This window comes from Enoplosus armatus, chromosome 20 (assembly GCF_043641665.1).
Source record: "Enoplosus armatus isolate fEnoArm2 chromosome 20, fEnoArm2.hap1, whole genome shotgun sequence".
NCBI lineage: Eukaryota > Metazoa > Chordata > Actinopteri > Centrarchiformes > Enoplosidae > Enoplosus > Enoplosus armatus.
The window spans coordinates 2,305,842-2,375,071 of record NC_092199.1 but is presented as its reverse complement, the minus strand read 5'-3'; the positions used below and the strand labels follow the sequence as shown (position 1 = coordinate 2,375,071).

Here is a 69,230-nt window from a genome sequence, read left to right as displayed (position 1 = left end):
AGCAGAAACACGCTGTAAACACAACGCCGACATATCATCACCTTTTAAGTTGATTTAAGTTGATTTAAGTTGATTTGGTGAACTTCACACATCCAGCAGCTACAGAGCAACATTAGCATTCATTTGGAGTCGAGTTTGTGTCAACTGATGAATGTAAGACCAGCACTCTCTCTCTTTGAGCTCTGCTTTTGGTCTCCACCAGCTCCTGAGGGAAATATCTGTCTTTTAGCTGCCCCAATCAGAGCGAAGCAGCCTGTGACGTAGCGGTAGGCGGCTAGGCTAGGCAGCTAGTGCCGACATGATTTAGAAGCCAACACTTACCATCTGTACGTAACGCGAACGACCGAACAGATTCAAAACCACATCGGCGGCAGCCATCTTGGTTGTTCACGAAGATGCCTCAGCAGCGCTTAAACCCGCCCCTTACTAGATAAACGGATGTGATTGGCCCGACCTGAATCAGGCCGGATGTAAATCTGTCTGAACTGGAGGGGGGGGGCAGACGAATCCTCCAGAGCAAATACAACATGAGCTCGCAGGTTCGTCTAAATGGTGTAAATGCTCCGCTATGTTCACCAGCTCGTCTCTAACTGGTCTGTCTGTAGTGTACGGTGGCTTTATCAGACAGCTGCCCACAACTTTACCGCTCAAAACATTAAAGTTATGGGTCATAAACCCAAAACAAAGACCTGAAAGAAGCTGAAAGGCTCCGCAGGGCTGAGGGAACCAGCAGAGTTCGCCTTTAACTCTCTGTGGGTTCATCGAGCGCGACCTTTCACATGGACGTAGTCTTTTGATCTGTTCAGTTAATATGAAACATATTGATTGTAGCAGCTTTAATCTCTCCAAGGCTCTAAAAAAACATTCAAATTGAACAATCTGAGAGAGGAAAATTACTGTTGAAGGGGTCACGAGCCACAAAAGGTTGGGAAACACAGGTTTGAGCCATTTATCTTGTAAAAAAGCCAAATATTCTCAGTTTCCAGCTTCTCAAATATGATGATTTTCAGATTTCCAGTTTTATATCTATAATATCTTTGAGTTTTGTCAATTGAGGACGTCTCCTTGGGAAATTGTGTATTTTTGACGTTACTGTCAACAATTAATCCACATTATTAATAACCATTAGTTGCTATCGTAGTACATAATTTGCTACTTCCCTCCCGCCGGTACTCCCGTCCCTGCTCGTTTTAAATCCAAATGAATATTTTACACAGCGCATCGTATCATCAGACATCGTTTGCTCTCATGCAGGAGGAGGGGACGGCTGGCCTCTAATATCCATACCACCGAGGCTCTGAGTGCACAAAATGCTTTATGCACATTGCGCTAAAGCTTTCTTTAGACCCAGTGACGTGCAAAGAGGCATTATTCAAAAGATGCTTTAATCCAAGGTGACAGTGCCCTCCCCTGAGTATGCCATCTCGTGAAGTGTCAGCAGTGGCAACAAGGAGACCATGACGAACTGGGTTACTGTTTTGCCTTATTAGTCTGAGCCTGCTCCTCGTAGGACACAGTGAGACAACCTGCTGTGTCTATGAGACATCGTCCAGGTGCTGAAATATATCGTCCTAATCAGCCTGACAGGTGTCATGCATGCTGTAGTGCAACCATTTGTTTTGGGGCTTGATGTGGATTTCCTTGTTCAAGAAGGTTGTGTAAGATGGTCTTTCTAATCCTTTTTCTTGCAGCTGGAGGAGTTCACCATCAAGCACACCATAGTCCACCCCTCCTCCTCCTCCTACTCCTCCTCCTCATCCTCATCTAATCTGAAACCTAATTTATCTTCCCATCCCCAGAAGCTGGAAACTCTATACATACTGGTGCACTTCGTCCTAAGGGTCATTCCAGATGCATGGGTGATGACAGAGCAGGCGATCGTTGCATGTTGGGGCGTCGCATATAACTCTGTGACGAACATGCGCTCTGCCATGTAAAGATAATCGTGCTGCTCTCTTCACGGGAGTGGGTTAGGGTTAAACTACAGACCCGCAGAGGGCTGACTTCAGATACGACTGCGCCGAGGAAGCAAAGGAGAGGAAAACGTTTGAAGAACGATAAACCAATGAATCGATCAACCGACTGACAGAAAATGAATCTGCCACTATTTCAATAAACATTTAATCATTCGAGTCATTGTAAAACATTCATCAAGAAAATGTTTTGCAGATTAATCCTCAATAAAAAGAATCCCAGTCGCAGCCTTGAATATTTAAAAACAGGACCTTGGTTAACAAAGCAATCCACTTACCTGCGTGTTCAGTCAAATGCACTTCGTCAAGAGTCGACCGTTTAAAGCAAACAGTTATACAATCAGGTTTGGTGCAAAAGACTCTTACGTGCGACACCAAAAATATATCACATTAAAGGGGGAGGTTGGAGCTGCAGCAGCACCATGAGTGCAGGTTATAATCATTACCATTGTGCGTTATTGGTCAGCTGGTAGCCACAGATGTGAATGAGCAAGTGATTGTGAAGCATGAATGAAACAGCCAATCAGCTAATGCAAGCGTGCCAATCACCGAATCACAGAGTCTCCATCAGCAGCAGCTCGAACTTTCAACTGACGTCGAAAGAAAAATGCATTTCCACACATTTCACGTTTATTATTGCACCTTTAATTGTGCAAACAAGACTAAAGTTTCTTCATCGGGGTGAAAATGGACAAAGACACGAAGCAAACGCACGCATAGTCAACCTTGAACAGGTGCACAGTCGTCATCGGATAATTGGTTGAACAGGATTTCCAATCAATTGAATAATGGATCCAAGAGTTGGAGTTACCGTAGTGTCACCTCCTGCACTATCATCACATCAGAAACACTGATTTATCTTAAAGATCAAGTGTACTCGTGTATAAATTCTTCATTTAGGCCGAAGGGCTCCACTGTATTAGGACTCCAGTCTGTCTCGCTGCAGTGAGCTGATGATGTCTCCACCTCTATGAAAGTTTGAAATGTTTTCTGTTTCCCAGAACTTTAACGATGCTGCAGAGTTGTGGTTAGCCTGTGCATAATGCCGAGAAATCATAATCCATTCTTTGTGCGCGCGCTGCGTTCAGATATGCAAATCTTTAGTTTGTCCAACACAAACTAGACCGCAGGGACGTTTCAGCATGTTGACAACATGTGTGTTGCTGCAGTTTATGAAGGATTTTATGGTGTTTTTGTTATGTGGACGTGGAAGTATTTGGTGTTACGAGTTAGAAGACAGCGGCCACAGAGGGAAAAAGCTGTGGGTTGATGAGACAGTCGGGAGAGGAGGAGTCGGATGAGTTTGCTAAAGTACGAACGAACCAGTTTGTTTAAACGAGATGAAGGGAGTGAAAAGAGGCACGGCGTCCATATTGGACAATTCTGTTAATCTCTGAAATTACGTTGAAAACTAAAGGTTTTGCTTGTTTTTACGCCCAAATGCTTTTGAATTCTCTCTTACATTATGTGCAAATGACTAAACAGATTCAGTCTGCTCACAAAGATGGAGGGATACGGTCGAAAGCTCCAGAACAAGCAGGTAAGCGGACCTTTAATTGAGGTTGGCTGAAGTCAAGAACTTTTAAGTCGACATGGACAAGAAGTCTAGAGGTGCTCAGGACCAAGTTTAGGTTATTCAGCTGCTGTCAAGCTCAACTTTTGAGGTGTTCACACTGACTGGAAGTTTGAACGTCTACAACTGTGAAAACTCATTCTACTGATGAAGACAAATGGATACAGTCGAAAGCCCCAAAAGAAGCGAGTAAGTGGACCTGGAGTTTTGTCAACTACTGTTTCCAAAGTCAAGAACATCTAGAGGTGCTCAGGACCAATGAAAGTTTAAACGTCTACATTTCTGTAATAACTGAGCAGACTCAATTAGCTGAAGAAGACTGTTTGATGCAGTCAAAAGCTCCAGAACTAGCGAGTAAGTGGACTGCTGGTTCTGCAGGTCAGCCGCTGTCAAGCTCAACTTTTGAGCCAAAAGTCCCAGAGGTACTCAGATCGGTGGAGAGCGAGAAAACCCGAAGACGGTGTGATGTGGTCGAAAGCTCGAAAAGATAAATGAGTAAGTGGATTTGGAGTTGAGATTGTTTTGTCAGATTTTTAAAGCGGTTTTAAATACATCAATTGTCAGCAGGAAAAGTTGCATAATCATAAATTCGTTCATCATCGCTGTAGCGAACTTCAAACGCTTTCCGAGATAGGAAAAACTTGTCAAGTCACTCAGCGAGATGGTGACCTAGAAAAAGGCTTCGGCTTCATATTTAAGAAGTCTTTGTGTGTGTGTGTGTGTGTGTGTGTGTGTGTGTCAGGCGTGTTCGCTCGTGCTGACTCTTGTTTTGAGTTATTGCCACATCTGTGCACTGTGTCTTACTGGCACATTCAGAGCAACACTTCAAGAGCTCGCCCAACAATAACAAACACAAAGCGGACTAAAACACACTCGAACAATCTGCAGGCGCAGTCAGGACGGGTGTGTGAGGAAGAAACAAAGACAGCCGGCCGCGGAGAACAAGGAGCACCGGTTCTACTCATGTACTGAGGGAGGACGACGAACTGTGTTTTCATGATGTGCGTGTTTCCAACCACTACCTCTCCTCTCGCACTCCCAGCGAACACAGATATTTCACGGGGTAAACAATTTCAAGAGTCAGTCCTTGAACCAGGTTTGTGACAAAGCCAATATGAGTTATTGGCGAAGCCTTCGGGAAGATGGCGTATTGATTTTATGACAGGGCAGGATGTAGTAGCACCTCCAGAACATGACACAACTCTGTGCATGCTAATAAGGTCGCCCGACAAAGACGGGCTTTGTGCTCACATGCACCGCTAACCTTTGTGAGATACAATTGGGTTCATTTAGAAAGCCATACTGCCTTTTTTTAACCTCGGTAAGTAGCTTCATTAGCATTTCTCATCCACATGCAAAGCAGGCCTGACATTTACACTCTGTACTGTACGGCCGGCGTGGAGCGGTACTGTAAGAGGCCGCGGGATTATCGTCATCCCATCACAAAAAAAAAAGTGAAGTGGTCTTCAGCAGAGGATGAAACAAAACGCAGCATTTCATTCCCGATACTCTTCAGGGGATTACTTCCTGACAATCACATTTGTGGCAGAAAAAAAAATACATTTGGTGCAATTTTTAGTGACATCATCATTTTACACTCCTGACATTTATGGGGATAAAGGTGGCGGTTGTGTAAGATGATAACAACTCGGATGAAATTGAAATCTGCGCGCTGGAATAGCTGTCATTGTGTTTTAACGGTCGTCCATGTAACGGTACAATTACGTGGATTTGGAGGCAGCGGGGAGGGTTCACCCGGACCAGACGAATAAATACAAGCTCAGATGAAGAAATACAAAATACAAACACAAAAATAATAATCAAATTACATCAAAAAGACAAATAGAGATACGAGTAAAAAATTTAAATAAACTGTATTATATTAAATGGAATGAAAAAAATCTGAATACAAATACCAATAAAATAAAATATGTACTTTAAATAAAACAAGACACAGAGATTAAAAATGAATTTGAGTTATTAACAACAAATTAAAAAGTAATGTCAATAATTAAATAAATAATTAAATAAAACATAAATATAAATACAAACAAAATACAAAGAATAATAATAAAGAAACAAGTAAAATACAATATTTACAATGAGTACTTATGCAAACAAGTATTTTGTATTTTATAATAATTTTTCATGATAATAATCTTTTTGGAGACATCTGTTTTCATGTTGACATTGAAATAACAACGAAACATGAAAACGGGGCTGTAAATACTTTTTAAAGAGACTGCACATCTACCAATACAAACGAATAAACACAGAAGGACAAATGTCCCGTCGGGGAATTGACTTTAATTCATCTGCTGTGTTTCTGTCCCACATTCATCCGTTATGATAATGAAGCCACCAACACATGGAGAACAAGGCACAGCGGGTCAGTCTCCTTGAACCTTTTCTAACAGATCTGCTTCTTTCTTTCATCCATCTATCATCTGTCAATTACTCTTTTCATCTGTGTGGATCAATATTTCTGTCCATTCATCCATCTGCTGTCTGTCTACCCACATTGTATGTCTCTTCCTGTCTTACTGCCTGTTTTCAAGTTGGAAAACAAGATTCAAGCTGTTCATTACTGTCTATACAAAAGATAATCGGTGGTTTACTCGATAAATTAAAGCAGTGAATTGGGAAAATTTACATTTCGGCCTGATGATGGCGCGAGAGGAAATGTGAGATCAAAGTTATTAGGATACATCATCTGGGAACCATGAATGTCTCCACAAAATTTCCTGCCAAACCATCCAGTGGGTGTTGAGATATTTCACGGAATAAGTGAAAACTTTGACCTGCTGATGGCGCTAGAGGAACAGTCAGTCTGATTCAGCCTCTGGGGAACATGCATATCTGTACCAAATGTTATGGCAATCCATCAAATAGTTGTCAAGATATGTCACTAAAAGCCAAAAATGTCAACATCATGGTGGCACTAGAGGAAAAGTGTTGTTCAGAGCAAACCATCCAGTAGTTGTTGAGACATTTCAGTCTGGACCAAAGCGATGGACCGACCGACAGACTAACATCGCCATCCATCGAGCCATGCTGCTAGCATTGCTAAGAAGGGGGGAAGTGCCTCGCACAAACACATGTGTAACATGGGAATAATTTGCAGAAAATGGTGGGTGCCTTCCTCCGGCAACATCACAGAGACCGTGCAGGTCCAGGCCCAGTCTGTGGAGAATTGATTATGTCTTGTCAGCGGTTCCGGTGGCAGGCCTTTATTTATCAAGTGGTCGTGTTCCCATGGACCTGGCAGAGCTGCGGCAGGTGTGAAGGTCAACAAGGGAGTCATATTTTAATCAAAGACCAAGGAGCTAAAAATAAAACTCCCCCTGTGGGCACCGCACTGAGAGACTCAAGGAGATGTGAAAAGGCTCTGTAGTGTACACGTATTAATTATCACGCATACACACTGGGGTTGTTGTTATGCATAAATGTCAGTTGGACAGGTTTTCTGCTAAGGAAGCCATTAGTGGAGAAGAGTGTGCCGCAATGCACCTGGAGTCTGAGCTCGGGCCAAGACTGGCAGCAGGACTCACATGCCACAACTGAAGTGACGGTCCTGAAGAGAACACATAGACAGAGATGAGTGTGTGTGTGTGCCAAGGCTAGAGAGTCATTTAACGTCATTGTTTGTGTGCAATTACAATCTATGTACCATCATGACTGCAGTTAGAATAATTGCCTAATTATCTATTTGCATATAAATAGATATATATATTACCAGGCTTTCATTTAAGCTGGAGCTACATCAAATAGAAGCCAGGGTGTTAACTCATAGCCCAACTGTTAATTAAACGCACTGGGAAAATAAACACTGAGGTACATGTATACTGTAGAGAGAGAAAAGAGACAACACAGAGAAACATGAGAGGAGGACCTGCTTTTGTTCAAGAACTCCTTATTGTGTTTAGCTGCCTTTCCGGAAAGTAAAAAGTACAAGCCCAAATGGTTTCATCTTACATTTCCTTTGAAAGTGTGTGTGTGTGTGTGTGTGTGTGTAGCTGCTTCAAATATTTTCAAGAACTGAGTCTGTAACTTGAGAATACTGTAAGTTCTGAAATATTGGCATTTATTTACCTCAACTCCAAACCTGGATTGGGTTAAACCAGATATTCATACATCTGTTGTGCGTAAAGTCTTTCCTACGTTCTCAGTAGCTACTAGCTAGCTAACTAGCCACTACTGGCTAATTCGTAATTTACTAAATGGGGTTGCTCCATTAAAACTAAACAATCCTACATTTAATTTTTAAGTTTACAATGAGGGGGGAATATTGGCACCAACTTGGGTCAAACATCGGCCACACAGAAATGGAGGAGACAAAATTAGCGTTTGTAGCGAGTTTGGGCTGTTTTTGGCAGTTATTGCAATAATAGCCTGGAGGGTTCTTTTCAACATGTAAATATCAACACTTTTGTTTTGATACCAAGCCTATGAAGGAAGCAGCATGATTATTATTACACAATCAGGTCGGTGAGAAAGGCCCCTGCAGACGTTGGCAAAGCTAATTCTTGCCAAAAATGAAAACTCAGTATCGACGTGGTAGCAAACAGAACAGCCTACAAACCTAACAACTGGGCACTGCCATCACATGGAGATGATAAAAATAAGTTACTAACAGTAATGTTGTCAAATTCATTATAAAGAAACTTGGGTTTATCAAGTTTGAGTTAGCAACAAATACCAAACTTGGTGGACACACGCTGCAGCAAGCACGATGTTTGTCTTCTACTTCTGTCGCTAATGTTAGCTAAGCTCTGACGTAGCTGCTGCCAAACGCTGGATTCAGGAGTGGGGGTGCATAAAACTCTACGCCGCCCCTTAGATGGCGCCAGTGGGAATATCTGATTAATCTAACATGGCCGACGCTCTTCGGTCATTTAGGCTAACGTAATTAGCATCATGTTATATAATTTGAGGTATACCAAATTTTGTGTCGTTGAAGGCTACATGTTAATTCTATGTGTTATACTGGAAATTCAGGATGTCACACTAATAATTCTTTTAAAGAATGAACAGGCAGTGCACACGTGTTCACTTCATGTGGTGATCATTCATGTGATCACTCGAGACCTGCTCTCAAAGGTTACACTTCACTGTAAGTAGGACTGCAAGTCGCTTGATGAATGTGTCTTACTCTTCATTTTTACCCCTAAGCTATCCCTTTGAAAATTCTCATAAGTTTAATAAATTATTTAAAATTAATCCAATTTTAATTAGGGATTGATTAATAGGGAAAAGGGAAATTTTGTCTTAAATGAAAACCAAATTCTGCTGCTGCAAGACGACAGACAAAGTTGGAGAAATCATACAAGGTGGAGGATTTAGTACCACATTTACAAGATGCATGAAAAGTGAAAACAAAATATTCTTAGATGTCTTCAGTGGAGGAAGAAGTACTCAGTAATACCACAGTATGTAGAAATAACTTGTTACAAGTGAAAGTCCTGCTGTAAAAGTACAAAAGTAAAAGTACTCATTATTTATCAATTTTTGAAAAATGTTTATTATATTATTGGATTGTAATTATTGATGCATTAATGTGTTCATCACTTTAATGTTGCCGCCGGTAAAGGTGCAGCTAATTGTAACTACTTTATCTGTGCGGTAGCTTAACCTATACTAATACCTCATCATTTATTAGTTGATTTATATTTTGTATTAATAATCTTAATCTGAAAAGTAACTACTAAATACAGCTGTCAAATAAATGCAAAAATGTGAAAAGTACAATGTCTGCCTCCCGAGTGTAGTGGAGTATGAAGTATGAAGTAGCATGAAATGGAAATACTCAAGTATAAGTAGTAGTATTAGTATTGTTCATTAATTGATCATCTTCCAGGCTAACGGGACTATAATTTAGCCCACAGCAGAGCCACTCTCAGTGGATAACATTTCAACATGTGCATCCCAAACACACACAGCGGGGGTCTGAAATTCAAAGCCCGGTGTCGATCATGTCTCTCTGCATAGCTTTCAACAAACCCTGAAGTCGCCGCGGCGACCACAGCTCGAGATTAAAGGTGCCGATGGTGCAGAGGTGTACCTCGTTTCAGAGGGTGACACGTTTAATCTCACGAGGCATTCAACGATGACATGAATTCAGCGAGCGCACTATCACTGTGACAACTATGACAAAGGTCACTGTCGGCAGGAAGTGGCTTCTCAAGCTCTCCTCTGCCCCCTGCTGGTGGATTCCTCCCCATGCAGGCGGGTTGATGAGTGCAGTCTCAACATGGCAGCTGGACCTGGAGGCTTCAAACCTCCTCAGAACTTCACTCACGATGTGAGATGAAAAACAAATGTGTGTACAAGAGAGGTTCAGCTCTGTCCTGCCCCCGCCCACCATCTGGTACATGTTTGTTATCAGTGTTCAGTCTCAGAAATTAATCTCCCTTAATTAATGTGTTGACACCCCAGGAGTTTTTCTCCCAAAAAGTGGATCAAACAGAGACATTAAATCCATTTTCAGTCAGAAAACAGGACTTTTTAGGTCTTGGGCTGTGGATCAGATGGTTTAAACATTAGCTAGTAAACGTCTGTAATGTGTAAATCTTTCGCTAGGAAACATCTGTAACACGGTTAGCAAAAGTGATCGCAAACAGAAACTCACCAAAAATCTCCAGCTCGAATGTGACAGTTTTAGGGGCCCAAAAATGTTTTATCCTTAACTACAGGTCCTTAGTAAACGCAGGTATCACTTAGTTATTTGTATATGTGTAGTATACATGAAGAAATGTGTGTGTTTCAGAGTATGCTAAGGTAACCGATGCTTTTTGGTAATTTAGGCTAACGTTAGCTAATGTTCTGTAATTTGAAGTAGCTGCATTATTTTGTGAAATGCAACTTACAACTAGTTTACATCATTTTAAACAGCATTTTGATCCAGTGTCAGGTCAGATATCTCGACCATTTTCAATATTAACTATTTTACTCTCTTACTAAACAGGTCATTAGCAAGCTAACGTTAGCTTTGTCAGTTAGTTCAGTTGACTACACCTGGCAGTTACAGGGTGTAAACATTTATTACACTTAAAACCGGACTTTATTTCAAATATTTCATGTTTCATAAGTGTATTTTATCATATTTTAGTAAAATAATTAGCTGTTTAAGCAAACTCAACCCCTCCTCGATGTTTAGTACAGATGCAATACTGGATTAACTTTACGCAATACCCGAGGATTGACAATGGGTTTGTGTTATTTTTCATATTACTGTTGCATTATTTACCCAAACTAAAGTATGGTATGTTTGTGAACATCTAGAATCTACTTTAGCTCTTTTAACAATAAATTAGTGACAGTTTTAAGTTGTGTTTAATTGTGTCCCCCAGGTCAAAACAACCCAGTGGTACCCAAATTATGACCCCGTGGTTTTTAGTGTGTAGGTGGCAAAAGCCAAGTGTATCTATTCAGCCTCCCAACTTCATTTGATTATAAGTTGATTGAAGCCACCCAGGTAGGAAGGGGTCAGGTTAGGCAGCAGGCTTTAAAGTTATTAACCTGAAGGAGCTCAAAGCTCGGCTAGACAGATGTTCTCCAACACATCCTGATGTCTGCAAACAGACGTCTGCATGGAAAACCTTCTGCTGATATTTCCAACCTCCCACATAATAAAAACCTTTCACAGGCTATTCCTTATGCTGAGCAGACTCGTGATGAGACTCCCCCTCCGGACCTCCGTGTCTGATTGTGTGATGTTGACACAAATGGCTGCACAGCTCGTAATGTAGTAGATGATATGCACATCTGTAATTTGAAAATATTTGACAAGTTGTTGTAGTGGTGGTTTGGCCATGAAATGTACATTAAATGTGAAATGTGAAAATGTGTTTCTTAATTAGTACTTGTGTTTGTATCAATATTAATTAGTAACTAACTGCAGTAAAATATCTCTTTTATTTTATACTGAACATCCTTTTTGGTAACATACAGACAGTATGTTGTACATCCATCTTTTGCTGTACGGTTGCTTATATTCCACTTTTTTCCTGCAGAGTCTGGTGTATCTCCTTACATGGATGATTCCAGTTTGTTTTCTCATGATCTTCCCGCAGTTGATCCCGTGCACTCGGCCTCGTGACCAAAATAGGATTCATGTGCTGAAGACAGAGGAACATTTGGCTTCAGATTGGACTTCATTCTCCTCTTTGATTCAACCTAAAAGGAGACAGTTGTGTTCTTGATGTGATGCAACCTGATGATGTCTGACTGATGAATTCTCACATTTAGCCGTAATGATAAATAATAAAATCATAAGCGCTCTCTGCAGAGGATATTTGGACAGTATGGAAGCAAAGAAATACCAAAATAATTAACATTTTATGAACAACTGAGAACCTAAATGTGACATTTTACCATAATTTAAACCGTAACTTCACATTAAATCCACTTTTTTGAGTTAGTAAATTGTATATACAGTCACTTTATTACATTATCTGTTGACCCTCGTCCCATTTTATAGTGTTTATTGCAACAGAAGGTATTTTTAATAGTAATTCTGTCCACTTGACCCCCAAAAAACCTGTGAAATCTATGACGTACTCTGGGACATGGGGGTTTCTTCACTCATAAAAACTTTTATTTCTTGGATCACGTGAAAGAGAGACATCTCATAGGACAGATTTGATCGACTCGATTTGAAAATTATCATTTAAATTGAATGCTTTATTTGAATATTGGACATTTGGTTTTTGTATATGAATTTCTATATATTTGCTTCCATGGAAGTGTCTCTTTATATAAACGTTTAATTTATGAACCAGGCCTTTAGTCATCCACTTTGGAGTTGTACATATTCTGTATATGAAAGTACTTAAAATGCCAAACTGGAAGAAAAACTTTCCTCTCAAGACATTTGACCTCCGTTCATTTTTTTCCACGAGATGTTTGCAATCTCCTTTCATTCTTTAATACATACCATGTTTGTTGCTCAACATGGTGAGTTTTCTGGAACATCAGATGAGTATATGTGCAAAATGAAGCAATAACAATCATGTGAAGCGGCCTGGAGGGGAACAACGGCCGATTGTCCGCGGAGGGAGTTTCCAAAAACCTCCATCCTTCCCTGCTGATTCAAGGTTGCTTCCTGATCTGAGTGCTGAGGAATGTCACTTTAATTATGAGTTTACATTTCAAAGAGTCCACACATGTATGTTTACCTATATGTATGTAAATCTGCCAGTGGTTTGTGTTTTAATCTAATTTAATATGTTCCAAGCGGCAGATGCCTATTTTCCAAAACCCATTATCTTTATGAAGCCATTAAAAAGACATTAAAAAGACGAGAACGCTACAGAGAGCCGATTGGTTTCAGTCAGAAGGACCTAATGAGAGTTTATACTTTGACTTTGATCTTTTACTTTCTAAATATGTTATCACGTGTTAGTTTCAGAAAGCTGTCAGACTTCATTTGATGGTTCAATTTTCAGATGTTGTGTCTCTAATAAACTGTGAGGGAACTCTACCATGGTTGCCTTTTCCTACTTACCTGTCCACCAGGTGTGCATTAGATAACTCTAACTCAATGTGGGTCTGTTGGCCAGTTGGTCCACCACTTTGTTCCAGACTGAAATATCTCAACAACTATCAGATGGATTGACATGACATTTTGGACAGACATTCATGTTCCCCAGAGGATGAACCCTACTGACTTTGGTGATCCTCTGACTTTTCCTCTAGCGCCACCAGCAGGTTAACATTTGTGTCTTTAAGTAAAACATCTCAATAACTATTGATTGTCGTAATATTTGGTTCAGACATTCATGTTCGCCAATACTTTAGTTCATGACTTAATACCTGCAAAACTGATGACATTCCCATCATCCTCAGCTGTGCTTTGTATTAAGTGCTAATTAGCAAATGCTAACACGCTAACACGCTAAACTAAGATGGTTAACATGTTAAACTTTATACCTGCTAAACATCGCATTGCATGACAATCAAATCAACAGTTGTTGAGACATTTCACTCAAAACCACAAATGTCAACCTGCTGGCGCCAGAGGGAAAGTCAGAGGATCATCAAAGTCATCAGGGTTCATCCTCTGAGGATCATGAAGGTCTGTTTGAAATCTCATGATAATTCATCCAATAGTTGCCGAGATATTTCAGTCTGAACCAAATGCACTTATAGAAACATTATAGTTTATCATATAATATATATATATATATGTATATATAAACAGGTGAGTTTAAAGTGTAAAGTTTAATTTTTACCTTTCATTTGCTTTGTATCTGAGATGTTCTTCCTCTTTCTCTCATCTTTTAAAAAGCGAACTCTCAGCAGACCATCAGTAGACTGAAAAGCTCTTCCAGCCACACAGGCAGCCGGCTGGACTCCTGTAATAAATATGAACTTTTTCTTGAACAATAAATCCACAAACACCTCACCGCGCTGCCAGGAGTAAAATACTTGTGCAATATGAATTTTTAATTAAATAGTAAAAATGATAAATATGACTACCAGCTGCTGCCGTCGAGCCGTTAAAGCAGGCAGAGAGAAACCTGGATCAGTCCGGGGTCCAGGACGCCTCCCCTCGGCTCTAATGTGAGAAACAGAGCAGAGTGGGAGGTTTGATCCACGACAAACTGAGACTGAGCGGCTTCACTTCTTCAGAAACACCCACAGGGAACGTTTCTCTGCACAAACAAACAAACAAACAAACAAACACCATAATTAAATGCTCCACAAGCCGAAACCCTGCATACATTTTGTAGAATTAACAGTAAAAGTACTCATTACGCGGGCAGTACAGTCAGGGGTAACTAAGTACATTTACTCAACTACTGTACTTCAATACAATTTGGAGTATTTGTACTTTTACTCGACCACATTTCAGTGGGAAATATTGTACTTTTTACTGCACTACGTTGATCAGACAGATATTGTTTCTTTGCAGATTAAGATTTTACACACAAAACATATAATCAGCGTCTAAAATAATATACTTTATCATAGATTAAAGTGCACGACAGTATTTAAAGTAATTCAAATTATACTCAAAATATTACACAGATGCAAAACTCAGTAAGGCACCATGATACAAACTGAAATATTCAGAGTATAAAAATACGGTGACAAGCCTATAAAATACACAGCGCACCGTGTGTTCCTGTCATGTTGATTGATCTTAAACTCAAACTCAGAGAACATCTAGTGAGAACATTACCTCACTTTTCCCAATAACAAAATAAGAATATATGATATTATTGGGCTTTTGATGCTTTATCCCGAAAATACGTCACTTTTACTCAAAATACTTGAATATTCATCACTGATCATATAAAATCTTAGTCAGTAAAGTAACTACAGCTGTCAAAGAAATGCAGTGGAGTAAAAAGTGCTTTATTTCCCTCTGAAATGTGGTGGAGTAGAAGTAGAAAGTAACCCGTAATGTACTACAGTAAAAAGTACAATGAGATGTAGTGGAGCTGAAGTATAAAGACACATAAAATGGAAACACTCAAGTAAAGTTCAAGTACCTCAAAGTTGTACTTAAGTACAGTATATGAGTAAATGGTTACTTTCCACCACTGGAGGTAGACAGTGATACAAATACATGTAGTGGAGTAAAAAGTACATTTCCCTCTTTATGAAGTATAACGTACTTTACTTGAGTTAATGTATTCCACCACTGGAACATAATACGATGATATAAATCACAATTTCATAGACTTGCTTTCTATTTTCAATATTTTCTCTTTGTATTTATCTATTTTACTTCTTGTATTATTTACTTAGTACATTTTGTTTAGCTCTTGTTGTTATTTTGCCTTTTGAGTAACGTTGTAAACTCTGTTGTTAAAGGTTTTGCACAATGATAAAGTCACTATTATTATTATTAATAAATGAAACGTATAGGCCAGCATGTTAATGTGCAGAGGGAGAAGCAGCTGAGTCGCTGTTCCTCTTGACACCAGCAGGGGGAAACGTTGGACCCTTTTTCTCTCCAGCTCAGACAATAAAAACAAGGCGAAGCCCGCACAGACGGCAGCATCTCGGCACCATTCAGAGCCCCGACACCCGAGCTATGTCCGCGGAGTGAACGGCTCTCTGACGGCTGGGAGGAATATGGACACACGGCCGCCGAGCTGGGACTAGAGATGTAGTTGCAAGGATGCCAGACAACTACATCTCTCGGTTGCTCCTCTTCGCGTCGGTCTGCGCGGTTTGGGAGGCGCTGGCCAAATCTCTTCCAGATCAGGGAGCCTTCGGTAAGCTCGCCATACGGGGGATGCAGCACAATGAGGAGATGGGAGTGGTTGCCTTTTTTTTTTTTATGGCTTTTGTCGACAAACCGTCGACTCTCGCAGCGCTGCGCTGTGGTTTCATGTTGGCTGGAGGGAGAAGCGTGTTAGGGGATGCTTGTCTAGTCGTATCCGCTGGATAACGTTAGTTTGACGGTGTAGATTCATTGATGTCCGTGAGGTGATATCAGAAGGCCACGCTGCTGTTATTGTGCTCCAACACTGTACAGATGTGCGGTGTGAGAATCTGATCTGTGTGCAGATTATACGAGGCCTTAAATGTAGTCTGCTGTAATGTCAGGCCTGACTCTGTAACCCGGGCCTTCGTGTGTGTGTGTGTGTGTGTTTATTCTGCTGTGCACAACAATGACAGTGAGACCAGGACGGCCTGAGGTCCACAATGTGTGTCAGTCACTAAACCAGCAGACACATCTGAGTGTCAAGAGGCCCCGAAATGAACGAGCATGAAGGAAAACAATGATGTTAAATAATGATGCTTGTTTATGTTATGGTGTGCATGCTGAAGGACATTATGTAATTGCATTGCATTATGCATGCTTCAAGCTATTTACAGCTGCATGGGTGGTTGCAGACAGCGCTGGATTGTAACTAAGTACATTTACTCAAGTACAGTTTTGAGGTACTTCCACGTTTCACACAAAAAAAAACATACGAACAAATAAAACACGATGTATTATTGATTAAACTACCCAACACAACACAAAGTCGTTAAAATGTATGATAATAAATATCATAATATACATTTATGCAATTAATAATCATAAAACAGATGGGATGATGGGTGTCGTACTTTAAGTGTACTGTGTTCTTGGCAGATTAAGATTTTACAAACAAAAGATGTGACCAGCTTTTAGGAAATGAAGCTTTGTTATTGATTTAAACTACAAACTGGATATAAAGTTCCTGAAATGAGCTGCCACAACATGATGATACAGAATATAATAATATAACACTGACAGGGTCCAGTACTTTTACTTTTGCATATATAATAAGTGCCAGACTTCTACTGGTAATGGAGTATTTCTACATTGTGGTATTGTTACTTCCTCGACTGCTGGCTAAACTGTGATTTTTTTTTGTCTGTTAAAACCTCATTTAGATTAAATTGTAATAGATTTTGCCTCCCAGCTGCTGCTTGACTGATTAAAAAGTCAATTAATTGATACCTCAGGTGTGTTTTGGAACAGCTCAGCACTTCTCTTCAGCTGCAAGATGTTGTGAAGCAATTACCGTCTAAAGGCCGAGGAGGATGTTGTGTTTTAGAGCTGATTCATCTCATCAAGCTGCAGCTGTACTGACACTCGGTTAATCCTTTAAGGCATATTTAAAGAAAAGGGCAAAACCTGAAAGTGAAATGGCTGAACTCTCATAACATACCAGTTTCCTGCGTCTGACTTTAAGAACCGCAGTTTGACTTTTAAGTGAAGCGGATTTATCTGAGCCCAAAGACGAAGAAGAAGAGGAGGGTTTACACTCCACTTACTCTCAGCTGAACTTGTATTCAAGCTCTTCCAGTGAGTGAATGTTCCCAGACCCTCGATGTGACACTGTGACTCTCAGTGTTTTCAATGTGGAGCCCAGACGGAGGAAATCCTCTCTCCACACACACAAGGGAGCCTTTATTCAACCAATTATGTTAATGGCTGACAGCATTTACACACGATTATGGAAAAAACACACACTCACATACATCCTTATTATCTTAATGCAGCCATTAGCGAGGCTGCTGCGGTGAGAAGTTCTGCATGGCAGAGGGGGGGGGGTTGTCACTCGAGGCCTGGAGGGTTTAGAGGACGACAGCTCGTAGTGCTACAAGAGAGCTGAGCCGAGCGAGGAAGCAACAACAAGCCAGCTTTTGGAGAGTCAGCATGTATCCATGGAAACATCCCCAGCGTGACCCACATCCACGCTGTCCAAGAGGAAAGATGAGAAACAAAATGTTCTGGGGCTGAAAAACATGGGAGGATGAAGGGCAGAAAGACCCACGCGATGGATTTGACCACAAACATCATCATCATCATCATAATCCACCACAGCTGGGACTAATGATGCAGGGGCTCTGACATGAGGCAGAGGTTAAGCGTTAAGTGAAAGGGGCAGGTGCATACAGGTGATGTCAGCTCATGGAGGCAATTAACGTGCTTTAAAACCCAGATTGCCGCAGTTTGCACCAAAATTTGCACTCCTTCTTGGAGTCATAACATATTTCATCTTGTATTAACGTCCATAAATCTGCTTAGAACTCATAGAAAAAAAGACGCTCCTAATAACATCAGAACTTACCTGAGAATCATCACGTTTTTATGTTTTCTTCAGTATGAAAGTAGTCCAGTGATAGTAATCTGTACATCCACGGATACGCTGCAAACAGGAACTGCTGATAGCTAATTCGGCATACTGATGACGATGGGCTAAAAATACAAATGTTAAGTTGTAGCCCACAGCTAACAACATTACGCTTCCTGTTTCCCCTAAAACCTCCAAATTTAAAATGAGAGAATTTCAGAGGAGATCATTGCACTGTTGCATAATGATGTTGACCTTGTAAGACAGCCGAGGGGGACTTGATAAATTGAGCCATACTCGAGTGTAATTACTGCTTTAATACTACAGTATAATCTGACTACACAAGACTAGTAAACCACAAAGCTCTACTTTTGATTGAGTGGAAATCTATGACAGAACGGCAAATATTGTTTGTTTCCTCGAGGAAAATGTTTGTGTCTGTTGTTTTAGTGCTGAAACGAGTTGCTGCTTAATTTATTACTTAAAGGTATTTAACAGTCAATTGATTGGAGGTAGTTGTAATTTTAGTGTTGATTTCCTTAAAGGAACTGCTCCATTTAAACCAAAACAAATATTAATTCATTATTTGTTGATTATTGGAAACTTTACTCTCAATATATATATATACGTGTTCAGCTGACCTGCAGACTGAAAAATAATGCTTAATACTGTCTCCATTTTCCCTGTAATTAGTATAAAGGTTTTTTTCCAGGAACCTTCCCTTGAATTTCCTTTTTTTATGTTAAGAGATTATCTGTTTATTTTCACGATTTATTACACGATCATTTGCTCTACAAAATATCAGAAAATACTGAAAACATTTGCTGTTTTTTGAGTTCTGTCAATCCACTAATCGATTAATCGACTAAGTGTTTCATCTCTTTGCAAAATCACTGGACCTCTCTGTCTTTCTGCTCTTCCAGAGGTGCAAATAAAAGTCCAGGTGTTCGACAACAGCGACCTGTCCCCGTTGGCGGACGCTCAGGTGGAAGTCCACGGCAACCAGACCATCTTGGCGTCCAACAGGGCCGGCAGCGATGGCGTCCTGAGAGTCAGCTTCCTGTACCGCACAGGAACATGGGTCATCATCACAGCCTCCAAACAAGACTACGTCACCAACTCTGTGCCCTGGCACTCAAGCCGCATCCCCTGTAAGTCACCCAGGAAGAAAATGCAGTTTATTAAGCGTGAAGAGCATTTTAACGGTGTCTGATGTCTCCGTCACGCTGTAAGATGTCTCGTCCACTTACTGTGTGTAGGTGATGATGTCACACTGTCTCATAATGAGTTGATGAACTGTAATTAATGAATCTTTTTTAATTGGTTTCTTCTGCTTATCCGGGTTCGAAAAAAACAATGAATTGAGTAATTTGTTTGAGTGAAATCGATTTGAGTGCTAATAGATTAGATGTGACAATGTAAGTTCAATACAATAAAAGCCAAATGATTTGTACTTTAAGTCTGTAGTAAAATCCACTTTTGTGTTCGTTATCGTTCATTTATGTCGAATATTTAAGTTGAGAAAACTCAAAATATGTCTTGTTCACTCTCATGTTGAAACAGGTGTCATATCGGTTTCTATGTGTTATTTAAAACGTCTTAAATTTAACTTGCAGAAACCCTGACTCATCGTTGTCGTCACACCTGGAAATCTTCCGTGTTAATTTTAGTGTCTCTTCCCTTTTTATAGTGTACGCTTCAGTCAGCCTGTACCTCCTGGTCCAGAGGCCAGGGACACTTATTCTGTACGATGACGTCCTGCAGGTGCTGTCTGGGTCTCCAGGTAAAGAAAATAACAAGTTTCTCTCTGCAGAAGCCTGAATATTTGATGATACGTCGTGCACGCTCACTTACCCCGTCAGAACTTGAGTTTATGAAGGATTATTATCTCCAAGGAACTTGCGTCTCAGTTCCATCTGACAATTTTACAAAACGTGGACCTCTTTGGAAACGATAGTCCTGTTTTGGTGAAAGTCAGTTTGACCCCTTTCTTAAATGAGTGAGTCTCCAGCAGAGAGTGAAGATAGATTCACACCCCCCTCAGGCCTCCATTCACTGCTTAACATTTACACGACCCTGTGTTATTTGCTGCTGCTATCACCATAGCAACAGCAGCAGCAGAGTACTTTGTTGTAGTTTTTACAAATGCAGCTCAGTCACAGCCGCCTCCTCATGTCTGTAATTCACTAAACATCAGTATTTTTACACCTTTTGAGGGATATTAGGGCTAAATGTATAAAGTGGTTGTAGGATTTACAGACTGGGAGTGCGATTGTGTCTCTGCAGGAGCTCGTAATCAGCCGCTGGTGCAGCTCCAGAGGAAGTCCCTTCATCTGCCGTCCAACTCCAACTACACGGCGCTGTCTGCGGCGCTGACCACCGCCAGGACTCAGTATGAGATCGGCGGCTTCCCGTTTCTCCTGGGCCAAGAGACCAACAGCTCAGGTGGGCGCCTGCCTCAGAAATCAGTGTCTAGAATGATCTAAGTGGCCAAAAGTGTGTGTGGACACTTTTGTGTGTTTTACTGGGGCTGTCTGAGGTTTTAACGTACAGCGATGCTCAATGAAATGCGGTTGTAGCCGCCTCCAGGCGACACACACAGAGCACATATTCAAATATTTAAATAGATATAAATCAGAACAGAATATAAACAATAACATAGAACAAACTATACAAAAGTAGCACTAAAAGAGTGTGTTCCTGTTATTCAACCCACCCTCATTGATATACACGGGGTGTACAGAATAACAGAAACACCTACAGTCTCTAAAACAGTTTCAACAACTGAACATTATAACCTTCGTGACGCTGTTAGATTAGTTTGAGCTAGTTGTACCTAAAGAAACTGGCAATTAAGTGTATCTCGGCAATTACTAAAAAATATTAAGTTAAAATCAACATATTGCTGAAGGATTTATTTCTCAAATGTCACTGTGTCTGAAATCATTCCCCATTCGCTCCCTCGTGCACATATTTACATTATATATTAAATTACTGTGAGTGTTTGATATAAAGTGAAAGAGTGACAGCCTCAAAGCACTGTGATGTTAACATGTTGGGGTTGTTGCATCATGTAACTGGATATTGAAGAGTTGAAGCTGACGTCAGTGACTTTCTCTGTTCAGGCGCAGAAACAGGGTGGACAGACTTGACAGCTTTGGCAGTGGTCAGCATTCAGCTCTTTGACAAGGATGGCAGCGCAATCCAGGTCTCAGATCCGATCCACATCTCTGTGCCACTTCCATCTGACACCCGCAACAGGATGGCCACAAGTGTGCCTGCTTGGCTGTATCAGCCCAAGACGGGTGAGGTGTTTTTCTCGGGAATGTATTCTGTGCCTCTGTTTAAACCCTACGCAGCATAAGTACTGACAGTGATAAACGTTTCTCAGGACTGTGGGTGAGGAACGGGACGGGCTACATCAAAAAGGACGGCCCACAGTTTGTCTGGAACGTGGTGGTTCCTCAGATGGGATACTGGTTAGCTGCCTTCCCTTCGTCTTCAGGTACCGTGACTCATCTCAGCCTCCCTGCGCTTCTTATAAATCTGTTGCGATAGAAGCATCACAAATATGCCACTTTTTAAAAATGAAACTTTTATATTTGCGACTTGATTTTAAAGAATTACACCTTAAGTAGGAGCCAGTGGTCTTGGGGCTGAGAGCCTTTCACAGGATTTGTCGACAAAAACATGGAATATTATTAGCCCAAAGATCTGCTAAGACTAGTAGGTGAAAGCTGAACTCAGAACACCGTCAGCTTTGTAACACCTGGATCTGTCAGATCTGCTGGTGACTGAGGTGACGAGTGATTCTTAGATGTCTTTCTGCCATGAATTGTCTTGCAGGATTGGGTCTGTCTCATCCAGGCTTGAGGGACATCACCACCTACCACACCCTGTTCCTGCTCTCCATCCTGGGCTCGCTGGCCCTGCTGGTGCTCATCCTGCTCTGTGTGCTGCTCTACTACTGCAGGTGTGGGGAGCGTAGGCGCAGGTCTCAGTTTTAGGTTTCTATTAATAGCAAAAATGACAGAATTGCAACAGTGATTTTGGTGATGATAATTGTAAATAACTGTATGTGAATGTGGGTTTAATTTCAGGCTCTCATTAGACTCGTCTTGTGATCCTCTGGATAACAGTCGTTTCTTTCATGTCTGACCTTCAGTGTCTGTTTACCTTTTAGGCGGAAATGTTTAAAACCTCGTCGCCAGCAAGGGAAACCCCACACGTCCAATCTCAATGGTGCAAAGAGAGACCAGGGTACATCCACTTCACGCTTAAATCTGATCTGTGGAGGCCATGTTGAGTCTGGCCCCTCTAATGACAAATCTGACTTGTCCCCATCTCGAGACTACCAGAGTTCAAGGGAAGACTTAACCAAGCATGTTCCAGCTCACATGCTGCGTCACGCAAAGGGAAAAAATGCATCAGGTCCCCAACGGGGTGAAAGCTTCCCCATGAAGGTTACACGTGCCACAGAGACCAACAACCTGGACAACCCTTTGCTGCATGAAGACTACAACCGGAGCTACAGTCCCATGGAGGGCAAGGAGTCTGAATATCACCGGCACCACAACGCCAACGACAATCGAGGATACTCCTCTGATCCCCCGTCCCCGCCTCGCTTCCAAGGCTACGTGCCAAACCAGTCTGACAAACCCCCCGAATATTCAGCAGCAGCTGCAGACAGCCTTGCCAGACCCACCTCCCTCAACACCCAACCAGGCCAGATCATCTTCTGCAGCTCCATTGACCAGATGAAGGAGAACATGTACCGGAGCATGGTGCCAACCCTGGTCATCCCAGCCCACTATATGCGCCTGCCCTCCGAGTTTTCTGGTAAAGATGGCAAGGACCAGAAGGATCAAGACAAAGATGGTGCACAGATGGGAGGAGGCCAGCAGCATCATCACCACCACTCCCAGAAACAAGGCCAACAGCAGCAAGGTGGATCCCAAGGTGACGACTCTGAGGAGCCCAGCTGGGCGTCCGACTCATCTGGTGGACCTGTGACCATCCCCGTGCTCTTCAATGACTCCACCATGGCTCAGATGAATGGGGAACTGCAGGCTCTGACTGAGAAGAAGCTACTGGAGCTGGGTGTTAAACAGCACCCAAGGGCTTGGTTCATCTCCCTGGATGGACGCAATAACGCTCATGTGCGCCACTCCTACATAGATGCTGGGAATGACCTCAGTGGCGGCGGTGTGGGTGCGTTCTTAGGCGGTCCCAGCAGCACTTCCCGAGACGTCAACCTTGAACCACCTCTAGAGTCCCAAGAACGCAAGTCAGCAATCAACCGGAAGGGAAAAGACGATCGCTGGGGGACCGGAGGACGGAAGGGCCACAGTGTTAGCAGCAGCGGTGGGAAGAGTTACTCCAAGCTGGCCTACCCTGACCACAGCGAGCCCAGCAGCAGCGAGGGACGCCCCGTCTCACCCGAGGAGAACTCCCTCACCCCTCTTCTTGACGAAGGTCCATCCTCCCGAGGATCCACAATCCCCAGAAGAGGACGCAGTCGTGTGAACAGCACCCGCAGCAGCAACAGCGAGAACCGCCGCGACTCCATGACCAGCCCCGAGGATGACCCCGACGACAAAGATGAGAACAAGAAGAGCCCCTGGCAGAAGATTGAAGACAGGCCTCTCATGGTCTTCCACCCCAGGAAGTGAGCTTTTTGAACTTACTGAGCACTGGACCTTTTAACAATCATTTCAGAGGGGACTCTTTCCACATCAAACATGGAAGAAGAGTGATGTTTTCACCGAGAGAGATCACAATAAGCACAACCATGCTTCACTGGTCCATTTTCAGGTTGTTGTTTGACCTTTGTGTTTCTGGTGAGGTGCTTTTGCACTTTCTGATTACTCTCGTAGTCTCACTGTCAGTTAGTCTCACTGGTTTCCACCGAGATGATCTATCGTATACTGAAACCTATCCAGTTTATTGTGAATTCTGTCACCTATCACATCACTGAACCATCGTCTGAGCCATTACATATACTGACTGTGGAAATAGCCATTTTATAGAGCAAAATATAAGAGTAAAGCACTTACTAATAATTTGATAATTGATTGATTGATACTTACCAAGTATTTGGAAGTGGATGACGTTTTTTATGGTATTGATGGGTATTTAGGTGAATTAGATTTCCTTCCCTGGACTTATTCTACACAAAGGCTCATTTTGATGTTAGAAGATGTGCGCCTGTATTTCCTTGACTACTCCCCGCCCTAAACTGTAACTCGGAGTTAAGTTTCCTTTAAAGGAAACAGCTTCCCAAAGCTTGAATATGTAGGGAACCTATCTATCAGTTGTACTGATTTTTTCTTGAGCCCCTGTGGACGGATAATGCGATCTATAAAGTCCAACGTGCGACTTGCATTTTGCTCCTTCAGGGATGTACTTGATTTCCTCTTCCTCCTCCTGTACTGTGTTCATGTGTTGAAATTACTTATTAGTAATGATTTGAAATGTTGAGCGTCATCTTCAAGTGTTTCCGTCGTCCTTTCCGTCATCGATTTATCGCAGCGATCTACAATTCTGCCAAAATTTTACATTTCTGCCTTTCTCCTGTTGTTGAGGGTTTTTCGGCCAACAGAGACTCCTTGCCGATTTTTGTTGTGTAAATAGATTCCCACACATTTGAAAGACCATTTGCTATAGAAAGGTTGCATGCATATGAATGTATGAAGTAAACAGAAGGCACCAAAAGCCCCCCACAGTTCTTTGGGCTCCTGCTTGACAACCCCTAATCGCCAAGAAACGAGGGTAAGTCTAAACAGAAACAAAAACATCACTTTACTTGAAGACTTACCTGTTTAACATTCTACTGAGATCCACGGGGGTTGTTTGTAGACAGGGCCTGTACCACTTCTCTCCTGTAAGTGCCTTCTTTCACATAGGATCGAGTGATAGGCATGCAGGTCCCTTTTTAAAATGCAGTTAGTCGTCACCTAAACTAAGCTGTTGAGATCAGCAGGCACTAATAAGCACACTGCATTGTGGTAACAACAACACGCGTCACTCTGGGGAGCATGCCTGCCAAATCTGACAACTTTTCTTGCGGCTAGTATGTCCTTGAATATCTTAATTTCTTGTATCTATCCTCTTTTTCACCAAACTTGTAAATGGTATGATGAACTATATGAGATTTTATGTGTATACGATGTGCATGTAACATGTAGAATAGGGTGTTTTTAACGAAACCTTTTTTGAAAATGATCCAGGAGGTTTGGCACAAAATGTGATGCACTGACGCATTGAATCATGTTGCCAAATGAACTTGGTTATATGAAAATACACTGACTTTTTTCCCTTAATCCAGTTCTAACGAAATTCACTTCCGGTCGTAAATGTTTACAACAATAACATACTGACCAACACGCTCCCGCTGTTACTAGCATCACCACTGCCTACGACGCATCAACAACTGTGAACTACGTCATCTAGCAGATTCGTAAAAGCTCACCACTTTAGAAAACGTGAAGAAGTTCATGTTTTTTGTTATGAAGTGAAAATCCTGAAGGCTGTATAAAAGTCATGCTGACTTGTTGGTCCTTTTCACCATTTGCTTGCTGTTCATAAGCCTGTGTCAGTAGCCTACAGTACAAACTGAAAATGTGATGTAGTTCCGAGTCTGAAGAGTAGCACGGCCGTGAAACGATTCCTACTGAACTGTCGTGTCCACTGCTGTAAATGTACGTTTTTTTGGATCAGATATGGAATTATTATGAGTTGTGCAAATTGTGGCTTTCCTTGCTTGTTTTTGTTTTTACATGAGAAAATCTTGTTTTCTCAGTAGATTTCGTGAACTTGTGTTTGGACAGAGTATTCAGTCACAACAAGGACACATTAAACCTGGTAAAGCGCCCTGTTGGGTTTCTGATTTGTACCATTCATATGAGGTTCAGGAGGATTGAACTGTAGGCCTCCATCTTGTGCAGTAAACCATTTTGCTTCATAAACCTGGTCAGTTGTTTGTAAACTGTAAATTGACTCTTTCTGTACATGAGACAAAAATAGAAATAAATTTGTTCCCACAGTCAGTCAGCGTCTGTGATTTTATTTTGAAGAGAAGGACAAAATCAGAATCAGAAATACTTTATTGATCCCCGGGGGGGGGGGGGGGGGGGGGGGGGGGGGGGGATTGTACTGTACCGGTGCTCCCATTCAAGAGTAGAAAGTAGCATAAATTTAGAGCTAAAAGTATGTACAAAATATAGAAATAAGAAATAGAAAATGAAAATATACACATTTACAGTATTTAAGTGAAAAATAAAAGTAATGGTCAAATTCTAGTGGTGCCGAATAGATTATTGCATCAAGGTCATCATCAGGCATGCATCACTGTGAAAGAAAAGCAAAGTATGTATTCAAAATGATGACAAAAATGTCAAACAATTATCCCTAAACAATCGACTATGTATATAAAACATAGACTGTATGAGGTGATCACCTTCTTATAGGTGGAGATTTCATTTTTTGTCATTGTAATGCTTTTCATCAGAATCTAATTACAGTTGTTGGGCTGCTTTCTTGTTACCATGGAGACACCAATGTCAAATCCCATTAAAAAAAACACACCCACAGAGTGTTTTTCCCCTCACTTTAAAGGGCCACTCCACACATTTTACACAAAGGTCTGTTTACTTGTGACAAGGAGAAGCCGACAAACAGTCGAACAGTGTCTTTTCTGCGGTGGCTCTGGAGGGGAAAAAAATAAACCTGATTATTGACACAGTTAATCTTAATCTTAATCACTGTGACGTCATTATGGTTTGAGTACGGTTTGACTTTTGACTTCATATATTTGACACAAGACCTGTAAACTGGAGGCGTTGAGTTTGACCGACGAGGACATTCAAGGGAAAGATTCGACAACTCTTGTTCACTTTCTCACAGAGAGTTAAGACGAGGGAGCCAGTTGCCAGGCAACCAGCAGAGACTCCAGGAAGTAACTGGTCCTAGCAGATGAATGGCCCAGTAGCCAACATAAACCCTCTTCAAACTATACTTACGGTTTATACTTTTATACGTATACTTTATACTTTTTGTACAAACAAACAAGTCATAAACTGTTTCATTATTATTATTATTATTTGGACAGAGCCAGGCTAACTGTTTCCCCCTGTTTCCAGCCATTATGCTAAGCTAAGTTAATTGGCTGTAGCTTGATGCATTAATGTGTACAATTTAATGTTGCAGCTGGTAAATGTGGGGTTATTTTTAATAAGTATCGTACTTGATTGTAATTTTAATAATTTAAGATACTAGATAACGTATGTATATCTTTATGTACAGCGTATGCTCCTGTTAGCTGCAGTGTAATATCCCTTTAACACCAAACTGCAGAGTCATATGAGAGTGTCATGTGATGGCTGAATTGTGAGTAACAGCTTCAGTCAGTCCTTCTTTGTCACTCTGAATGTTTGTGAAGCAGCTGAAAAGACGACGTATATTTGCGCAAGTTGGGCTCACTGCACCAAAGCTACCAGGTAAGAAAAACACTCCCGTTTTCTACCCAGAAATAAAAATGTCATCCGCTAAAAGTCATTCAAACAAGCTAGCTTTGTTGCTAGCCACCTAGCCTGCTAGGCTAACTTGTTTTTCCTCTGGATTATCTCGTTTGAGAGCGTTAGCTTGTTAGTTAGCTCGCTAATTCCAGTTGCCGTTAGCGAAAAGTTAGTTTCGTCTCATGTCAAGTTGTCTTGTGTTTTTATACGTTAAGTTACTGTATTTATTAAAGTACTGCTCGGTGTTTTACCACAGTATCGAGGTGACTAATACTGTTTTTGTGGCTCCTCAGGTTGTAACAGGAGTATGCAGTACAGAGCTCCTCGCTCTTAACAACTGAACTCTTTCTACTTGCTTCAGATCCATCTGCTAATAATGGTAAAGTAGACTCACCACGAGCCAAATACCTTCAAAGTTTTGCTCATTTTTAATACATCCGCTGCTCAGAGTCAGCAACAGAACAACACCCGAGAGATTCAATATTTACAGCTGATTTTTGCCAACAGTTTGTCTAAAAGTGGACTTTTTAAGCACTAATACACCCTATAAAAACTATACGAACTGTAACTTTGTAGTTCTGTACATGACTAGTTGAATAAAAGTGATTAAAAACACACTCTAGCTTACTGCTGGTGTCACATCCTGGCATACATGCTGTGTAAATTATCCACAGATGTGAGAGAGAAAGCACTCACATTGCCATCCAGATACTAATGTTTTATCCTGGTGTGATGCTTGTTCATAGAGCTGAAACTATCAGGCAATTAATCTGCAACTATTTTCATCATGTATTTATCATTTGAGTTGGATTTCTTTTTGTTGTGGAAAACATGTCAAACATTTGCTGGTTCCACCTTCTCCAGTTTGTGGATTTGCTGCTTTTTTAAGTTTAATAACATTATAAATTGAGTACTTGGGCGAATATTTGCTATTTTCTGACATATTACAGATCAAACAACAAATACATTTATTGAGAGAAGAGCAGATTAATCAATCCACAAAATAGTGACAGCCCTACTTGTTCATATTTGTTGTATAGTTTCTCCCCGGGGATCAATAAAGTATTTCTGATTCATACACCGGATGACTGGAAATACTTCCCTCAGCACATTGTCAGTTTCCACATGTCTGCAGCTGTATTTAGCATACGTGCTGAAATTGACTGATAACTCAGCATTTCTGCAGTTTTTGCTGAAGATGGAAAATTGAGCTAAAATAGTGCTCTGTGTCATGAATCAGCTGTTCTTCCTTTTTAATGCTAAATAACAATTTTTTTGTCTTCCTGAATTGTGCAATTTTTCCTTTCCTGTTTTTTTCCTGTTCATCAGGCATGGTTACTCAACAGCGCTCTTTTTAAACACTGAAGTAGTTATTGGACACCATGTACTGACTCTCAGCTGCAATGAATAGTCGATTAATCAGTTACCGGCAACTATTTTAAAAACTGATTTATCAAGCAAAAAAGCGAAATATTCTCTACTTCCAGCATTTAAGTTGTTAGGATTTGCTCTTTTTTGTTATATATGACAGAATTGTAATATCTTTAGGTTTTAGACTGTTAGTCAGACTAAGCAAGCAAATTGTAGACGTCACCGTGCTCTCTAGTGAAAAAAAGGCATTCGCAATTTCTCAAAGGATTAATCCACAATGAAAATAATCTCAAATCTACAGCTGACTAAATGAGGGCTGGAGGAACAGAAGCCCGATTCGTCAGCGGTATATTAATGAAATCCTGTACATAGTGACTTTTGGCATTGTATAATCTGGGATATGAAGACACTCAAAGGGACGTGAACTTACAACAAGGATGTGGGTTTGTTTAGTGTTGAAATCCAGTTTATCAGTTGGTATGCTTGCTGAGCTGCTGCACATACTTCCCTTCGTTATCTTTCCCCACAGTGATTTTAGGGGTTTCTCACCTCACAACCCGAAAGAAACACAGAAACCAAGAAGATTAGATTAGAAGTTGTTGTTGATAGTTCAGGATCTTTGTATGTTGCCGGACCACATTGCACCATACTGCATTGCTGACAGCCCCCTCCTCTCGTCTCCTGCTTGTGTCCAGACTCTGCGGATGGGGATCCTGTATCTGGCTCTGCTGGGCCTGAGCGCAGCGCTGGTCTGCCCCGATGGAGGCATGTGTGAGGAAAAAAACACCTGCTGCAAGAACACTGTGGGTGGATACGGATGTTGTCCGCTGCCGCATGTGAGTTACAGTTCAGTCATGTGTCTGTCTGACGCAGCAGTGAATCATTTAAATTACACCGTGCTTGTTGATACAAGTTCAAGTGACTTATCGAAGCACTGTGTAATTCCTGCACGTTGTAGTCATTTTAACAGTGTCAGAGGAAGTATTGAGATAGCAATACCACCATGCCAAAATACTCCAAAAAATACTCAATCAAAGTTCTGCATTCAAAATCTTACTAAGTACAAAAGTATTAGCAGCAAAATGTACTTAGTAGGCAGCAGAGTGGGGTAGTTTGAGCAAAAACAATGTGTCATATTTTATAACCTGGTCAAATGTTTTGTATTAAAATTTGCATCTGCAAAGTACCTATAGCTGTCAAATAAATGTAGAGGAGTAGAAGTATAAATGTAAATACTCAAGTAAAGTTAAAGTATCTCAAACTTGAAACTTACCTGAGTGAATGTACTTAGTTACTTTCCACCGCTGCGTTACCATGAGGGTCTACTTTACTCAGACAGATATAGTGGTGCACTGATGTATAACATCCAGTACATGTTATGTACAATAAAAAACAATATTAGGTTCAGTACTTCAGAAGTGAAGAATATGAAATTTACTTTATTTGTAGTTGGGTCACTTGCAAACACACTTTTATTTAAATTAGGAGTCATTTCACGTCGTTTAGTGTTGATTATGTTTGAAAACGCGCCCCTGAATGACTTATCGAAGCTCGTCTGGTTGAAGTTTTTAAATGGTTCTTCTCGTCGACCGATGCCCCTCAGAAACAGGAAGAGTCGACTTTAACATGTCTATTTAAAGCAGTTGACATCAGATGACAGCAGGTTTTTTAAAATTGTTTGAGCAGCTAGAACAATGTCTTGTAGATATAACTGGATATATATATATAAGAGAATTTAAGGTGTGCACACAGTGAACTCTGTTCTGATGAGTTAATACACAACATTTTCTGCTGCTCAGTGTTTGTAGTGTTTCAGTAAATCTGTGTCGTCTCTCGCTCATCCACCTGTAGGCTGAGTGTTGTTCAGACCACCTCCACTGCTGCTATGAGGGGACGGTTTGTGATCTCGACCACGCCAAATGCGTTAATAAGACCGTTTCTCTGCCCTGGATGAGACGAGTTCCCACCAAACAGGCCCCGCCCCTCCCTCAGGTATTTGTTCTTTGTCAAAACAAAGACATGATGTTACTTTTTATGTTGTTATTTTGTTTCTGAGCTCATTAGACTTTAGAACCAAAGCGCCGTAAAGTTCTGGCAGCCACTGATTGTTTTCTCGACTTCATCCACTTCAGATGTGAAACTGTAATTGTTGCTGAATGTAGGTCAAACAACACATTTGACACCATTGGATCTGCTGCGTTGGCACTTTATTAATTCATATCTGTCTTTGCAGAGGAAGCACTCATTTACTGAAGTGTACTTTGTGACTTGCATACATACGTAGACATGGCAGTAAAAAACAGCATAAAGATCCTTCAGAAAACATATCGTTGATGTTTCAGGAAAATACTTTTTTTACATACATTGTTTCTTGAAACATGTTAAAACACCATTGTATTGTTTTAGAAATACAACAGACACAGTAGAGCTTGATGTTTTTGACTTTATTATTCCATATAAATAACTGTTTCCACTAGTGAATACATTTGCAGTCCTGCCATTGACATGTTTTTTGTGCTCCTGTTGTTGGTATGCATGGGCTGTGATGTGTGATGGTTCCAGCTCGGGGAGGAAGTAAAGGCAGTCATTTGTCCGGACAAGGAGTCCGAGTGTCCGGACGACACCACTTGCTGCAAGCTTCTTGATAGCTCCTGGGGCTGCTGTCCATTAGCCAAGGTGATGTACATGAGCTCACCCTCACACACATACTAAAACCACAAGCACTTCACACCAAGAAACATATTACACAGTCTGCTGGTCAGCGTTTGATTTACTCTGCTAGCTGGTCTGGTTGATAAGAAACTTTTATTTTGAAGGTCTTATTATCTAAGACTAATACTCTGGTTATATTAACCTTTTTGCAGTTGCAAACCAAAATATTTGTGTTTCCTTTACAACGCTATATCAGCTGAATCCTATGGTGTGTCTGTCGGCCTAAAAGTAACAAAAAATTGCAGTACAGAAATGTTCAGAAAAGATGTGTTTTAGATTATTTGGAAACAGTGTCGTGACTGCATAGTTTGTCAAGCAGAGAGTACTGACAAGTTTATTTTTCATCTCTAAAATGTCCCACTCAGTACACATTTTGGTCACAAAGAACAATTTAATAGATCCTTTTAAAGAAGAATGTGTTTTTGTTGTGTGTTTGTGGAAAAAAACATTTAAAAATCCAGTCCGTCAGGCTATAGTCACAATAAAATAACCCCCGAAAGATTTTATTTTTCCCTTCTCAGGATTGTTTAATTTGAGTAATGAAGATGTGAAAGGACCCCCAGGTTGGGAACCACTGTTTCAGTCATTCTCATCCAGTTAAATACCAACTGATCATTTTGTCTTCTTCACTACTTGAAGCTCAAATGAGGAAAAAGATTTTCGGCTCTATCTGTTGGTATCTTTCTTGGGAGTAAATGGTGTTTGCTTGTTACACACTGAAAAGCATCGTTGGTCACAGTGCTCATGTTGAAGAGAGACATTTAATTTGATAGTAAAACAGGTTTATGTCCTAATTCTACAGCTTTTTATAGGCAAAGAAAATCCATATTTCTTTAAGTTTAATATCTGGTATTTCAGTTTCTGAGTAAGAAAGTCGTACATTTGTAATCCTCTCCCACTTTCAGCCTTCAGGTAGAGCATCTGTACTCTTGGATTATCTGCAGGAAGCTGTGTCCTTGACTGAAGAGTCGTCTTGACTGTCTGAAATGATTTTCTTCTCTCTGCAGGCGGTGTGTTGTGACGATAAGCAGCACTGTTGCCCCGAGGGAACGAAGTGTGATGTTGCTCACTCGAGGTGTCTGTCCGCTTCACTGCAGTCCTTCCCCATGCTGCAGAAACTGCCTGCCAGGCGGAGGGAGAATCATCCAGGTGGGGATGTAAATAAACACATTCAAACAAGCCATCAATTTCATGGTCCTGTACCTGTGTCAGGCCAAAGCTCTACTTTTAAAAATCTCATGTGAAAAGAAATGTTACACCTGTATGCTGATGATACTGCACTAATAATTTATGACCGTGTCTCTCTCCTCATACTCCGACAGTCACTACAGTGACGTGTCCTGGTGGAAAAAGCAGCTGCCCAGATAGTTTCACATGTTGCCTGCTAACCAGTGGAGACTACGGCTGTTGCCCTTACCCAGAGGTACGACTGACTCTGCTGCAAATATATTAGAGCTGCAACGATTTCTCGATTAATTGACTCGATGACAGAAAATTAATCTATCAAAATTTTGACAATCGGTTATTTGTTTAAGTTAAATGCCAAATATTCAATGGTTCAGCTTCTCGAATGTGAGGATTTGCTGCTTTTCTCTGTTTTATATTATTATAGATTTATTATATTTAGGTTTTGCTCTAATGGCTGGAAAAACAAGCAAATTGAAGAGATCACCTTGAGCTCTGGGAAATTACTGTTAATTGAGATAATTTGTTTGTTGCAGCCGTAAATAATATTTTATTTCACTTTGTTTCTTGTGCTTTAGATTACAGCTCCTTGTTAATCACTGTATAGTTAAAAAAAAAAATAGTAGATGGACTGGATTGAAATTGTCATATTACATCCACAGTCCAGTATGAATGACTGTATTCTACTTTATTTTACAAAGTCAAGTTTAGCGAAGGCTTTGAAGAAAAGCTTCTGCAGCCTAATAATGTTATTTGCTGAGACAAAGTGGGTTTGAAATATGCACAAAGTTGTTTATTCTTTGTATTTTATGTACCTTTTTATACTTTTATAAGTATTTGAGTCCCTCTTTAATTTCAAACATCTCCAACACTGAACGACGAACCATCTCTGTGTTCCTTTAATAGCTAGCGTTAAAAAACAGCAATTGTCTCTAATGAAAGATATTAGTTTCAAATCACCACTTAAACTTAGCCAAACTTTGTCTGTTCACTAAAATACATCTGTTCACGTGTTCTGTTGGCCTCTTGCATCATAATTAGTCATTTGAGCAGAGTCTTGGCGTGTTTATAGAGAGAAATCTAATATCACATATTAGATTACCTTCACAGTGTTGGCAGAAACAGGCACTTATCTTTTCTGTGCTGCAGCAAAAATAAATGTTACGTTCTGTGGTTTTAAACATGCCTCATCTTTATGACAACACTTTTACTTTAGAGAGGTTGTGTAACTGTATCACACCGGAGAATACTGAAAAAACACTTGTTGGCAAACACTTTGGAGTGGAGCTCATGTTCAGACGTGTACAACAGCACCGTTTTACATCTCATCAAAGCTGCACTACTCAATGCAATATGGACATAGCAGTGAGATGTTATGCTACATTGACTGCACAGTGGATTGTTGCACACGGTTATTTTCATTTCACAGCTGCACAACTTATGTTCCTAGGAGTATATCAGCGTTGGTATGAAGGATGCAGCAATACTAACGTTATTAACTTTAACCTTATTGGGATGAAAAACTGAAGCTGTCAGTATTTATAGCCCACGAGCAACTAAAGGCTCTAAGACACTGTGTTTGGTGTCCTTAGCTGTAAAACGATTAATCTAATTTCCTGCTAAAACATTACACTTTCATTCATGTCCTTCCTCTGTGTTTGATATTGTAATCATGTGCAGGCCATGTGCTGCAACGATCATATCCACTGTTGCCCTAGCAACACAATATGCGACCTGGAGCATGGGGTCTGCAAGTCTGGTGAGACGCACATGCCACTACTGAAGAAGATCTCGGCTGTAGCCAACGACGGTAAGAAGTTCTGACCGAGTCGTGCTGTAATATATTTTAAAGATCACTGACAAGAAACAAGTATTGATTATTGTGTCTGTTCTGACTTCTCCTGTCAGTTGAGTGTCCAGATAAGACAGCCTGCCCTGATCAGACCACATGCTGCCAGATGACCAGTGGCACATATGGCTGCTGTCCAATGCCTGATGTGAGTAACCTGAACAAACCTGTTCTGAAGCACAGAGCTCAGAGTCCTAATGCCTCATTCATTTTGTTGGGTTATTTGTGAGAATGAAAGTGTAGGTGTAGTTTTGATGTTGTAAATGTACGGCTGTGTTGACAAGAGCCACTTGGAGAGCAGGACAGAGTTTCATGTGGAAAACAAGACCATATTATTCTGAAACAAAAGCTCATCAACATGTTATGGCATACTTTTAATTTAATGAAAGATTTTAAAAACGGACATTTTTATGACAAGAAAAAGGACAAAAGCAAAGGACAAAAACAGCATGAATCACCTCATCTGTTGAGCATTTGGGTAAATCTATTTGTGATCAATAGGCTGACAAATCTGATGATACAGGAAGAAGAAAAATAAAATATAAAGAAAGCAGGAGGAGAAACCCACAGGTTCTACATTGGTGACGATGCCCAATAACAGTAAGCTAAAGCCCAAAAGCAACAGGTTTAACATGACGTACAAAAGATTTAAAGCTATTTTTTTAACACACAGTTCTGTGTTTGTCAAATCCTAGCAGCTCTAGATATCTGATTAATTTTATTTACAAGTTAAATTACTAGTAGACGGCTCACAGGGGTCGACGTGGATCTGAGAAGCATGAATTCAGCGTTTCTACTGTATTTATTGACTCTGATGGAGAAACTTTGCTCTGTTCTTCTTTCAGGCCGTCTGTTGTTCAGATTACATCCACTGTTGTCCCGCAGGCACCGAGTGTGACCTGTCCCGCAGCACCTGTGTGTCCCCCCACGGACAGACCACCATGACCCTCAAGATCCCCGCTGCTGTGAAGGAGCTGGTCTCAGTACAGAGCAAAGGTCAGAGGGGGGCAGTCATCACCACCAGGGGAATACATGTTAAAGCAGAACTTGTGTTTTGACTGTCAAAGTAAAAATGACTCAGTAAAAATATTCTATTGGCATTGAAAAGCCTCCAGAACCTTCTTCTAATGTGGTTCAGCTACTGTACGTGATATATTTCTTCTTGATGGGGCAGTTTAAGGCCTTTTGATTACCTTTTAAGGGGACGTTACACTGAGATCATGAATTATAGACTTCAAAGAGTGCACGTTTGTTTGTTTTTTTTAAATCACAGTTGCTCCAGGTTTTACATTTTGATGACTTTTCATGTGAAGATTATACTTGTCTGGTTTCTGGCCATGATGCTGTTTATGTTCCCTAATAAAAGGAATGACTAATAATTAGAACTTTATTAAGCATTTTTCAAAAGCAAGTTACAGTGCTTCATAAAAAACCAACAGATGTAAAGTGAAATAAAATGCAAATGATTAAGATTGAAATAAGAAGGGATTTAAATGGAAAAACAAATGCAGTAGAAGCACAGAATACAAACATTTAATAAAATGCAGCTCTGAAATTATGTGTTTCAAGGAGATTTAAATGAAGATAAAGAGGCAGCTTTCCCAATCAAACAAGGGCCGTAATGATTCAGTCCTTATCGTTATTATTCTGTAGATTATTTGATTTATGCTTTCGTCTCTAAGATGTCCAAAAAAAAAGTGACTGATGAGCGTCACATGATCCCAAAGCACATATCAACACGTAGCTGTTTAATCAGACCGACTATTTAAAACAAAAAGATGACAGGACTGATTTTACTTGTTGTGAAGTACTACTGCGTAATAGTACACGCTGATGAGGTGCCTGTTCATCTTTCAGTTGTTTCTGTTCCCTGTAATGACTCGGTGGCCTGCGCCGACGGAAGCACCTGCTGTAAACTGTCAGATGGAGAATGGGCCTGTTGTCCGCTGCCTAAGGTACCAACATGCTGATGTGTACAATATAATAATTATACAAAATAATACTAATAATCACACAGACAGACTGAGGAGGACGGTTTTCCTGCTCAGACATTTTTTTTTAGTTGCTAAATAATAAATGTATAATGCAGATTGTGTATCATCACCACAGCTTGTTTGTGCCTCCTCCCTGTAGGCCGTGTGCTGCGAGGACCACCAGCACTGCTGCCCCCACGGCACCTCTTGTAACCTGGCGGCATCCACGTGTGACGATCCCTCAGGTGTGACCGTGATGCCCTGGCTCAGCAAAGTGCCTGTCTTCCCTTTACTGACCGAAAACAGCAAGTGTGACAAAACTATGTCGTGTCCTGGAAAATCCACCTGCTGTAAGACGCTAACCGGAGACTGGGCCTGCTGTCCCCTGCCTCAGGTAGTGATGACACCGCAGCATTATTTTGAGGAGTTTCTGGGCGTTTTTTGATATCAGATAACAGATGCGTAACCAGGCTAATCCAGCTCAAGTCCAACACAGAGAGACTCAAAAAAGTTTCGTCACTCAGACCAACAAGATGATGAATACTGAAATTATAAAATCGCACGTTCATGGAGGTTATAATGTTTATTGTTGCTGAAACTGTTTTAAAAAAGCTGGTAAATACGTTCTACATACATACATTCTCAAATATTTTGATGGGTAAATAATAATAACTCTCTTAACCCTTCATAACGTGTACATAACCAGTGCTTCCTGAACTTTTAGTGCCTCAGATTACAGGGTTTTTAGGTCACCAATAATATCAGAGTAAACAAAACATTACAATATTTTTAGAGAAGCTAGATATTTGGGTATTTAACAGGGCTTTGTTGTTGTGTTCCTGCCAGGCTGTGTGTTGTGAGGACCACATCCACTGCTGCCCTCACGGTACAGTCTGCAACCTGGAGGCTGAGACTTGTGAGGACCCGTCGGGTGTCTCGCCCTCCCTCTCCTGGGTGGAGAAGGTGCCGGCTCTAACCTCAGAGGTGCAGGGGGAGAAATGTGACAAGCAGACGATGTGTCCAGGAGGCACCACCTGCTGTAAGGGAAACTCTGGAGAGTGGGCCTGCTGCCTTTTACCTCAGGTCAGTGTCCTCTCCACGTGCCTCTGCTGGTCAGATGGGAGGAGGTATTACAAGCTTCCAGGATGTAAAAGTTCTGTTTATTTCCACATAGACGATGATAGATCACTCACAGCTGCAGCACTATCAGAGCGTGGATGGAACAAAGATGAACAACTGTTAGAAAATATCTGGTTCTTTTGATTAAAAAGTCAAAGCGTCAGGAAGCCTGTGGACATAACAACTGAAGGAGACTCCAAAGCATCCAATCACAGAGCTTAAAGTTCTGTTGCGTCCTCCGCTAAAAGACTACACTTTGTAGAAACCTGATAAAAGTTTAAATCAGTTTGATGAAGCTTTCTGAATTTGCTACAGCTTTGATCACATATTGTACCGACCACAATAATGAGCAGTGGGAAAAACTACAGAAGTCTTTTAGTTATAATTCCTTGTCAGAGATATCAGAGTTTCTGACAGCTTTGATGTCTCTCAGCCGGTGAGAAGAACTACAGAAGTGTCCACAAATCTTTGGCAAAATGGCCGCCCCATTGTTACATGAAAATAAACTGCTTCAGTTGCTCAAATGCTTCATGTTACAGTATAAAAATAAGTAATTTAGGCCTAATTATTCTTGGAATAATGTGTTAATTTGATGCCAGCGAGAGGCGTGACTCATGCTGTTCTCATCATTCTTATTTAGCCATCTACCACACCAAACTGTGGAAAGATTTAGTATCATCAAATCACTCAGGAGACTCGTGTGTTTCTGTAAAATTATTAAAAGAAAACTTTGAAATGAGAATTTAAAGATTCTTCTGGAACCAGCGGTTCTTCCCACTTTGTAACTTTATCACATATCAGAGACTGAGTGACGTTATTATACCGTTACTCAATAACTGAATCACAAAAACAGATTTTGGACAAAATAAGAGGAGGAATATTTCAGAACTTCATGGCGATTTTTTGACCTTCTCTTACATCTGTTGAACTGAAAATCTGACATTAACAGGCAGCATTAAAGAGCTATTCCAAGTGGCTGCGAGTCCTTAGAAGTCTTGAAAAATCGTACATTTAACTTGTTTATAAATGTAGACACCCTGTATTCAACCTTCCAGGCTGTGTGCTGTAACGATCACGAGCACTGCTGCCCCAAAGGCTACAAGTGTAACGTGGCTGAACAGACTTGCGACAAGTCCGGCGGCCTCAGCCTGCCCTGGCTGCAGAAGATACCGGCCCTGCAGAAGGAGCCCAGTCGGGCTGTTTCCAGTCCGACTCGGCCGTCCAGGAACATGTGTGACGCCCAAACCAGCTGCCCCAAGGACACGACCTGCTGCTTCATGGACAAGACCCAGAAATGGGGCTGCTGCCCTCTGCCGAAGGTAAGTGATTCCTTAAACCGCCTCACGCACACACAAAGCTAATTACAGGTGAGTTTCTGAGAATCCAGTTACCTTTGCTGTTCCTCAGGCGGTCTGTTGTAACGACGGAACCCACTGCTGCCCCAGCGGCCACACCTGTGATCCTCACCGGTCCTCCTGCTCAAAGGGCCCCCGTGTTATACCCTGGTTCACCAAACTGAGAGCCCTGACCGAGTCGGGCGCCCTGACAGACGTTAAATGTGACAACAAGAGCAGCTGCCCTTCAGGAACGACCTGCTGTATGCTGAAGACAGGAGAGTGGGACTGCTGCCCTCTGGTCCAGGTGTGAACGCCTCACTTGTTTTATTTAAAATGAATAATAATGACCTCACTGTCTCACAACACGGATCAGTACAAGTGCCGTTGTTTACTGTAGGATTGGTACCAAATCTCACTTCTTAATTCTTTGCGACAGTGCAACGGAAACAGACTTGGTGAATAAATGATGCACGTGACTTAAAGTGACGAGCTGAAAGCATCAGATCAGTGTGGAGCGACGAGGAGACTGTGACCTTCCTCGCATCAGTACATGAAACTAACAGAAACGTCGTGTTTCCGTCATGTTTTCATTCATCTGGAGCTCTTTTAACTGCGTCATCTTGTTCTTCTGCCATGATTTAATGGCTCTCCACTGGAGATTTGGCGCCACCAGCTGTTTATCTTGACATTCGCATATGTAACAGCAGTGGACGCTAACAAGCATTAATTCTGTTCAAATTTGCGCTACATCTGGATGGAAACCTGTCTAATGTAGGTTGTACAAAACATCAGCTCACCATCTTCTATGAGAGAAAATTTGAGTGCTGAGTGTCATGAATATTACACTGTTTAAAAAATTAAATATATATGAATAAATCTTCCCCAACTAGTCCCGGGATGTTTGTGTAAAATGTCCCATTTAAAGACACTTTAAATGGGACAGACTCGAGTCTGTTCCAAAGCCGGATCATCTCGCATGTACATGATTATTGTTTAGTCCAAATTTACAACCTTTTATAGAAACCAGAACGACTTCCAGCTCCGTGAACAGTTGAAAAGCTCCTCCTGTGAAGGCAGTGACAGTATGAAATGCTCACAACAGATTATAGACTCTTTAAATCTGCTGATTCGGTCTCTCCTCTTCAGGCGGTTTGCTGTGAAGACCGTTTGCACTGCTGTCCTCGGGGCTACACCTGCAACACGGAGATGGGAACGTGCGTGAACAAGACCCACGACGTGCACATCCACACCCTCGCTCAGAGCAGAGTGGTGCAGTCCGAGCCCACGGACTCGGAGGACGACGCAGACGTACCATGTGACGGCACGGGGGAGGTTCGCTGCTCGAAGCAGGACACCTGCTGCGAGATCTCAGCCTCAAAGTGGGCCTGCTGCCCCTCACCCAGGGTACGTTCACAACCTCTCACATTAACGTTCGATCTCTCTCTTGTAAGATTCATTCGGTGACCACGCTAATGATGATGATGATAATGATGATGATGGTACCTCCTCTGGCTCCAGTGAACATTGTGTCACATGATCCAAAGCTTCCCTGTTTTCTGCCCCGTTGAACACGCTGCGTCCCATTCAGTGTTTTATTTAGTCCCATTATTCTTTCATGTGTCTAAATATTACTCTGACAGAGCGGTGTGTTCTCCACGTGTCTGGAGGGAAACTCGCAGCAAGAAAGATCAAATATACATAGAAATGAATTATGTTAACTCAGCCTGCAGACGCTCTTCATCTCTCAGGAGTCTGTCTTTAGATAATGTGTTGCAGTCATTTCTGACTTTATTCACAAAAACAATTCAGGACATGAAGTTGTAAAATGTAAAATCACATTTTTCTACAAGAGTATTTCTACAAATACTCGTGTTTTAAACGCAGCATGTACTTTAATAACCAGATTACAGTCGGCTTTCTGCAGTAATCACATTTCTTTAGCGTAAAACCCGGTTTCCCTAACTGTGGTACAGGATTGACATTACATACACGTAACCTAGTTTCTAATCAGCTGCTTACTTTTTCTTTATGTGAGCATGTGCGTGACAAAAGACTTGAGACAGGAGAGCATCGCTGTGACCGCAGAGTTAAAGCAAAGAACATCACACAACTACAAACAAGGACAACAAAGCTGAACACACACATAGATAAACAAGTCAAGTGTCTTTGTAGATGTAAACAATACAAATGGTACAAAGAAATAGATATTGAATGACATTTATTTAATGAATTGGGGCCGCTGGTCTGGCAGAAACCTGCCTTCTGACTGGAGGAAAAAATACCACCTGCAGTTTTCTCAAACTTTGTTTGTTTTTCTGTTGACAGGCCGTCTGCTGCTCTGACTCTCAGCACTGCTGTCCTGCAGGATACACCTGCAACCTGAGGGATGGAGGCTGCACCCTGCAGAACCAGAACCAGCTGACCTGGGACACTTTGTTTGGGGACAGAAAGAAAGACTTAGTCCACCGTGGGCTTTAAACCCTTCAACCTGGATCCATAACATCCATCTACAGCTCATGTTGTCTACACGGGCAGCAAGGGCTTCTTTTTTTTTTACCACTTCCTGTTTGTTTTGTCATTCATGGGAGCGTATTCACCAGGTTTCTGCACTCCTGAGTATTATTTAGTGGGGGGGGTTGTGGAGGAGACGTGGTGCAAGGGAGGAAGGAGACCACTCGCATTTATTTTGTTAATTCAACATATGTTACCTTGAAGTGAAAAACAGTGTGCAGGAGTCTTATAATGTTTTGCACCAGGCTGAAAATATGTACCATCATCATCATCATCACGCTCGCTTCTATGCAGATGTCCATGACGCAACAACGAGACAAATCCCATGAAAAGATCAAAACCAACAACGTGTCTCTCAGCACTTTGTCTGTGGCCCACTGGTTCCTCCTGAAGAAGAACGTCTTTAAAAATGGGTCACAAATAGTTTGTTTCTTTTGTTTCGTTTATTGCCGAGTTTAATTGTCAAGTCTTCATGCTGTTTATCCTCCAAACCCGCAAATAAAACACGATGTCGAGTCTGAAAATGACGACGAGAAGAGAAGAGAGTGAGTAGGCGAACACAAAACAAGCAGCAAATTTGGTTCTTGTTTCATTTGACTAATTTAAAAAAATACAGGTAGACCTCATGTGCTGCTGACACCAGGAGGTGGTGATGGACCGGTTACCTAGTAGATACATTCATTGTTGGTTTTGGTCTTTTTAAAAAAAAAAGAAACAGAATATCACCATCAGGCTTCATTGTTTTTGTGCTTTCTGATCATTATTATTGGAAGTGAGTGATTCTCCAGAGCTCGCTGTTACAAAGAGAAACATAAATGGTCAGCATTTCATAATATTAACTCGTCATACTTGACTGAAGTCGTGGTTATTTGCCTGTTTATGCCCCCAGCGCTGCCTTGTTCGTTATTTCACAGGTTCGTTGTTGACCGTTAATCGTTTGGTCTTTAGAGGACAATTTAATGTAAGCGTTGATTTTATTTCGGCTTCATTTTGCCCGTGATGTAATCAGAGACGCAGGAGTTATGAAACGGATGAACAGTGACGATTAAGTTCATGTAAAGCTGTGATAGAAATAGTTTCTTGCACTTGAGCGATGACTGACTGTACAAACAGCTTGTGCCTTGTTTGGTTTCAGTGTGAAGAGTTGCTGGTCAGTCAGGAAACTTCAGTCCATCGTTGGAAAACAACAAACTAAAATAAGAGTCTTGCTCCATCAGCAGAGAACAAAACCCACTCAGACGATGATGTTTGTGGAGCTTTTTAACTACACAGAGGAACTTGTGTGTTTGAACAGCAGCTTTAGATTCATGTCGTCATCCACTCGTATTTTGGTTTCGAGCTTTTGGAGCTGAACTGTCGAAGTTTCCAAACACTGAATGAGCTCTTCAACGTTGTAGAAATACAGCTTTTGAAGTCTGTAATAGCTCATGAGGAAATTATAGTTTTATTAAATCCTCTTTTTATGAATAAAGATTGGCCCCACGTTGAGATAAGTCATGTGCTCAGCATCCGACATGTTGTCCCTGCTACTTATACATCTTCATTCATGTGTTTTTTGTTTTGTTTTTTTTGCTGCCTCCTCCAGCCTTTTCTAAGGAGGGGGTGTGTGAAATAAACTTCTTCAAACTCTCAGTCCGGTCGATGTGATAATTAAACTCGGTGAGGTCATCCTTGGAGTTTATCAGTCGGCAGGATGTTCAGACGCTCGCTCAACAAGCCCACACACTTCCTCTGGCCTTTTCCCTCCATATCCTCTTACTCCCACCCCTCCTCCCCCACCCCTCCTCCTACTCATCAGAAAGTTGTTATGACGACCTGAGTAAATACAAGATAGATGAGTGGAGACACGACTGTGGGGGGTTGTGTCCCACTTAGCTGACAGGATAGAGGAGCTTTATTATATCATCTGCCCTCTGGTGGTCAGAAACAGACGTGGTGGCTCTTCTGCTTGAGTTGAAAACAATGAGCAGCACATGTCGCTTCGGCTCTAATGAGGTCAGATACTCGTCTCCTGTGAGGCCCCTTTGTTGAGGACCAACAGGACAGTTACTTACGTCAAAGCCTTTCAACACAGACGGCTGTCTTTGTGAGAAGAGAGGTGGCTGATTCCACTTTAAATTCATAAATAAAGTTTGAAAATACTTTATTAGTCCCCCAGGGGGCAATTTGAGGCAAGCAAACACAAACAACACAAACGTCCTGCAGGACAGGTCATTGTCCAGCGCCCCTCCTTAAAATATGTCCTAAATATTTAAATGTTAATGATGAATGTCAAAGTTCCACATTTTGGGAAATACTGTTCCAAATAGTTCTGCTTTAATCTAATTAACTAATGTAATTAATGCTGTTTAGTTTAAAATAGTTCATAACTGAAATGTTAATACACTATTTACATTCTTTATGTACATGTATATTATATATATTCGTATTTGGACTGGAAACAGAAACGGCTAGCTTGGCACTCTCACAGGGATATTTTCTGGTGGAGAGTTAGACAAGAAAATTGATGCCACTCTCATGTTTGTCCGTTAAATATAAGGCTATAGCTAGCAGCCAGTTAGCCTAGCTTAGCACAAAGACTGGAAACAGCTAACCAGGTAACGAAATCCACCTACCAGCACCTCTAAAGCTCATCAATTAACATGTTTGAACCAAGCCTATTTTATCCCCTTGCTTCCAGTCTTTATGCTAAGCTAAGCTAACTGGCTGCTGGCTTTATAGCTTCATATTTAACATCATCTATTTCCTCTCATGTGTTTGAGGTGTAAACATGTAAACTCTCGCACTAAACGGCGAGGGAATAAGAGAAGAGACATCAGCATTTATTAATCAATGATTGATCAGTTTCTGTGTGAGACCTGAAGGAGCTCCGTAACCTCGGCGAGGCTTTTCAGTTCTATGTATAGCAGACTTGACCTACCAACAGCAGAGAGGACTAAAGTGACAAAAAGCCATTGACGTGTGAGCAAACGTTCTCCTCAGCCTCACTATTGGTCAGTCGCTGATCCCATTCAGATGTTGCCAGGGAGAGACACACACACACACACACACACACACACACACACACACACACACACACACACACACACACACACAGGTTCACACTCCCTCCTCTGGTATTTTGCTAATTCCCACAGGAATGTACAGATTCTAGTCTTCTCCATGTGGGACAGCAGATGCGTTGGTGGAGAGGAAGTTTAGTTAGACTGGAGATACAACAGCAGATGTTTCATTGTTTGTTTTTTTCTGTCGTAAAAGTTCACCACACTTTAAATATATTCATTAATCAAATTCAATCTCGATCAGTTCAACTTTTTTAACATCTGTTTATTGGTTTTGAAAAGTGACACAGCAGAACAAACATGTCAAACAACAAAAGAAAAACAGACAAAACACAAAAGAGGAAAAGTTGCACGCACTTGAAAAGTTAAGACATTCAGCTATTCACTCTAATGTCCTGATCAGATTGTTTGAATCTAATTATAAATACATTTCCTAATTCTTTCAGCGGCAGAAAGAAATCAAATAAATGACCCCAGAAAGTCTGACGACGGAGGATTGTTGGGACGGAGGAGGGAAGTATCGTTGAATATTTTGTGTAACTTACTGAAGCGGGAAAGAAATGCAAACCAGGTCTAAACTCAAGTCCAGGTTTAATTTAGGGGCTTTCAAAACTGACGAAACCTGAGACCAAACTGTTTTGGATAAAGGGGAAATTCCTGTACACCTCTTTTTTAGCGTTTGTGGGAAGGTGCTCAGTCTGCAGCCATGCAGGCAAATATTTTACGTTTTACTCGACAACTTTAGTTACTAGTTACTTTGTAGACTCAGATTATTAATACAAAATATAAATCGACTAATAAATGATGTATTATTATAGATTAAGATGCGCAGCAGTGAATAAAGTAGTCAAGCTCCATCTTTACCAGCTGCAACATTAAAGTGATGAACACATCAATGCTTCAATAGAGTATTTTTACACTGTGGTACTGCTACTTTTACTTAAGTTAAATATCTGAGTACTTCATGGTTTAACAGTGAAATTCCTGTTTTATGTCTTGAAAGTTGCGATAAATGAAACATTCAAGAGACTAAAAGAGCTCGACAGACGAGATCCAAGTGTCACTGAGGGCATCTGCAGTCTCCATCCAGAGGCGACTGTGTGGGGGTGGGGGTGTGTGTGTGGGAGGGGGGGGGGCCGGGGTGACCGAGGTGTAGGAGCTCATAACTCACACACATGGGCGACCAATCAGCAGAGCCAGTGGGGGCAGAAAGCCGGTAGGTTACACTTGGAGACCGAAGCACACACGACACAGGACGAACGGAGACGAGGAGGAACACAAACGTCTGTCCTTCTGTCCTTCTGTCCTTCTACAGGATCACCGGAGCCACTTCACCTGAACCTGAGACAGGAAGCCGGCCTCTGATCCTGGTCCCTCTGAGGTAACGTGCTCTGTCGGTCTGACTTTGCTGTGTTGGAGGTGTTCTCGCTGCCAGGTCACAGAGGGACGCGAGCAGTGTAGCTGACAGGAAGTGTGGTCAGCAGTGCACCCCGGGAACTGTGTGGGAGAGACTTGATCAGGGTTCAGGATGTCCTGGAGGGTTGACTGAGTCTTAAATAGGGTGTCACTTGTCCACAGCTCAGGTGTAGATGTTTTTTTTTTATGTTACCTGTCCTCTGTAAACCTCACAGTTTTAGTTTTTAGGTCAAAACAAACATTTCCTTGTGCTCTCACAGTTTCTCGTCCTCAAATTATCAATACTTCACATATGAGCTCTCACCCGCCCTCCAGCTCTGTGTGAGGACAAGTGTAGTGTTCATGTGTGGGCGGTGTGTGTGTGTGTGTGTGTGTGTGTGTGTGTGTGTGTGTGTGTGTGTGTTTTGATCCCCCAGTATTCGCTGTCAACATGTGTTGAGGAAGAGAGACTTGGACAGCTGGCCGGCGGTCTCAGTGGAAGGCATGCGGCCGCCTCTCTGCGTGCTATTTATACTCTCCTCGCCGGACTCACTACTGGTGTCTGTTCATTCACGCCCGGCCGCGGCAAATGCCACCACATCAAAATGCTCGCCAGTCACAGATCTGATGTTTCCACTATTGTTGATTTGACATGTGGGTTTTTTTATTTTATCATGAGGGTTATTTTCTGCTCAAATGTAAACGTTTCCCTGTGTGGAAAAGCCTCTAATATTAACCTCCTAAGACCTGGCATCCACATGCGTGGACATCACATTTTGGGTTATACCATGATACTTAATTCTGCTTATATGGAAATTCAAAATTGTCCCCGTATGCGGAACCACATCATGTCGACAGATGATGCTTAGTTTTTATACTTATCAGGTCCCAATAAGCCAAGATAGCAAAGAGAAATTAAGATAGAGCTTGGGTTTTAGGAGGTTAATGCTGAAATATGATGTGGTCTGTGAAGTTTTTTAAGTTTTACAGGCCGAGTTTTCTCCGGTCAACTATCCAAAAAAAAAGTGACCATGACAAAAGACATTAATAAATATATACAAATACAAGATCGCCATAATTAGAGGTGGACGTTTCTGTGCTTGTTGTTTTATTGGATAGATTGTCGTCCGTGGTTCATAGATGGTAAATCCTAATAACTTTGGTGGTCTAACTTTTCCTCTAGCGCCACCATGAGGTCAGAATTTCACCAGTACTTTAAAACACCTGCCAAACTAACACAGTTCAGCCTCAGCTGTATTTTGTGTTTAGTGCCGATTGGCAAATGGTAGCGTGCTAACATGCTAACCTAAAACGTTGGACATGGTAAACATTACACCTGCTAAACATCAGCACGTTAGCATTGTCACTGTGAGCGTGTTAGCATGCCGATGTTAGCATTTAGCTCAAAGCAACCGTGTGCCTAAGAATAGCCTCTTACAGCTGCTAGCATGGGTTTTTAGTCAACCAAAAATCCACAATAATGACAATAACAACTTGTTATTAGTTAGATATCACCATCACATTATTATACACACACTGGCTCAAGTTATTAAGTGATACCAAGATTAATAATATGTAAGGGTTGTAAAATGATTGATGAAACAAAATTATGCCTCATATGACTTCAGACCTTTTTGTCTGTTAGGTGTTCATAGACTCCCACAGAGCAGTATGTATACATATATATATATATATATATGTGTGTATATATATATAAATATATAGGTCTGTATGTGTGTATGCACTGATGTGTTGCCATTGTTTTGTATGTGTTTTGTTCGTCCTCTCCTCCAGCTCTCATCACGTAGATGCACCCCGACCGCGACAGAGAAATGGCCATACCCCGCATGTTTAACTCCAACACGCCGTTCGTCATCGTGACCGGAGGATCTGAACTCTCATTTCTTGGCAAAGAGGACGGCAGCCAAGGCCGCGAGGAGGAAAAGGACTCGCTGGTCCAAGCCATCGCCCCCCATCTGAGTCGGGTGATGCAGCACGGCACCGCCAAGCATGTGGTCACTGAGGGGCAGGAAGTGTCCGAGGAGAATCCCTGCGTCTCCATAGTGGCACAGGCAGAGAGTAAGACTGCAGGTCTACAGGATGTGGATCAGTGAATGAAGCATGTTAATGGCCACAAAGAGGCTGGAGGATCCGTTCTCCGTGCAGTTAAACAGAGTTTGTTTCCAATGGTTCCGTCTAGAAGGAAAATGCATGCATGCTGAGTGGAGTTTAACTTGTACTAGAGGCTAAAAGTCAGGATATCTCAGCCTCAGCTGCTGCTTCGATTTAAAACACCAGTTTAGTTTTTATCTGAGCAAAGTTAGTAAAACAACAATACTGACAATATTTCAACACATTGGAAAATAAGCTAATTCGCTTCCTGGTGGAGAGTTGGATGAGAACGTTGATGCGACTCTCTGAACGTAATGCTATAGCCAGCAGACAGTTAGCCTAGCTTAGCATAAAGACTTGAAACAGCCTGGTTCTGCATCCAGTCTTTGTGCTAAGCTAAGCTAACTGGACTCTCTCGTCACTCCTCTTTGTAGTATTTGGCTGAATCAGTCCATAACCAGTTTTACATTAATTCAACTCTTAATTGTGAACATTTCTCTGTCCCAGGAGAAGACTTTCAGGAGTTCAGCCCCACCAACACTCAGTGTCCTTACTCAAGATCCCAGCTGCTCGAACAGCACAGGTATCTCACAATGTACATCAGTGTGTCTCAAACAACGTTTTAAAGGCCCTATGGGAAGAGCTGAAAGCAACACACACAAAAACACATGCCATCAGAGTAACTGGAAGAAGAAGCTATAATGAGATGAAAGGATCTGTACAGAGGGGCTTTAAATCGTCTAAAATGTATTGATCCTCAGACGTGCGGAGCTTCAGTTAGAACACTAAACATGACGTACGTCCTCTAATCTGCAGGTCTCTGAGCAAAGAAACTGCCCTCGTGAGCGACACAGAGGACGAGGACTTCGATGTGGCCTCCAAACTCCCGCACTACCACCTCCAGAGGAAACAACGCAGGAAAGCCAGACGGCAGAGCCAGGAGGACGGGGAGCAGCCTCCAATCATCCGGGGTCTGTGGGTGCAGGAGATTGACTGGCTGAAGTCAGCATACAGAGAGATGACATCATCCGCTGAGATTATCCCGCCTCCTCCTCAGTTTACTGACTCAGTCTCGGGCCCCTGCAGCCATGGAGACCTGCTCTCCTGTGTATATGAAGGCTGTGCAGATGTGTCACCATCAGAGGACCAGTACAGATCAGTGGATCCAGACCACACATCCAGCACTGATGACAGAGGGGGCTCAGACTCTGACTGTAGCCTGGATCAGGACTCTGAATCTATTTGTACTCATGAAAGCGAGTCCGACTCATCTTGCGGAGTAGAGGACGGCGTGCAAGGAGCAGATTTTGAAGCCAGAATGTCAAGTTTGACCTTTGACCTGATGCATGTGTCTGGTTTTAACTCATCCTCCCATGCTGAGTGGGATTCTGACTCCGCAGGGTGTGTGAATTCAGACTCCACCTACACCTCCAGCACAGTGGATCCACCTCAGTGCGCGTTTGGTTTTGATGACACGAGTGATGTCGACACAGTTTTGGACGTCCTGAGAGGCAGAGTGACACACATACCAAAGCTCTTTGTTTCACCCTCCTTCAGAGATTTGATTAAACAGACTCTGAGCGACTGGAAGACCAGCAGACCTGTCAATGAAGGACTCATATTTCATCATGTAAGACATTTGCAGCCAGTTTATTTGTTGTTTGGGATATTAATATGCCTACATGTGCCTTAAAATCTTTATGATGAGTTAAAAGTTTCCACCGTGCACCTCTAGGAACGCCACATTCAGTCAAAATCAAAGCAGCAGAGGACGAGGTGTCGTGACTTTCAGTCCCTAATATTGGTTCGAGCTGGATCCTACGTTTCCCATAATGCAACCAGTAGTATCAAATAAATCGAATGGGGTAAAAAGTACATTTCTCTCTAAAGTGTATTAGAGTGGGAGTATAAAGTAGCATTAAATTAAAGTTTAGATGTAAGATCAGTCACAGTTTTACTGTCAAATGAACCTTTTTTTGGCCACCAGGGGGCAGCAAAACAAACTAAAAACAGCATCTGACATATTATCGTCTTTTAAAGTTGTTACGGTGAATCTGTAAATAGTTGCCTAGTTACACATCCAGCAGACACAGAGCAACATTCAGGTGGCATTCACGAGGAAATGTTGTTAACACATCTGGGAAGCTGCAAAAATATTGAAATATTGAACGTATCAGTGAAATATTCACCGACAACATGTTTCATTGATCAGATCTTGCATTACGATATCCTCTTATAGTGACTGCAGCATTCTTACATTTTGTGGTGGTTATGTTATGAATGTTGAGGTTCAGGAAATATCACGGTCTGGTTTAACGATCTTTGCTAATCTTAAAACAGTCACCACGTTTGTCAGCAAAGCGTAATTAGGAAAACAGTTTTCATACAATATAAAGGTATTTTCTGGGAGAAGGGGTTGAATGTGCAGTCGTGATTCTGGCCACCTGTCAACTGTCCAATGAGTCCAATATTCACTCACTTTTAGCTGCTAAATGCTCCACTGTGTTCACCAGCTCGTCTCTAACTGTGTCTGTCTGTGAGTTCATCGCCTTGTTTCCAGCTGCTGGATGAGAACCGTGAGTTGTGGCCACAATGAGCTCAAACAGGCGAAAATGCTTCGTAGTTTTAAGAGAAATGGGTGATGATCGTCTGTGGGTTGATAAAGTACAAGTACCTTGACGTTGTACTTCAGTACTGTAAATCCTTCCTTTGACTACAGACAGGAAACACCTGCCGTGACATCACCGGTTGGGGCGTGGCCAGAGTGCAGCAGGCTTTCTGATCGTGTGTTGATTGACCCTTTAACTTCTCAGCCTGGTTGTAATGTATTCTGTCAATGTGAACTTTTGTCTCTTTCAGCAACTTCAGCCCAGCAGTTGTCAGTACAGGGAGGGAGAGGAATACTGCGTTCTTCATCACATCCAGAGCGGCTCATACGGGGATGTTTTCTGTGTTCGGGACAAAAGGACTGGATTCGAATGTGCTGCCAAGAGGGTAAGCCAAGAAAGAGTGAGTCATTTTTAACATCCAGATATGCACCACCCAGAGCTCTTTAAACAACGCTGTCCTGCTCCTGGACTCTGAAACGATGACTGAGTTAGAAGTTATCATGATGTTATTCAGCACGTTGTTGTCCACTGATCTCAGATCCCTCTGAGTCGCCTCAGCAGCGAGGAGGTGAGCACGTGGATCGCTCTGAACTCTCCTCGTGTTGTGGAGCTCTTTGGGGCCGTGAGGGAGGGCCTCAACATTGTGCTCTTCATGGACTTGAAGCCAGGTAAAACTTCTTCACCATCAACAACAAATAACACAAATACTTTACTTTATATGCAGTATAACTGACCACTTACAGCCAATGAAATGCAGTCCTATGAAGTAAACATTTGTCCAAACCTCTTCAGCGTGTTTGGCCCAGCTTCTGAAAGAGATGGACTCCCTACCTGAGGATTTGGCCCTGCACTACCTTCATCAGTCACTGGGGGCACTAGAACACCTGCACCACAGAAAGGTCCTTCACCTGGATGTGAAAGGTGTGTTCTTGTTGTAGACAACGTGGTAGGTCTGGGGGTTTATTTTCATTTTCAGACTAGTTGAGTTTATAGCATCAGATCATGTGTAATGTTTTAATGTGAAAGGTTCACATCTTTCAGCTCTTTGTTGTTTTGTTTTATAGCCCACAACTTTGCTGGGGGTTGGTTCAGTCTCATCAGTGTTTTCAGCACTAAACAGAAGACAGACAACGTTAGCAACTAGCAGCTAATTAGCCCGATATTTTTTCCCAGGAGTTGGTGGAGACCAAAAAGAGGGCTAAAGGAGAGTTAATACTGGACTTACATTTGTTGGGTTGTCAAAAACAAGACTCTAAATTATGCTAATGTTGTTTGTTTTGTTTTGCTGCCCCCGTAAATACCGTTCTGATGTTTTACTTTACTTGAATATTTGCATTATATACTTATACATCTTTATACGTCCTCTCCAGTAAATGTAAATGCTTATTATTTCTACATTTATTTGACAGCTATAGTTTCTAGTTACTCTGCAGATTAAGATTTTAAAGAGTAACTTCATCTGATTTAATAATCTAGCTTGCCACGCCAACTAGTGGTGACAACATGCTTTTTCACAACAACATGAGGCCGGTGAGGTTTTTGTTTTTCCTCCTTCCAAAATCTAGTGGGGAGTTACTCTTTAAATACAAACATGTCATCCGTTTATTAGATACGATGCTTCTTCTCATAATAATATAAAGTCATTAAGATAATTATCAGCCAATCAATGATTATAATCTGGCATTCCTAAATGTAAATAATAGAACATTCGGCACTACTTAGTTAAATAGTTGTACTGCTACTTTTACTTCGATCGGAACACTTCTTCCATTACTGGTTTCTGTGTACATACAGTCTTTGGACTGAGCTTCTCAGCATCAGTCTGTAGATAGTTAAGATTTATTCTTTCGTTTCTCACTAGATATTTGGGAGGAGGCTCGTGTTTTCTGTGTGCATCACTTTTGTAAGCAGATCTTTTTATTTATTTGTATTGCTGCAGCTACATCCATACATTTCGATTCAGCTTTAGCTTGTTTACTTTGTTGTGAGGCCCCACAGTCTCTCTCCCTGCTGTGGTAGTAGATTTTGATATTATCAGCAGGACTTACTGGGAGGGAGGGAGCCCAGTAAAGCCTCTAGCTGCTGGTTCCACTGTCAGTTTGCATCCCCACTGTTGGTACCTAATCCTAAACTGACATCTCACCCCTAAACCCTCCGTAATCCCATCTGAGGGGATTGACTGGGAAAATTAGGCCCCTCTGTGTCGTCTGAACTCACTGGGAGCAGGTTCGCTCGGCCAGCAGACATCAAATTAACCAGTCTCATCATATCAGATCTTCACGAAGAGGTGGAAAAGATGTGTTTATTTTTGAAGATGTTGCCTTGTGTCACCTCAGGACAGCTGTTCACAGGGGGCCTCGCTGTGTACCCGTCACTCTGACAGCCTCCTCATTTCTCAGTCAACTGTTTCATAATGAGCGCCAAATGAAAACAAGCTGTCTCACCGAATCCTATGTGTTGATTTTATTCCAGTTGACAATGTGCTGCTGTCTGCAGACTGCAGAGACACATTCCTCTGTGACTTTGGTCTCTCAGAGACATTAGATGACAGCGGATGGAGCACGAAGGCATTCAGGGGTGAGTCAAGTTGGCAATAAACCGACATAAAACACAATCATTCACTTGATATTTATTGATCACATTATGTGGTTATACAAATCATTTTTACAAAAATACAAAAGAAAAGAAGTTACTTACACCCTTTATAAATGGACCAGTCAGCGAACGTCACTTTAATTCTACTTTTTTTACTGAGAGAAATAAGCAGCTGTGATTCAAAAGGTTGTTTATCCTCGACAAATCTTATATTTGCTACCTAGATCTTCCCCTAATGGTCAGTCTGACTGGTATCTATTGTTCTTTATCAAGTCCATGACAATAACAGAAAGTTAAAGGTGGACACACTGACAGAGTTTACTGTAAAATAGGCTCAAAACATGCAAACAATACTGAAGAATTCATGGGTTTAACACTACACAGAATCAAAAAGTAACAACAAACATTACTGTGTGCCTGTAAGCCAAGTCAAAATGTATGTGCACAACAGGAGCACGCTCATGTGCAAACTAACTCGAAGAAAAGACAAAGTAATTAAGACGAAGAGATTCAAATGAATTCCCTGTTTGTGGATGTAGGCGCTGCCCTCCCCGGCACAGAGACCCACATGGCCCCCGAGGTGGCACGAGGGGATCAGCTCTGTGCCAAGGCGGACGTGTGGAGCAGCTGCTGTATGCTACTGCACATGCTCAATGGATGCCACCCGTGGACACGCTACTACTCCCATCCACTGTGTCTCCAGGTGAGAGTCTTCTTACTGGAAAAGTGTGATATGTTCAACCTGAAGTGGAGAGAACTGCACTGACCTATTCTTACGTTTCTGTTTGTCAGATTGTCAACGAGCCTCCTCCTCTGTGGGAGGTGCCGTCCAACTGCAATAATTTCACGGCCAAAGTGTTCAGGGCCGGACTCCAGAAAGACCCGGACAGACGAGCATCTGCAAAGGAGCTCAGGAGGAAAACCACCAAGGCCCTCAGAGCAGGTCGATTTGAGAATCATCTTGTAATGTAAAAAAGATTTCATTTTATAATAATGAAAATAAACTGTATTTATAGAGCACACCTCTAAACAAAGTTCTTTACAACATAAAAACAAATAATATCAAGAAATACTGGTTTACTAACTGCTTTACATAAAAGATAAAATATATATATATAAGATATAACAGGAAACCATAATAGTGCAATGAACAGAAAATATGTCAAGAATGTGCTCGGTCCCTGGTCATGCAAAGCTTTAAAAGTAGAGGCTAAAATAGATGATAATTTGTTCCAGCTAAAAGCCTTGCGGCTGAGTTTTGTACAGTCTGTTGCCTGTCTTAAGCTTTTTGAGGCAGGTAAAAATAATAAAGAAGTAAAAGCGTGTATAAGAGTTTTAGTGTCTTTAAAACCGAGCAGACAGGTAGGTGGAATCTTTGCAAGGTTCGAGTGTACGAGCTTATTAACATGGTGATTCAAATTTAAGATGGGATGAATATATATATATATTATACCAAGATATAACCTGGTCAGAAATATACCAATGATAAGAATTTAACTGAAGAAAATTGGTTGCCATTCAGTTTCTGACGTCAGCTAGACATTTGAGTGCAGCATACAAAGGTCTGCAGGCTTTAATGGAAGACATAACTGTGTGTCATCAGCGTAAAAATTGAAGGAGATACCATAACAATGAGTAATATCCCCAAGAGGGAGCGATTATAGGGAAAATAAAAAGACCCAGGACTGACCCTTGGGGAACTCCAAACCTAGTTTTGGCCTCTTAAGAGACGTGATTGTCTATAGAAACATAGATTTGTCTGTTTTCAGGTAGGAAACCAAAAGCCTTTGATCTCAAGTACCTAACTTCACTTGTTGTGACATTATCTGCTTCACTGAGGACTCTAACAGTGAACGTTTGCTCCACAGTTGGAGGTCTGAGTCCCTGGTCCGTCAAAAGTGCCTGTGAGAAGCTGTATCGTGGCAAGAATGAAGACACCCCCTGCTCTTTGTCACCTGGGATCCCCGTCACCCCAACTAAACCGTCATCTGCCGTCTCAGCGCCCACCATGTACTGGGTGAGCCCCTGGAGGACTACAGCGGTGGACGAGGACAGCAATGACTGGAAAGATGGTGACTCAGACTCCGAGGTGGAGACAGATTCCTCATTAACTAGGGAATGGGAGTCGCAGCCAAAATCACTGCAGGACGATTACGCTGCAGATGGAAAAGACTGGGACACCTGCTCCGACTCAGACGTCGATATATACATGGGAGAGGAGGAACATGTTCAGGAAAAGTGGCTGAAAACTGACGGGGACTATGAGGGTGACTGGGAAGAGGAAGGAGATGAAGAGGAGGAGGAAGAAGAAGGGTGGGACTCTTCCATCTCTACAGAGTATCTCCGTGCTCTCAGAGGACTTTTCCCTTTGCTGCAAAAAGGCCAACAGACAAATGAGAATTCATGGGGATCAGAATCAGAGCTGGAATACCTCCGAGACGGTGAGTCAGGAAAACTCTGCGTCATGAGGACAGCTCAGCAGCAACAACTGATGTCTGATGTACCAAGTTGTCCAGAATCACTTTATTTCATCGGCTGCAACTACATTTTATTACTGCACCTCTCAAACTGAAGCATCTGACCTGATTCCTGGGTGATTACAGAGCTTCTCTTCTCTGTTTCATATTTAAAGGAACATTTTAAAGTTAAGTTCAGACTTTTTCCAGTCTGTCTTAAAGGGGAACTCCACCGATTTTGCTCATCAACGTCTATTAATAGGTCTTGGGGAGTAATACTACATTGTGGGAAAACTTGTGTTGAGTTGAGTTTTGGAGTTACAAAGAAGAGAGTTTACCAGACTCTGTAGCCCACTCCTCACGTCCACTTAAGGCTGGCAGCTCGAGGCTAGCTCTAGTTTTTTGAGTTCCACACACTGACCCCTCAAACACAGAGAGTTGTTGAGGTTTTGTCCGAAAAGGGAACCTTGCAAAGACCGAGTTACGGAGCCAAATTCCCCAATAAGTTTCACCTTTTCACTGAGCAGCCTGGTTATTTAGGAATTCATGGTCGAACAGTCTAATACTGGCAAATTTAGTGAACAATGCAGTAAAGCATGGATTGATTTGAAAAGTATAGCTGATTTGTAGTAAATGCACTCATGTCGTCTCTCACTAGATGTAGCTGTAGGCACCACAATCCAGACCCCATCCCCTGAACCTCGAGATGACCCTCCGTCCTGTTTCAGCTGCTCGGACACGTCGCAGATGGATCCCTCAGAGAAGGTGTGTATCTATAGATGCAGGCGCTAAGAGGTGGACTGTACATGTGGAATCAAAACCCTGAAAAACTAACACTTCTATCACTTTTTAAGGACTCTGATCACTCGTCTGATGACCTGAGCTCTGGAGTCTTTTCCTCCTGCAACAGTCAGACAGATGGACACTTGGAGTGGTTGGCCTCAGCGAATCAGTCCTCGTCGTACTGCTTCGAAGGTGAGGTGGCAGGGCTGTATCGCTGTCATACGCTGCTTGACTTCTGTTGTCATTGTTATTCACGGCTCTGACGCTCCAGGTGTTGACATCTGGATCGAGAACGTCCAGGGCGAGTGTCTGAGGATCCGTGAACGTCGGCAGGTCAAAGTGGGCCATGTTGCGATAGGAATCAGCGATCAGGTAAGAGACAGTTTATTGGTATGTGATGGTTTTCAGGTACCCAGTCGGGTTTTTTCTCAGAGAAAATTGTTCAGCTGAGGCAGTAAGCCACCAAGATCCTGGTGCATTTTGTGATCAGTGAACCACAGAGAAACACCAAAGCCAAGGGGTTTATTCCCAGAAAACATACAAACAACCAAGACACTAAATCAAGACCACCAAAAAGCACAAAGTCAAAACAGAAACACAAAATCCCAGGCAGAGGTGAAACGAGACCAGCAGTCCCCACGCCAGAAGCCCCTCTCCTCTGATGCTGGCACAGGAGCTTTGAAGCACTTCATTCCCAGGCCAGGCGCATCTCATTAAGGAGGCAGATGAAGCACACCTGGGCAGAGCTAGAGAGGGCAGGTACCGGTTAAATGTTGGCTAAATAAAACGATCTAAAATGGGCCAAATCTGAATTTAAATCTGGAACTACCTGAAGCAAGCAAGATAAATCTGACCAGACATTCAGTGCCATCTTTTCAACACTCTATGCCACATTTCAGTCAGTGTTGAGGTTTGATAGCCCCACATGAATTATCTTGTGTATGATTCAGATCTCAGGGAAGGCCTTCACTTTGGAGACCCTGGACCGGAAGATGGTGTCCTTCGAACAAGAGATCAAAGAGTCTTGTCTGTGGCTGCGCTGCGTTCCTGCTCCTGACAGATGTCAGCGCTGGAGGTGGAGAGTCAGAGACGGCAAGCTGGAACTTCGAGAATGAGACGGACATCTCTGTTATTTTGCACTAATAAGGCACCGATTGTTCTACAGACGTGTGGACGTAACGGTGCGTACATGTACCTGTAAATGTGCTGCCGATATGACTGATTCTTCTGCATAAAAGTAGGATGACCAGTGCCTTTTTGTAAAGATGATTTTCTTCCGTTGCCCTGTATGCACAGTTTCAGTTTACCTCTTTGTTCCCTCGTGATCTGGATGTTGGAGTTTGTCTTGTTGCTTGGTGCCTTTTTAAAATGTAAAATGAGAGAAGCTGCTTAAAGCAATGAATAACTGTCATGATACAATATGAGCCCTCAAGACTTTAATACTTGAACGTTACTGACATTTTATATCTTAATAAAAAATGACCTTATAGGCAAAGAAGCTGCTCTCTTCCTCCTCTGCTTGTTTTCCAATCATTGCCTCCTTCATTCATTGTGTCCTCCAGCTTTAGTCCACATGTGAGGAGGCCTCTTGTAGACCAGGACCAGACCTAAAGCCTATTGGAAACACTTACAGCACCAGTAAAGAAACTAGCTGACAAAGAAAGTTCATGTGACTGTATCACATGTGACTGAATCACATGATTTAGATGTGTGGTTTTTCACTCAGACTCTACTTATAAATTCACATCGGCTCATTTTGCATGTGAAATGTTTTCATTGAGATGTGAAATTATTCTGAATGATCACAATTCAGATATGAAATGGTTCAGAAGGGACATCGAGCAGCCAGCGAGGACACTGACGTCAGTCTGGGAATATGGCTGTTTTTTTGGGAAACTGGAGGGTGTTTACATTCAACAATTAAAAACATTTGGTGGATATTTTACAGGCTGATTCCATGATTCTGTTATACTCTACATTTAAATTCTACCACCTTCGAGCCACTAAATATGTGAATAAATAATTCAGTATTTCCCCACAAGAACTTCACAGTTAACAGTTCATAAAATGTTTGAAATATCAAAATATTTTTTGCCTTGAGGTTCAGTTAAAATAGTTTGAGGAACATATATATATAAATAGTGAGGAGGAAAATATCTCACTTACTTTTTTGGCCACAATCACAACTAGTCTTCCTTTAACTCTGTACCATGATTCTTTATGTGAGGATTAGAATAGCTGATCCTTCTGGTCTGACACAAAACACACCAACAATCATAATCTAATAGTACACAGTGGCTTGAGGCCCCCTGCTTAGTCTAGAAAGGGATCTTTGTTGACTGTCAGCAGCTCAGAATTTACAAAATGTCAACACAAAGGATACTAAAGGGCTGTCTGCTGCCTCAAAACAGCTGATCGAACAAAGAACAATCAGCAGAAGGAAAACAAAATAACTCATTTTAGTTGTGCATTAAAAATGTAAAGATGTCATATTTAGGGTTCCACGCTTCCACCTGGCCAAAATAATGTCATTCCAAACCATGGGCCTTGATCTGCGGTTGTAACAGCCTCCACTCTTCTGGTTTCAGTCTTTCCCAACATGTTGAACCTGGCTTGTGAGGTCCAACACTGATGTTGGGTGATCAGGTCTGGCAATCCAGTTCTTCCCAAAGGCGTTGAACGGGGTGAAGTCAGGGCTCCGTGCAGGCCAGTTCTTCCACGCCAAACTGGGAAAGCTAAACTGGTAAAACCACGTCTTTATGGGTCTGGCTTTGTGCTGGGGGGTATTGTCGTGTTGAAACAGGAAAGAGAGAAACACAAACTGTTGCCACAAAGTTGGAAGCTCACTATTGTCCATTGTATTATTGAACTAAGGGGCCTAGCCCCAGCCATGAAACAACAGCCACAGGCCACCCCTGTTCACATACCTTTGGCCCTTCATTGCTGAGAAACAACACAGTATCAGTAAAATATTTTCAAATGTCAGCCGCAGCGTTTTATCTGGTCTCACACCGTCATTACAAGAAAAACCACTCAGCCCAGTCAGTCCTGTTATCCACTGTGACTGAAACTTGAATAAACTTGTGTGCGGTTCACTTCCTCGACATTTTGTGCAATGTGCACACAGGGATCTGCTGACGCTGTGATAGGACAGCAGGACAACAGAGGCGGGTTATTAGTGACACCAGTTGTGCTGTGATTGGATCACGTTCGATAGTGGGAAGTGCCCGTACGCCGGTGTCTCCCTGGCTGCGCAAGACGCCATTTTGGAGTGACAGTGAAAGATAACGGAAAGATCGAGAAGCTGTCTTTCTAAAGGTAATAATCCGTTCAAACGCGCCGTGTTCCGTCCTAAAATGTCATATTATGTGAACTGAGTGTTGCGCTGTGCGGCCGACTCGCTTTCTTCGGCGTTTAACATGACGTCACGGTGCTCTCTCTTTACTGTGACGCGGCATTTAGCTAACGGGGCACCTACGTTAGCCAGCTCGCTAAAGCAGTTCCTGTAACGACAACGGACGGATCAAAGAGCAGTCACTGAGGGTTTAACAAAGTACTGGACTTATATTTCACCGACGGTTTTCATAACATGTCACCGTCAGATGTGTTGAAAGTGTGTCGCCGTGTACATTTTAAACGGCGGTGCACTTTCGACCGTTAATTGTGTCGCCCGCTAGCAACGAGCTAACATCAGCTAGCAAGCTAACTAGCTGAAGCATCCGCCCTTAGTAAAGCTAACATCGGTAATCTGCTTCGAGTAGAAGTAATCAGCTAACGCTACCCAGCTTCGGTTATTCACATATCTAAAATAATCAATGTAGCTCCATTCACGGGGCGCTTTAATTTTACATTTTACCCACCCGGACGCGAACATAGCTGGATTGTCGGCCTTTTGCTAAGGTCGAGGTGTTGTTAGCAAGCTAGCGTCTTGTGACGGCTCAGACACACAGTAACACTATCCCTGCCGCTAGTGCATAGGGATAGAGTTTGCCAGCTGGAACAGGCCTTTCTTATCTGCTGATCAGTTAGCTTTTCAGTTTATCCGGGTTAACAATGCAGCTGCCTCTGGATACATGATTTTTAACTGCTAATTAGTGAGATTTCAGTACAAACCATGCGACATTAACAGCTTTGTTGTGAGGTTAATGCAGGAAACGTTAGGTAATGGTTGCTGTTGTTTGGACTGGCTGGTAACGTACAGCCTTAAACCTTAACGTTTCACCATTAGCTTAGGTAAACATCTCGCTTGTGCTTCCACCATGTTACAGTCCTTGTGCCCCATTTGGTTCAGCGAAAATCAGCCTTTTACTCGACCAAATGTATTGCTGTTATCTACCTGTTTTGTCCGTTTATTTGTGCCTATGTGACCTGTCCAATAATGAGAAAATATATTTACCACCAGTCTCACTGGATGGTGGTTATCTTGAAACTGAAACACTACAGATGTTCCTCTTCTAACCCTGTTTCCTCCTCTTCTCTGACAGCTTCGTCACCATGGGGAATGTATTTGCAAGCTTATTCAAGGGCCTGTTTGGCAAAAAAGAGATGAGGATTCTTATGGTCGGGCTCGATGCTGCTGGAAAAACAACCATCCTATATAAACTGAAACTTGGAGAGATAGTCACCACCATTCCCACCATTGGTATGGATATCTAATCCCTTTTTTCACTTGTATTCTTTGAGTGTTTAACCAATTTTACACCTTTTTGTTTTGTTACACCTGTTTTTGATACTAGTGCCAATACAGTGCCCAGGTTTTGGACTGATACCAATTCTCTAAAACCTGTTTTTCTTTTCAAGTTCTTGTTTAATGTAAAAAAGCTGTGATAGTAACTCTGCCTAAATGAAATACAGTCTAAAACTGGCAAAATTCTGACAGAAATCAGGAACTATCTGATCAAAAAATGATTACACAAGTTTAGGAATCTGACCAGAGTTTTGATACCAACTTTCAGTATTTGACCATTTTTATTCTTGTTCCATGGACACATTAAAAAGTATCTGATAGTTTGATACCCTGTTTTGCACCGCTCATCTTAAACACTCACACTGAACTGGAGGTTTAAATTAACTTGATTTTAATTTAATTTGTGTTAACAGTTAGTGTTGGATCTTGAGCTTTGTGCCTGGCAGGTCGACTGTCAGCATTCAAAACGCGAATTTTACAAAATATGCCCATCAGTTGTGACTCATCTGTGTTTCTCCTCTTCTGTCCAGGTTTTAACGTTGAAACTGTAGAATACAAGAACATCAGCTTCACAGTGTGGGATGTGGGCGGTCAGGACAAAATCAGGCCGCTGTGGCGCCACTACTTCCAGAACACTCAAGGTGAGGGGGACTTTATCTGAGCTGGCAGTGGTGTCAGTGAACATAACTTCCCATAGGTGGCCACATTGGTGCATAAAAGATGATCTTAAAACTAGTCAACCAATGACTCATTCACCATTGTTCAATTCTCAAAGGGCTTATTGTGTGACTCCTCTATTTCCTCAAATTGAATGCATCAGAATATGTAATACGTAACACTGCCTAGTATTTCCTACTAATGATGCAACCTGCAGGTAAATTCTCTATTCAACTTGCATTTTGTCATAGTTTTAAAAATGAGTTTTAAAAAGTCGTGATTTCAGTTGATTGAGCAGCTCCATGCAGACACCTTCATCCTGCTTTAGCTCCTCCTTGTTTTCCTTGCACGCACCAGACAAACATCCAGCTGCAGCAAACATCACCATCCACACACTGAGCATCCAAGTGTGAAATTGAATGTGTGAATCCTTTTTGGTAATGACGGTTACATACAGCATCATTAATCAAAAACGACCCAAGAGTATTCCAGAAACTGCCCATCTTACTTGCAGAATATATCTAGCTTGTATACGCTGACACATTGTCTTGCTTTCTGGAGAATAAGGCAGCCTCTACACACAGGTTTCCCAGCCTGGGGATTTGGGACCACCTAAGGGGTCCCAAAATAAATCTGAGGGGTGATGATTAAAGGATAAGAAAGACAAAGAAGCTTATTTTTTTTCTGACCTCATTCTAAGATTTTTTTTGTGTGAAATACTACTTTCACCACAAATGTTTCAAATAAAACAACATGAGGAGGAAAAATCTCTAATTGCTAATTCATGTCCATACTAAGGCCATAGTAACCCGCGATGGAGGTTCTCAGGTTTTCAGGGGTCACAAGACAGACCGGTCAAAGTTGAAAGCATACAAAATTATCAGCAGCTACCAAGTACTTAGTCTCGTTTTGGTACTGTGGTATTAGACCTCAGGCTTTCAGGGAGTATTGAAGCCTTCTGGATATTTTAAATTTACCAGGCAGCGAGTCTGTGGTGCTGCGTACAGATGCTGGTGCAGAATCCCAAACGAGTGCCAACTCCCTCTACAGGCAGGTGTTGTCTCTGTGACGACTACGTCCATAATGATAACTTGTTTGCGTGTTTAGAAAGCCACAGGGATGACATTTACCAAACGTGCTGGCTCATAAATCAGGAAGCGTACAAACACTGGACCGACTGAAGAGTCTGAACATCCTCATTCAAATCTGCCCCGGGACCTTCGCCATCCTCTTCTTCATCTCACGCTGCAGCTGCGTTGTTCCGTTGAGGTTAAACTGCCAATCACTGATGTCAAAGCAGTTTTCAGAGACTGAACTTTTGCTGTGAAGCCAGAAGTTTTAAGACATCCACATTTCCATGTAGTTTGATGTGTTTTACTGTGAGTCTCCCTGTAAAAGTGTCAGCTTTCTCCAAATGCTGCATTTTCATAATTTATAGGAGTAAGTCTCAAAATGTCTTGACGGCACTAAATAATAAATTCAACTGCATTTAAAGTCATCAGTTATCAAGATTCAAGTGTTTGTCAGCGTTTGGTTTGATAAAATGTTCACACTCAACAGACCTGCAGTTACCAAGTGACACAGTTTATTTTTGAACGAGCTGTTTTCTACACTTGACTGCAACATAGGCAACTTGATAGCTGAGCTGTGCACGTCACTTTTATCACTCTTAAATATCCAGTTTATCGGATGAATCCTCAGATGTTTTGGGATTATTAATTTACTTAACGGCCATTTTAGAACCACAGCGTTTGGAGCTGCACTCATCTATGACGTCGTATGAATATTAGGGTTTGGCTTTTGTAGGAACAATTTGCACAGAATGAATTATTAATGGAAGAAAGAGAAGAAAACGTTTTGCAGCCAGAAGATAAATGATTACAATGGTTGAATTTCTGTGTTGTGACAAAGTTGTGTGTAAACGAGCAGTCCTGGTCCTGCGTTGGTGCTAACAGCTGGCTGTATTTTTGTGTGCAGGGCTCATCTTTGTGGTGGACAGCAATGACAGGGAGAGAGTGAACGAGGCGAGGGAGGAGTTGTCCAGAATGCTCGCTGAGGACGAACTCAGAGACGCTGTGCTGCTCGTTTTTGCAAATAAACAGGTGAGGTCACATTTCTGTTGCTGTAAATCCCTTCAGATGTTTGTTTGAACTCTAAAACTTGGATTGATTATGAGTAGATGTAGAGACCTGCATCATGACACTGACACTGTCTCCTCCTCCAGGATCTCCCCAACGCTATGAATGCTGCAGAGATCACAGACAAGCTGGGCTTGCACGCCCTCCGTCAGCGCAGCTGGTACATCCAGGCCACCTGCGCCACCAGCGGGGACGGCTTGTACGAGGGCCTGGACTGGCTCTCCAACCAGCTGAAGAACCAGAAATGATCCATTCCACCAGTTTTGATTTTTGTTTGTTGTTTATTTTTTCTGTTTCAACACAGCGGCAGCACCGGATCCAGGCCCCCCTCGCTCCCATCCCACCCGATCTTCAGCCCCAGCTCTTTCTTTCAAGAACTTCCTTCATTCCCTCCCTTCTGCTTTCTCCCCTCGTCCCTCGTCAGTTCTCTCGGGGCTCTAGCCTGTGCTGCTTGTGTGTGTGTGTGTGGGCGTGCATGTGTGTGTGTGCGTGTACCTTGTGTGTTCAGCGAGTGTGTGTGTGGGTGTGAAGGCGTCTCTGTGTATGTTGGCTGGGATTGGGAGTAACCCTGGCGTGCCTTTTACACACCTCCTGTGGAATCAGCAGTCTGGTTTTCAAGCCCCTTTCTCCATCCACCAAACTCAGCCTCTGCCCCACTCAGCCTGCCCCCACTCCAAGTCTTGCACGGCCCCCTTCTCCCCCCACCCTTACTCTCCAGAGGAAGCATGGTTTTCATACGGCAAAGAAAGAGCAAGGGTGCAAGCTCTCCTCCCCCCTCCCTGTAGTATATATATCTATGTTAACTAGAAATGTTCACCTGATGTAGACTGAATGCTAAATGTTCATTTTAACCTCTTTTGATTTTGAAACCTCAAACCCACCAGTAAGAGATTCAGTAAATTGCATCTTAACCTGTATCAGGTCGGAGCAAATCAAAAACACAAAAAGGAAAAAAAAAAAAAAAGAAACGCCCATCCTCGATCATTCTGGTGTCATTTGAAAATCATGCTGTTTGTTTTATTATTATTATATTGGAATATAACAGATTATTCTTAGCAATGGTTCTCCAATGAACACTACCTTTCTCCCCACCCCCACCCCCCACCCCACTAAAAGAGACCGTGAAGCACAAGGCAAGCCAACAATCTTAAGAAATTAAATCTACTTTAAAATTAGAATCTGCGAGTATATGCAACTCTTTGGTAGCTGGCGTTGAATTCCCCGGATTGAATTGGATTTTCGAGAGATGACCTTCAGTACAGTTGATCACTCTGACAGTGTTCCCGCTTCATGTGGGTCAAAAACAAGGTGTTGGGCATTTCACAACCTTCAGCCGGTTAACTGAGACAGGTGTCCTGATACATTCACAAGCTTCACATGTTATTCCTTTAAGAGATGTTACATGTGGTGTTTTTTTTTTTTTTTCCTGTAACTAGTTTTAGCATTTCTATTTGTACTTTGACTGCTGAACCAAATGCATTTGAGCAGTATGACAAATCCTGTATATGAAAGTAGTGTTTCCTCGAGGGCCTGAACTGCATATGATTTTGATTGAAGAGGTTTTTCTCACCAACGGTTGGCAGTTTTACTTTGAAATCTGAAAGCATCCAGCTGTGTAATTTTCCTGGTTGGGATGAAGGATTGGCACCAAATATGAAGGCTCTTTAACTGTGAACGGTCCAGACATGAAGAGAGGAAGCCTAGTTCCGATGTCTGGGTGTTTACAGGCTACGACTACACATTATAACGCTGCATACTTCATGACTGAAAAGACCAACACAACAAGCGCTCTGTCAGCAGCTCGTCCGTGAGCTGGAAGGACTCGGTGGTAGACCTGTCGTGGGGAATGGGTTTGCAGTTAACTGGTCGAGAGATTCAGCAGGCGTCCTCGGTGTCGAACCAGGGGGGTTAAGCTGGCACTTCTGTCAAGAATGATTGTAAATCTGTAAGTTCCCCTGTAAACTGTTTCCGTGGGGATTTCCTGAACACATTAATAAACATGATTTGATCCAACACGTTGTGCCGAGAGACTCTTCTTCATGTGTGTCTCAGTGATTTTTAATGATGAAATACCTGCAAAACTAATAACACTTATCAGCTTCACCTGGAGAGCTGCAGCTGATTATTATTTTCATTAGTGATTATTCTCCCGATAAATCGTTTGGGCTGTAGAATAGTGAAAAGGTCACTCCTGAAAATATTGACAGGCTTGAGCCAATGGTAAATTTCTTGTCAAAGTAGTTGCCGATGAATGTGCTGTCATGTCAGCTCTACTCTGCTGTGTTTGTGTTGGTAGTCGAACTCATTAGCATTAACATTAGCATGCTAACATGCTAAACTGAGATGGTTAACATGGTAGAGATGATACCTGTAGCTCGAAGCTCCTCCGTGCCCAAGAAAATCCTCGTTTTGACAGTTGGATGTTGGATAATTTTGGATGATTCGTCTGATAAAATCAGTCTCTGTTGACGTCACTCCAGGCTGTGTATGTGGAGATACTCTGATACAAGAAGAAAGTCAAAAGTACTGCATTCAAAATATTACCAAAGTAAAACTACGAAAGCTTTGGCATCAAATTATACTTTTTACTTTTGGTACTTTTATGTTCTGAATGTCTAAAGGAACTAGTAATCAAAGTACAAAGTAGCAGAAAATGGAAATACTCAAGTAAAGTACAAGTACCTCAATACAGTACTTGAGAAAATGTGCTTTCCACCACTGCTGTTTTGATATTACAGGAGGGAAAAAACCCTGAACAACAACAGCTTCTCTGTTGAAGGATCTGTTCATTCTGATATTTAATACATTAATAATGTTCGTGGTGATAAAGTTTCTATATGAACCTTTGAGCTGATGACTGACAGCACGAGTGAGCGTGTTCTCCGTGAGCTTCATAATGAAAAACATGCAGCTGCTGTTTGAATATGAATTAGTGTCTGTACTTTCTGCTTTGATGTGTCTTTTCTTGCTACCAGAGGTTCACAGCTCTGTAAATATTTAACTTCTGGTTAAATTTTACTCAGTCAGGGTGTGAAATACATGTCAAGTGAAGGAAAAACAAGTCGGTCACCAGTTTCTCTCCAGTTAATCAGATTCAGCCACTAGGTGGAGACAAGCAGCCGTCACTGTGTGTACAAGTTCTGCGACATTTACTTAGTTTAGATTATTAATCATGTTGTTAAAGCAAAACAAAACTCTACAGCCGTTTTTAAAACAGGAATATAGCTGTGTATCAATTAATGAAGGTAGTATTTTGTAACAGGAAAATTGACTTTTTCCATTAATGTATTCTCAGAGCTCATTGAGCAACAGAGAAAACACTTTAAATGAGTCAGTTAGCCTTAGATGCTAATTTCTTCACCCCCAGCCAGCATCCTATAAATACAGTAAAACAACATATCTTATAAAGTTCATGTACACAACATAATAAATATGCACAAAATAGGGCTGCAACTAAGGATTATTTTCATTGTTGATTAGTCTACTTATTATTTTCTTGATTAATTGTTATAAAATATAAGAAAATAGTAAAAAAAAAAGAAAAAAAAAAGCCTTTTTAAAATTTCCTTAAATCCCTTGACCCCAAAAAACAGTGATATAAAACTGTAAAAATGTATTAAATACTGTAGTAAAGTGTAAAGTATTTGCATTATAATATACTTAAAGTACCAAAAGTAAAAGTAATCATGTAGACTGGCCCACTTCAGATTTTATTATTATTATTATTGATTGATGCATTAATGTGTTCATCACTTTAATGTTGCAGCTGGAGCTAATAGTATCTTAACCTATTGTAATATATTCATTATTTTATTATTCATATTTATTCGTTGATTTTTATTTTGTATTAATAATCTTGATCTGCAAATGAACAACTAACTATAGCTGTCAAATAAATGTAGGGGAGTAAAAAGTACAATATTTGGAGTATCAGAATATAAAGTAGCAGAAAATGGAAATACCCAAGTGAAGTACAAGTACTTGAGTAAATGTATTTCGTTATATTCCACCATCGTGTCTGTCGTTTCTGGTTTAATTAAAACAAGAATGAAAGTACATGAACCCGGAAGTTGTACACATTTGAACCCACTGCCCTGTTTAAAACCACGAACGGCTCCAGCAGCCTCGGTGAGGGAGGGGGCGGGGTCACCGTGCACACCTGACGGACAGGCTCCTCCCCCGCCTCCCCGCTCTGCTCAGATAATGTTGCTGGCACTTTGTAGTGGCACGGCATCCTGTTTTGTTTGCCACGAATAAGAAAAACACAGAGTTCAGCATCACATTTGGGATTAACACGATGGCTGACAGCTGAAACCTGCCGACTGACAAGACAAAGTTTACAGGTATTTCTTTTGTCCCGGAGATGCTAACAGGCGAGTCCAAGCAGGTGCAGGTTGGTTTTAACCGCGAATATAAAGTTCATATTTTGGAGGAGAAGTTGCCGAAGTGAGCCGAATTTGTCATAGTCTTAGTGTTTAATTTAATAAAAGTGTGTTTTAGTGGAACGAGCTCTGGTGAGGACAGGGGAGGCATTTTCTTCAATTTCATTATGAGGTTTTGGCGCTGTGCCTACACCTGTTTTAGCTTAGATTTAAGGCTTATAGAACTACCAGGAGTTGGTTTGTGCAGCTGGCCCTCACGGCCTTGTGTTCATAGATATACATAGACAATGTTTATAGATATACAAAACAATATAGACAAAACGTGCCTGAGGGATCACAGTAACCTGACATGTGTCTTTACAAAAGTTTGAAGGGTTTAAGGTGGACTGGTGAAACTGTATTCCTACACAAACTGGCACACTGTTATTCCAGAGGACAAACAGGGTCTGTGTTCATCACTCAGTGAGGTGTCTTTCCCTCACCATGTATAATATTATGTCTCAGGTGTCCCACATACAGCAGGGAGCTTATCATTGGCCTACTTCATACTGCACTGTGGTACTGTAGCAGACAGGTCAGATGGCTGGAGCTCTTTGTTTTAGTAGTAATCAGGCAGTTACGATGCTGACGAATGGATTAGTCAGCAGAAAGTTTATTGTCCCTCCT

General features: G+C 41.7%; 5 protein-coding genes across 6 annotated transcripts in view; all 5 read left to right on the top strand.

Annotated features, from left to right (window-relative positions):
• Positions 1-15,679: 15,679 nt before the first annotated feature.
• Positions 15,680-23,788, top strand: LOC139303748 (protein FAM171A2). Its single transcript, XM_070927584.1, has 8 exons — positions 15,680-15,776; positions 19,040-19,267; positions 19,807-19,899; positions 20,403-20,561; positions 21,242-21,421; positions 21,508-21,621; positions 21,963-22,089; positions 22,300-23,788. Exons 1-8 carry the CDS (start codon positions 15,680-15,682, stop codon positions 23,786-23,788), a joined length of 2,487 nt encoding a protein of 828 aa, XP_070783685.1.
• Positions 23,789-27,554: 3,766 nt separating this feature from the next.
• grnb (granulin b) lies at positions 27,555-43,320 on the top strand. Its single transcript, XM_070926864.1, has 17 exons — positions 27,555-27,613; positions 27,925-28,010; positions 29,698-29,838; positions 30,854-30,994; positions 31,574-31,678; positions 32,722-32,863; positions 33,037-33,137; positions 34,580-34,709; positions 34,808-34,896; positions 35,594-35,744; positions 36,606-36,703; positions 36,882-37,115; positions 37,568-37,804; positions 38,896-39,159; positions 39,248-39,481; positions 40,324-40,581; positions 41,503-43,320. Exons 2-17 carry the CDS (start codon positions 28,008-28,010, stop codon positions 41,653-41,655), a joined length of 2,481 nt encoding a protein of 826 aa, XP_070782965.1. The 5' UTR covers positions 27,555-27,613; positions 27,925-28,007; the 3' UTR covers positions 41,656-43,320.
• Positions 43,321-47,953: 4,633 nt separating this feature from the next.
• Positions 47,954-57,886, top strand: LOC139303592 (mitogen-activated protein kinase kinase kinase 14). The gene is made up of 13 exons (XM_070927441.1): positions 47,954-48,224; positions 48,765-48,840; positions 49,074-49,887; positions 51,117-51,251; positions 51,405-51,534; positions 51,659-51,787; positions 53,339-53,452; positions 54,001-54,164; positions 54,254-54,404; positions 55,330-55,550; positions 56,772-56,892; positions 56,972-57,072; positions 57,651-57,886. Exons 1-13 carry the CDS (start codon positions 47,954-47,956, stop codon positions 57,813-57,815), a joined length of 2,592 nt encoding a protein of 863 aa, XP_070783542.1. The 3' UTR covers positions 57,816-57,886.
• Positions 57,887-59,954: 2,068 nt separating this feature from the next.
• On the top strand, positions 59,955-66,195 carry arf2b (ARF GTPase 2b). The gene is made up of 5 exons (XM_070926548.1): positions 59,955-60,018; positions 61,185-61,342; positions 61,918-62,028; positions 64,022-64,146; positions 64,269-66,195. The coding sequence occupies exons 2-5, from the start codon at positions 61,195-61,197 to the stop codon at positions 64,428-64,430; spliced, it is 546 nt and encodes a 181-aa protein (XP_070782649.1). The 5' UTR covers positions 59,955-60,018; positions 61,185-61,194; the 3' UTR covers positions 64,431-66,195.
• A 2,250-nt stretch (positions 66,196-68,445) lies between these two features.
• Positions 68,446-69,230, top strand: part of grb7 (growth factor receptor bound protein 7) — a 12,183-nt gene continuing 11,398 nt past the window's right edge. For both annotated transcript variants that reach the window (XM_070926622.1, XM_070926621.1), the window contains exon 1: positions 68,446-68,525. The gene's annotated coding sequence lies outside the window, so the exon portion shown is untranslated. The remainder of the gene's footprint in view (positions 68,526-69,230) is intronic.

Excerpts from the sequence above, each read along its gene's own strand:
- grnb (XM_070926864.1), top strand. Across the intron at positions 34,897-35,593 it reads GCTGCTGTCCAATGCCTGAT|GCCGTCTGTTGTTCAGATTA; the intron begins GTGAGTAACCTG and ends TTCTTCTTTCAG. Across the intron at positions 39,482-40,323 it reads ACTGCTGCCCTCTGGTCCAG|GCGGTTTGCTGTGAAGACCG; the intron begins GTGTGAACGCCT and ends TCTCCTCTTCAG.
- arf2b (XM_070926548.1), top strand. The coding sequence starts at position 61,195 with ATGGGGAATGTATTTGCAAGCTTATTCAAGGGCCTGTTTGGCAAAAAA. Across the intron at positions 62,029-64,021 it reads CTACTTCCAGAACACTCAAG|GGCTCATCTTTGTGGTGGAC; the intron begins GTGAGGGGGACT and ends TTTTGTGTGCAG. Across the intron at positions 64,147-64,268 it reads TCGTTTTTGCAAATAAACAG|GATCTCCCCAACGCTATGAA; the intron begins GTGAGGTCACAT and ends CTCCTCCTCCAG.
- LOC139303748 (XM_070927584.1), top strand. The coding sequence starts at position 15,680 with ATGCCAGACAACTACATCTCTCGGTTGCTCCTCTTCGCGTCGGTCTGC. Across the intron at positions 21,422-21,507 it reads GCTGTATCAGCCCAAGACGG|GACTGTGGGTGAGGAACGGG; the intron begins GTGAGGTGTTTT and ends AACGTTTCTCAG. Across the intron at positions 22,090-22,299 it reads GTGCTGCTCTACTACTGCAG|GCGGAAATGTTTAAAACCTC; the intron begins GTGTGGGGAGCG and ends TTTACCTTTTAG.
- LOC139303592 (XM_070927441.1), top strand. The coding sequence starts at position 47,954 with ATGCACCCCGACCGCGACAGAGAAATGGCCATACCCCGCATGTTTAAC. Across the intron at positions 48,841-49,073 it reads CAGCTGCTCGAACAGCACAG|GTCTCTGAGCAAAGAAACTG; the intron begins GTATCTCACAAT and ends TCTAATCTGCAG. Across the intron at positions 53,453-54,000 it reads GGCATTCAGGGGTGAGTCAA|GCGCTGCCCTCCCCGGCACA; the intron begins GTTGGCAATAAA and ends TTGTGGATGTAG.